This window comes from Panthera tigris, chromosome A1, assembly GCF_018350195.1.
Source record: "Panthera tigris isolate Pti1 chromosome A1, P.tigris_Pti1_mat1.1, whole genome shotgun sequence".
Classification (NCBI taxonomy): Eukaryota; Metazoa; Chordata; class Mammalia; order Carnivora; family Felidae; genus Panthera; species Panthera tigris.
The window spans coordinates 50,197,469-50,269,557 of NC_056660.1; positions in this window are offsets into that span (position 1 = coordinate 50,197,469).

The following is a 72,089-nucleotide window of genomic DNA, read 5'->3' on the forward strand; positions in this document are numbered from 1 at the left end:
GGGAGGGCCTCTTTCCATCTTTTCGGCCCCACCTGTTACTCCAGTCAAAGCTGCTACAATAACCACTGGTGTCCTCTCCCAGATGTTTGCAGATCTAAAAAAGAGAGAAGAGAGAGAAGTCAGAGAAGCCGCAAGAAGGGAATATTGAAGGAGGAAGCAGCAGTTTTGTCAAATCTTTTAAGCCTGAGAAAAATGAAGACCAGAAGTTTGGCACCATGGAGGTCAAAGATGCCCATAGCTGGGACCAGGCCTTTCTTTTAACAGAATGCATGGAACTGCAATCAAAGACATTCTCAGACTGAAACTCTAGGCATTAAGAAGCTGCACAAACAGATAACCAAGGGGGTTTTAACCCCCGAGGATTCACACCATGTTGGGGACTTTCTATTTGTGACATCAGTTGTCCAGGACAACTTTTGGTAGCACCGTGCTCGGCCCCTGCTGTGAGGCACTTAGGAGCCTGGGCTGTGAGCCTGCTGGTGATTTCCACATTTCTCAGGATATATTCACCAACATCTGGACCAAGTTATCAATTTTTAACTCAGTTATCATCTCTGATCTTGTAAACGTATGATATGAATAAGATCTCACCCTGAAATTGAATCTGCAGTGCTGTTTTAACTGTTAAAAGCATTTTGTGGGAATTTACCAGGTATTTAAACCATTCCCCCATTTTATGGGATTGTCGATACCAAACTCTTTCTATGAGTGAGAAAAAAATTGTCTAGAATTCCTCCATCCATGTGCTTCATAGCTAGGGTCACTTAAAATTCTAGCCTGGCCCCACCACAAAAATGCCAACCTTTCTTTCCTAACAAAGTCCTTCTGAATCCTATGTCGAACTGTTAATAGTAATTTTTTGCTGACTCCCACACACAGCTGGCAAAGTACTTGGATGAAAGGCTCAAAGAAATGCAGAAACATTTTGAAAAACAAGATTTCTCCATGTCCAAGCTGAGAAGGAGAGTTCAGACCTCTTTCAAAAACTATGGTTATAACTTTCGATAAAATATAATACTAACAAAGAAAAACAAGGTTTGAAGAAAGAGAAATTGCTTTTATATTTCACATGAAAATGTCCATAATGTTACTCGGTTCTTGAATTCAAGTGCTTTGGTCCCGCGCTGAAGTATGTATCAGGATGATGGCACATACTTAATGAGAAATGGCTACCATTCACTGTGTGCCAGGCATGGTTTTGATGCTTTATGTGCATTGTGTCTCAATCTTTTGAAAACTACATGAAGTAGGTGTCATTATCTCTACTTCATCAGTAGGGAAAGTGAGATACAGAAGTTTAAGTAACTTGTCCAGGTTGCGCCAACAAGTGGTGGTGGCAAGATCCAAATGCTAACCTTGCCTCAAGTCCATGTCCCTAAACGCTTAGAGTAAGAATGTTCTAGAAACATAAGTAAGCACCCAGGCCATATAATTCCTCCTTTACTTATGTGAGCTTTTCTGTGTAAGCTTTTCATAGTCTTACAGGACCAATTCAGTCAAACGTAAGAGAAGTTCAGAAACCAGTCTGAAGAAGCCCATCACTGAAAGTATGGGACAGGTCACCGCATGTGACTACTGACTGATGTTTAATGGCAGCTAATATCAAATCAGTAACTTGAGAAATCAGACTCTGTAACCCACACTGCGCTCTTTCTTTGTGTCATTCTTCAATGGATTCCAAAGCTTCTGGTGAGAGGCAAAATCTAGACAGAAGAGGAGAAATCGCCAGGCGCGAAGAGTCCTGTTTGTTTGTGACGGTTCAGCAAGGCTGCTGCCAGCAGTCCTGGAGGAGACCGTCTGCCAGAGCCACCCTCTGCCCCTCCCGCCCCCTCCCCACCCCACTGGCAGCCAGAGCCTCTTGCTTGCATTTGACTTGACTTCTTGCAATAATGTGAATTCTAGAAGACTATTAGACTACCTGCCTAAATTTAAGGGTAGTTTCCAACAGTTCGAGTTTGTCGATGCTGAAGTTAAAAAAATGAGGGGAAAAAACATTTTGCACTCAAAAACAAACATATATTACAAAGAAGGGTTAACTCAGCACAAAATCAGCTGCGTCTCAGTTCTGGGAAAAATCATCATATTGAGTATCTCCACTGACTTTCCTGCCCTTTACAAGGCCAGAGATTTCTAAAATAGAATGTCATATTCTTCCTCACCTTCAAAATCAGTTCCTTAGAGCTGCTTTTCTGGGATGCCACCATGATCCTCCAAGGGGTTTAAAGGTAGGTATGCTGATCTTGAGGTATAGACATGAATTCAAATCCCCACTAGACATGTGTGCTGACATCGCATTTCAGACAACAATTTGAGCTTCAGTTTCCTTACACGCAAAATAAAAATGACAGGGGTGCCTGGGTGACTCAGTCAACTCTTGATTTCTGCTCGGATTTTGATCTCACCATGATGACATCCAGCCCCACGTTGGGCTGTGGGCTGAGAGTACAGCCTGCTTCAGATTCTCTTTCTCCCTCTCCCTCTGCCCCTCCCCTGCTCACACGCGCTCTTTCTCTCTCTCTCCCCCTCCAAAAATTAAATAGGTAAATAAATGTAAAAATAGAAATAACAGCACTGACTTTATGAAGTAATTATGAAAATGCTTCTATAATGACTGGCACATAGAGGGACTTAAAAATAGTGATTACATCTCAGACTCAGTCCTTCCCACACCAATTCACCCATTTCAATAAATTATTGTGTCATTAAAAACTGCTCATTCAGTGACCCTCATGGGGCAGCAAAGCACTGTGGAGACTCTCAGGAATAACTGAAATCGATGGGTCCTGAGTTTTCTAAGTGCCCCACTTGCACCAGGCAGCAGTGAAGAGAATTATCTGTTTAAGATGCTTTCATTGGCATGAAATGCCAGCTTAATGGTCACAGAGGGATGTAAGAATTCCATTGGCAGGTGGGCAAGGATATCTTTCATCTTCTGAATGTTCCAGAGTTTTGGAAAGATGATTCCTCCTCTAAACATCCTGTGTGCCTTATTGTGTGCCTGTTGGTGTCTTTATAGAGCAGATCTGATTCCAGGAAGGGGCCTTGATAAATGAATACAGTCTCCTCAGGCCATTGGGGACAGCCTGAATGGGGTGTCCCCAGGGCACCTGACCCAAAGGCTCAGGACTGGGCTGAAACCTACTGTCTCTAAGCATGCAGGAGGCAATCCTTGCAGAATGGGTGGGGCTTCAAAATGTTAAGATGATTCTGTTTTTATTTCTATTTATATAGAAAATAGTCGTGGGGGTCCCGACCATTCTGAAGCCATCGTATTAATTCCATTGTGTTGAGCCTTTGGTACAGAGATAATAAGAGATCCATTTAGTTTATAAAAAAAAAAATGTACAAAATGAACAGTTCTCCATTTTCGACTTGTTTTTGGAGTGGTCCACTCTAAAAATTGCATTTTATATCTCAGCCAAAACAAAAAAATACAAGGCAAATAAAAAACTTGTGTGTGACTATCTCCTATCATGCACTTCCTGTGTGGCTCAGTAATCTCAGCTGGCATGAGAGGAAGGTCAAGTTTATTAAAGTATCATCCTAGAAAGGAGATGATTTCATCAGATACAGACACTATTTCCTGGGACTTAGATTTTTCTCATAAATATCTATTCAACATTCAGTGGGTATGTGTGCATCAGAACCTAAGTATCTACAGCTTGCATGTGTCACCTTGATGACCTTGGAATAAAGTTAAGAACAGAGCAAGATTAAAGCAAGGAAGAGATGTGCTACAATTTCTGCACTGAGATATGTGGGATAGCTGGTTCTGTCCCCTCAACATCTCAGGGGATGTATTATATATATATACAGGCTTGCTTGAGTGCATTTAATTAGTTATCTAGTTGATGCCATGAATAAACCATAGCCAGTTTTGATTAGCCACTGTGCTAAGGACTTTACACATTACCTGATTTAACTACTTTGCAGCCTTTTGAAGTGACGCTATCACTGTGCCCATTTTAGAGAAAGGAAAACCAAGGCACAGAGAAGAGGGATGGCTAGCGTGTCACGTGGAGGGAGACAGACGCTAAGTTCTGAGGCCTTAAGAACATCAATGAGCCTCCTTGCGATGAGTTTACCACATCTTGCAAGTGGCGGTAGCACCGGGCTGCAAACACAGGCCATGTGACCATGAAACACAAGTTTTTAACCACTGAGGTGCATCTATGTGCTAAATCCATATAGCATCACCCCAAGGTTTTGAAATAAAAATTCAAGTCGGTAAATCTCCAGTTGATTATTGTTTTGGCATCGTTTCCATTTGCCACCATGGTTTCCTTTCTAAGTGAAAGCAAGCATCGGATTCAAAAACTCTTAGCTGGGGTTTGAATTTATGATTCGTGAATTTATGATCCCTGGTTCCAAGAGGCAATAAATGCCACATTTGTTTATTTCTCTACCTTAATTCATCTCTGAGCACCCACTTGCCATGAGCTGTGACGAGTCCAGCATCATTCACTGGCTGTGGTGCCCTGCCTTGCTTTGGGCAGCACCAGGACTCCTGTGACACAGAGGCCCAGGAAAGCCTCCAGTCTTTAGCTCCCAGGGAAGCTGGCATCACTGCTATGCAGGCAGATTCCCAATGTCAGAGTCAAGCACTGGTGTCCTGCCGTCTGTCACATGACCAAGCCAGGCAGGCCTCAAGGACACCCCTCTTAGCTGCCTCCCACTGTCTGGGAGAGTCCTGTGCACTGCTCCCAAGACCAGCATGCTGAGTGACCAGCCTCCCCAGGCCCCCACATCGCCATTGACCCGCTTAGTGTGCCAACTCCAATCTCTTCCTTCTCTTAACAAATGTGTACGGAACACTCAATATGTCCTAGGCACCATTCTAAAGGTTAGGGATAGGGGCACGTGGGTGGCTCACTTCAGTGAAACGTCCGACTCTTAGTTTCAGCTCAGGTCATGATCTCACGGTTCATGTAAATACATTTAAACAATTTTTTTTTAAATGTTAGGGATAAAAACTATCCACTAGGCAAAAAAAAGGCCCAACTCTTAATAGTGTAGTGGGTAGACAGACAGGAGATAAGTATAATGAAACTATAAGGGCACGATATAATGTATTAAGTGCTAAGAAGAAAACTAAAGCCAGGTAAGGAGACAGAGTAAGGCATGAGAAAAAGACTCTGAGGTTGGAATATTTGTGCAGAGATAAGAATGAAGCGAGAAAGTGAGGCTTGAGGACTTCTAGGGCCAAAGGTCTCTGGGAAGAGAGAAAAACAACTTGTTTGAAGAACACCAAGGAGGACCATTCATTGTATTTGAGTAAGGGGGTGAGTGGGAGGTGATGGGGTTGAAGACTTAGGATCTTACAGGGCATTACAGGCCACGGAGTGAATTTTTAATTTTATTTATTTATTTATTTATTTATTTTAAGAGAGAAAGCAAAAGTGGGGGAGGAACAGAGAGAGGGAGACAGAGAATCCCAAGCAGGCTCCACGCTGTCAGCACTGAGCCCGATGCGGGGCTCGATCCCATGAACTGTGAGATCATGACCTGAACCAAAGGCAGACACTTAACCAAATGAGCCACCACCCAGTCGCCCCTAATTTTATTGAGTCTGATAATATCTTTGTTTTCTATTTCTCCAAAATATCTTTGTTTTTCTATTTCACCCAGTCACCCCTAATTTTATTCTGAGTCTGATAATATCTTTGTTTTCTATTTCTCCATAACACATTATCTCAAACTGAGTATTTTGAAAAGACACCAGTTTACCACGTCACAGTTTCCAGACTCACGAGTCCAACACGTGTTAGCTGGGGCGTCCTCTTAAGATTTCTCTAGGCTAAAATCAGAGTGTCAGCTGGCTGCTTCCTCATCCGGAGGGTTGACTGGGGAAAGATGCGTCATCCTACGCTCCTTCAAGTTGTTTGCAGTATGCATTTCCTGCAGATGTATGACTGACGTCCCCATTTTCTCGCCAGCTTACAAGATCACTCTCGGCTCCTTGAGTCCCCTCTCAGGTCCTTGCCATGTGGCCTGCTCAGTGACATGGCAGTTGGCTTCTTCCAGGCCAGCAGGAGCATCTCTCCCTGTACATCTCTCTGCCATCTTCCAAGGGCTCACAGAGAGGCATCAAAAAAGGCATGGTCTACATGAACTCTGCCTCTCGCAGATGCCTCCGTCCCTCTCCTCCACTTGTCTTTTCCACACAGTGCTTATTACCCAGCTGTGCCACACCACTCTCCTCCAGGAATTGCACACTTTTTCACAGGAGGACGTGGAGGTTCATATACCCCAACTCTCTCCAAAGGAGGGTGGGGAATAGCACTAGGGTCATGAGAGACCACTGTTGGGGCTTCTGGAGGCAGCCAGTCTCTTAATCAGAGAAAGCTGATGCTGATTGCAGTCTTGGACTCTTGAAAATGAGGTCTCTCTGTGAGGGGATAATTTGTGGTTTCCCCAGGGTGTCCCATTTAACAGATCTCACCTCCTAGTATTTTTTCATCCTACCTTGTGTGGGACAGGGTATAACTAGGCATCCTCATGGTTGAGAAGCGTTCTTGAAGATTTCTTCTTTAAACTTGATTTGTATGGTAAAGTTACAAAAGCCTCTCCCTTACCCATCCAGGATGGCTGGGGTCAGTTTCAATTACATACTTTTCAATTCCATTACCACCAAGGTAAAAAGAGGAAAGCAGATAAGGCCAGGGGTTGGTGTCACTTCATTTTACAACATAATCTATAGTCTTCATAGTGCAGCTTAAGTTTCATTTCCTCTTTCTGTAATACAATAGTCACCATCTGCAGATACTTTTTTAAATGTGAAAATTGCCATAAAATTGGTCCTTTGCTTCCCCCATCTCAATCACACCCATTTCTTTAATTCATCTTCATATCTCCTGTTTTGGAAGTATGTAATTTTCCTACTAGTTCTTAGGAACTTATAGCATGCTGGATTCCTGAAAATACCACTAAAACAAACTGTGGACAGGATGAGGCTGATTTTATAGGTTTCTAACGTGAAGGAAAGCATTTATCTTGATAGAATCTCAGTAGCTTCTTAGAGAGTGGAGGGCAGACTTGTAATATTTATGATGTTTGGACGCATGATTTAAGATGGGAACCTGAGTACCATTGGATAAGGGCCACACTATAATACTTTAGGTTTGATGAACACCACAAGGTGGAGATTTTTTTAGGCAAGGGATTCTAGGAGTAACATCAAGAATTGAGTAGTTAGAAAGACCGAAAAAAAGTAGCTATTGAAAAGGTAAATGTCTGATGTTGATTTCGATGATTTTTTTTTTTTTTTTGAGAATGAGGGGGATTTTCCTGAAACAAAAAATACAGCTATGTGCAACTTTTGCTTTCCTGAGCAAAAGGTTCCTGGAATAGTCATATTAGTGAAGTCTGCTCAATGGTACAATTTTCCAAAGATAGATAGTAAAGCTATATGGGTATAGATGGCTTGGGTTCTCACATACATCAAAGTTTAAGAATCTTGATTCAATTAGGACTAAGGATTCCAATATTGGCTTAGTGACTGAGACTTAAAGAATTACATGACCTGTGTAAGTCCAGTTATTTTCAGAGCAGGTATTTTCACCCAGTTACTTCTACTTCATGTTGCTCCCTCTGTAGAAATTCTTCTTCTGGTCTAGCTCTGTGGGTTAGACTGACATGTCCAACTCACGGATAAATTCATCATGATATTTTTTATATACTCTGGCACGACTAGCTTCGTAAAATATCATGCTTGGATAGTACAGTAACCTGGCTAGTGGAATCCTGACATACTTATTTATGAAAAATAACCGACCCAACTCCAAAAAGCAGCTCAAAATTTCTAACTTACTGCATAATAGCTTGTGGAGAGAGCCTTGTGACGATTTATTTTGAATCACCAGAGTCTCGTATGGCAATTTGTACATACTAGGATGGATTGATAGGAATATGTTAAAATACTTTTAAGACTTAAAGAATTAAAGATAATAGATAGATATTAGAAGAAATAGAAATAGAAATAATTTCTATAATTTACTTGTTTAGTAAATGAGTGATGAATTCAGAAGACTATTCTAGATGGTACAGTATCAAAGAGAATTCATCACAACATCAGTCATAAGTACTGCACATTTATAAATCTCCATTATAATTTCTTGCTACACATAACTTACTTTTAACTTAATTGACAATACTGGTGATTTAGCACTGAGAAACAGTTTGCTATCACATTTGCATATGGCTAGGATTGCTCTAACTTGTATTTGCGAAGTTCATTTTTTCCTCCACTGCTATGCACATCTTTATTATTACTGAGTGATGTAAACATCACCTTAGATTTCCTGAGGAAATTATGATAAATATGATAAATTATGATAATTATGATTAATGATGGTACTTTATTTCAGAATTCTGTTCTCCAGAATGCATCTATTCTCTGTTAAATTAATGAAGAAAATAGATCATGAAATTCTGGATGAATCCATTTTATAAATACTCTTTCAATACTTGCAGGAAATTACTGTGGTTGAGTTTCCAGACAGAATAAAGTTGGGAAGAAGGGGGAAAACTCCATTTTGGAGACTATGATTTCTCATATCTGTGGCTTACTTTTTATTACCACTTTCATGTTAATTTCCCTCTCATTTTCTATAGCTCCTCTTTGAAAACTCATATTGCCTTCCCAGGGAAGACATTTCCTTCTTCTCAGGTTCTGAGAACAGCAGTTTCTAAATCCACTTATATAAATATCCCAAACCTTAATTTCTAACTATCCTTTTCTTATTACTTTACCAATATAATCTCTTCCTGATAAATATGTTTTTCCCTCTATCTATATTCTCTCACTTTTAGAGTTAATTTATTTCTTTGGGAAAAAAATACTTTATTATTGATCCTATTTCTTTTTGAATCTATTAAAGAAAATCCTTGGTAAGTAAAACTTACAGACTCTTTTCTTCAAGAATCAGTAGCTCCAGAAATGGTCCTGGATGTAGGAAGAGTAAGCAGAATTCCCTCAGGATTTGTTCCTTTCCATAAGTCCATCAACACTACTATCCTACAAGCCAGAGTCATTTTTGCATTTTAAAAATGAATTCCACTTCTGCCCAAGGAATGAATGGTGGTGAGATTACAGTTTTCTTTTTTGATTCATATACCCCGGACTGGGCTCTAGAGAAGCCAGAAGAGTGGAAACACTCACAGGCAGAGACAAAAACAAAATAAAAGTAAGACACTGAGAGTAGAGTGTTGTTTCTAGCCAAAGATCCAAGAAATGACAGGCTAGCAAGTCAGAACACTTTTAGACAATAATTGCTCTTCTTCAGCCAAATGTCAGGGGAAAAAAAAAAAAAACAACAACTGTGTCCCAGTGTGGAAATTAGATTTCCACACTGAGCAGGCTATAATAATGTGCCCCAACACCCTGCAGAGTTGTGTCACAAAAAGCCAAGCTAGGAGCCTTGACTTACATCCTCCCCAGGTAGTAACAGGGTGGCCCTACGTTGAGATGGTGTCAGAGGATGCCTGATGGAGCATCAGGGCTTTCATTGCCACTCAGTGGTAATGTGATAATTGGAGATTATTATCAGTGATAATGAGGCAATAGTCTCCACTGGTTTTATCGACACCCCATGGGGAACAGTACAGAATGGTATCAACCCAGGACTGGTGGGGTGAGGGGGAGCCTGAACTCCCAGCCCCGCCCCGCAGTAATGAGAAGCCTCTTTCCTGCCACTACACCTGAGTCACAGGTGACTCAGGTGCTGAGTGGGAAACCTGAACTTTCACCCCTTCTTGGCAATAATGAGGCAGAACGCTACAACCCCTGCTGGAGCGATTTCAGACAAGACCTGCTAAAACACAAAATTTAAATAAGACACAGAGTCTCATAATGCCTTAAATGTCCAAGTTTCAACACCAAGATGATACAGATGTTAGAATTCATCTGGCAAGAATTTTGTTTAATATTTATTTATTTATTATGTTTTAGATATAGAGAGAACGAGTAAGGGAGAGGGGCAGAGGGAGAGAGAGAGAGAGAGAGGATCTTAAGAAGGCTCCATGCAGAGTGTAGAGCCTGATGTGGGGCTCAATCCCACGACCCTGGGATCATGATGTGAGCTGAAAGCAAGAGTCTGATGCTCAACTGACTGAGCCACCCAGACACCCCTATCTGACAAAAATTTTAAAGCATACATCATAAAAATGTTCCACTGGGGAATTATGAACACACTTGGAACAGATAGAAAAATAGAAAATCACAGGAAAGGACTATGACAAAACATAAAGGAGAACCAAGTAGAAATTTTGGAACTGAAAATTTAATAACCTAAATAAAAAAGCTGAATAGATGAGCTCAATAGTAGAATAGAGAGGATTGGGGTGGGGAAGATCAGTGAACTTGAAGATAGAATATAATGACCTAATCTGCAAAACAGAGAGAAAAAAGTCTGGGGGAGAAAAAAACTTGAACAGACATGGAGAACTGTGAGACTATAACAAAAGATCTGACATTTGTGTCATCAGAGTCCCAGAAAAAGTGGAGAATTAGAAGGCAGAGGTAAAAGGGTGCTTCACCTTTTCAAATTTGGCAAAAGACATAAACCAACAGATTTGAGAAGGTGAGTAAACCCCAAAAGTAAAAATACAAAGGAATCCACACCAAAGCAAACCAGTTAAACTTCTGAAAACTAGAATCAGAACAACACAAATCTTGAAAATAGCAAGAGAGAAATGATCCCTCACCATGGAAGAAAAACAATTGGAATGAAAGTGCATTTCTTTTCAAAAGCCACAGAGGCCATCTCGATGTTTTCAAGAGCTGAAAAAAAATATCTGTTCACACAGATTCCTATAGCTGGCAACAATGTTCTTCAGAAATAAAGCATTCTCAGATGACGATACGAAAGGATTTGTCACCCAGTAGACGACCATAAAAAAATGACTAAAGTAAGATCTCTAAGCAGAAAGAAAATGGTAAAAGAAGGAATCATGGAGGAAGAGAAGGAAGAATAATGGAGAGAGAAAAAATATGGGTAAATACAGTAGACATTCTTCTTTCTCTTGAGTTTTCTCAATAATATTTCACAATTAAAGCAAAAATTGTAACCGTCTGATACAGTTCTCAATTAATATAGAGAAAACCTTTAGAATGATTCTATTACTCAAATTACAGAAATGTGATAAGGTTGTGTAGAAATAAATACACACAGACACAAGTGCATATAAAAGTTGGAAAATCTGAATAATATTAAAATTATATCAATATTAATTACCTGTCTGTGATGTACCATCAGTTATACAAGATGTTATTGTTGAGGGAAACTGGGTGAAGGATACGAGACATCTCTCTGTAGTATTATTATTATCCCAATGGCATATGAATCTACAGTTATCCCCAAATAAAATTTTTTTCACAAAAAATGCCTTCCTGAGGGGTGCCTGGGTGACTCAGTCAGTTGAGCATGCGACTCTTGATCTCAGCTCAGGTCTTAATCTCCAGGTCATAAGTTCAGGCCCCGTGTTGGGCTCTGCAATGGGTATGAAGCCTACTTAAGGGGAAAAAAATGTAATCCTTAGACGGAAACTGCTAAGAGTGTGCCCCCATGACTCCAGAAACAGAGGCAGATATCTACAAAAGATAGGAATGTTAGACTGCAAACACTGCTTATTTTATTTAGTAACCAGTGTGCTAGGTTGGACCAGAAATAAAAGCATCACTTAGAAAAGACAGCTAGAAACTTGGGAAGGATCTTGTAAGGTAGTCACAATCTTACTTACTTCCCAGACTCAGTGATAGAGTCTGATGTTGGCCAGTTCAGAATCTGGACTTTAATTAAAGCATCCAGAATTTATCCATCTCTGCAGACTAAGATCAAGCTAACTCACAAGAGACAAATGTTTGCATGAACAAGAACAAGTAGATATTCTTTCTTGCTGACCCTCTCTCTTCTATCCGCCTCTTTTTCTGGGTGTTCCTCTTCCAAGGCCCTCAAAAAAGTATCCTGTCTTTATTTGGGAAACATATCTCACCGGTTCCTGCTTGAATTCTGTGAGATGAATGCTTCCAACTGAACATTAATGGAGCTTAATGTACTTCACTCGTCCCTGAAGGAGAAAATTGAACTGCAATCCTATGGAGAGAACAAAACGGGTAAAAAATCTGGTTTTAATTTGGTTTAAACTGGACTATAATTTCCATTATAACTGAACTGTAAACTTAAAGTTTAGTACTTATTTCTTCATTAGGAAATAAGTACACCCCGCCCACGTGCACATTCATTTTCTTCAAAGACCGTACACTCGAGTTTTATATGAGGAAAGGAAAATTTCTCCCACTAATTTGATTTTGACTTTGCCCGTTAAAAAAACAGCAACCTTTGCACTACTCTTGTTAAGAACATCTGTTTCCTTCCTAGAACTGACTTGTGTTGTGAAGTCCGCAACATTTTATAAATAGCTCCCTCTTTGGCATATGGTGCAAGCCCAATAGGTACTTTATTCTTAATTTCATAGAAAATGGAAGAGATGTGGAAGAAGGATGTATCAAGGGGTACTGGGGTGGCTCAGTCAGTTAAGCATCTGACTCTTAGTTTCAGCTCAGGTCATTATCTCATGGTTTTGTGAGTTTGAGCTCTGTGCTGGGCTCTCCGCTGGCAGCACAGAGCCTACTTGGGATTCTCTCTCTCCCTCTATCTCTGCCCTTCCCCCACTAGTGCTATCTCTGTCTCTCTCAAAATAAATAATCTTAAAAAAAATAATGTATCCAATTATGTGACCCTCAGACATCCGTTGTTCCTTCATTTGTGAAGCTTACCACAGCTTTAATTCTTACCCTATACAAGTATTCCTTTTATGTTCTTTTCATTATTGCAATTAATTAGTTAGGTATGGAATAATTATTCTAATTATACTATGCTGGATTACATGCTGGGCCCTAAGATCCTTGAGGGCAGGGACCATGTCTTGCATATCCATCTGTTCCCAAAGCATATCACAGGCAAATAGTAGGAACTCAATAAATATTTGTCAGATGGATGGATGGATGGATAGTTGGATGGATGGTTAGATAGAGAAAAAGATGACAAATGACTTATACTTTCTGTGCCTCAGTGATCCTGTATGTAAAACAGAGTAGTTCTGAAGATTAAACGTGATACCATAATGCACATAGAAGAATATAGACTTCCTTCCTTCCTTCCTTCCTTCCTTCCTTCCGCCTTTCCTTTCCTTTCCTTTCCTTTCCTTTCCTTTCCTTTCCTTTCCTCTTTCCTTTCCTTTCCCTTCTTTTCCTTTCCTTTCCTCCTTCCTTCCTCCTATCCATTCATTTATCTATTCATCTATCCATCATACAGCTATATATTTAAACTGCATCGTAAAATGCAGGGGGATAATTAAGGTCTAGTGAATGTTAAAAGTAACTAGATTCTGTGATTATAAAAAAGTCTTATCATAGCTTGTATAAAACAGTGATAATATGCTTATCATAGTGAACTCATAAAAAGAATGAAGAAGAACCAAATAATTGCCTATGCTACCAAAGCAATTGCTAATAGATTTCTTTTAAGCCTTTATCTATGAATAAGTTGATTAAAGTATCAAATGGAAAGACCATTAAAAAAGCAAGGTCTAAAATAAGCCCTCAAGTAGTTTATTAAAATAAACTCTAAGTAGATGATTAAATTTATCTTAATTAAAGTATCTACTAGTGGTAATATATTTTAAATAGTATTTTCCAATTATAAAAGTGATCTCTGTTATCATAGGGCATTTGGAAAATAAAGAAAAGTTAAAAAAAAGAAAAGATATTTCATAATTTCACTGCAACTTTTTTCTGTGCTTCCATTTTAACACTGTTTCAGATGTACATTGTAAATACTACATTTTCCAAAGTATATAAAATGTTTAATATTTATTGTAATCTAAGTATAAGATAAATATAATGCATATCATTGCAAATAGTACCCCAGCTACTAAACATTTCTGAAATCATTTTATTTGAAGATCTACTCTTTGAACATGGTGTAATTCAGATATCTATTTTATATTGTTAAATTTGTAGCTTTTATATAACTTTTTACTTTCAAAGTTTAAGGGTAAACTTTGATTTAGGCTTTTTTTGTCTCTGATTTTTTCCTTAAATGAAACACTTATACTTTGAATTATAGATCACAGTGTATGAACTATCTTTTTACCCTGGCTTATAAAAATAAATGGTTTTTATAAGTTTAGATATTACAGATGTGTATAAAGTAGAAGATCTTCCTGTAATTTTACCCCACAGCTTTCAAAGCTAACCACTGTTAATAATTTGGTATTATTGTCCTTTTAGATTTTATGTGGGAGTTTGCTTTTCATTTTATTTGTAACTGATTCCTCCTGCACACCAAAATAGAAGGGTAAGTCACCAAGGTATTGCAAAAGTCTTGGGGTGCAGGATATATATATATAAAATATATATATATTTTATATATATATATATAATATATATATATTTACGTATAAAAAGTGTATTCATATATACATACTCTTTTTATATTAATAGTAAAAGTATTTACTCCCTTAGCTATGAAGACTAATGATTTGATTTTATTCTTTATACACACTTTCAGAGACTTTTTTTAGCCTTAACACTATTGTTGAATTGGTTTTTCTTCATGGGAGATTGTGTCCTGGCTACATGACGTAGGAAAAAGACTAAGATAGTAAGATTATTTTCTTCCTTATTCAAAATATGAGTATATACTATTATAAGATATTCTTCCTTGTCAAAATAATTCAGTGTAAGTTTTAAATTAAAAAAATAATTTTAATGTTTTTATTTATTTATTTATTTTTTTTTTTTGAGACAGAGAGAGACAGAGCATTAGCAGGGAAAGGGCAGAGAGAGAGGGAGACAGAGAATCAGAAGCAGGCTCCAGGCTCTGAGCTGTCAGCACAGAGCCTGACGTGGGGCTCAAACTCACAGACTGTGAGATCATGACCTGAGCTGAAGTCGGATGCCTAACCGACTGAGCTACCCAGGCACCCCTAATTCAGTGTAAGTTTTTATTGAGCAAGAGATTACCTTCACAAAAGCATCTCTTCTGTCAGTGTCTACAGTTCTAATTTCTGTCATTAGCTGCATATTAAAGAAATAATATTTAAAATATCACCTCTTCTCTAATTATACATCATATAGTTTATTTCTCATTAATGATGTTATGTGTTTATATTTTTCTCCTTAATTTTTTCCTCTTAGTCATAATGATTAAAAGATTTATCTATTTCTTTGTTCATCCCAGAGAATCTGGACTGTGTGGATTTGTCATGGTGGCAACAATGAGTTTTTTTACCTAATTCATTAGTTTTTGCTTTTATCTTCACCTTTTTATCTTTACTATTTCCTTCTTTTATCTCTTTTGTCATCTTTTTAAATTTATAGATCTAACTTTTAGTTCAATTGTTTTAAATATTTCCTATTCATTAATACAAATTTTAAAACCATAAAGTTTCCTCCGGGTTATAGGTTTGCAATGCCCTGAAGGTTTTTGGACATACAGCATTTTCACTGGGGTTCATTCCAAAAGGTCTTTTATTTCATTTCTATTTCCCCTTTAATTGAAGAATTAGCTTAGAGAGCGGTTGGTTTGTCATTATTGTTTCCAACAATTATATTTATAGGACTCTCTTGTCACTGCAACATGTAGGGTTTTTTACTATGAATTTACTGGGTTTTCTGCTTCTACAGTATATGATCAGTTTTTTGTGTACTTTCCATGAATATTTTAAAAATACATATTTCTTGGGGAGCCTGGGTGGCTCAGTCAGTTAAGCATCTGACACTTGACCTTAGCTCAGGTCTTGAACTCAATGGCTTCATGGGTTCAAGCCCCACATCAGGCTCTGTGCTGACAGCATGGAACCTGGAGCCTGCTTGGGATTCTCTCTCCCTCTCTCTCTGCCCCTCCCCCATGTGCGCTGTCTCTGTCTCTCTCAGAATAAATAAATAGGGGCGCCTGGGTGGCTCAGTCGGTTGAGCGTCCGACTTCAGCTCAGGTCACGATCTCACAGTTGGTGAGTTCGAGCCCCGTGTCAGGCTCTGGGCTGATGGCTCAGAGCCTGGAGCCTGCTTCCGATTCTGTGTCTCCCTCTCTCTCTGCCCCTCCCCCATTCATGCTCTGCCTCTCTCTGTCTCAAAAATAAATAAACATTAAAAAAAAAAAGAATAAATAAATAAATAAATAAGTAAATAAATAAATAAATAAAAATACTATTTCTTGGGTTTGGATTACAATGTGACTATATTAAAACTACTCTTCCCCTCCCATATTTGTCAACTTTAGTCATTACATTCTGAAAGAGATGTATTAAATCTCTCACTTCCTAAGAAAATGTGTATTAGATAGATAGATGATAGATAATACCAGTGGATATATACCTCAGTTATTATGACCTGTGTTTATAAGAACAAACATCTTTATGTGACTTAAACCATCACCTTCCACTTTTCTGAACCATCACTCTGTTTTTCATATTTGGCAGAGGACCTAGGTTCAAGTTCTGGCTTCTCTGTTGTCATTAGGACTTCAGGCTATTCGATTAAATTCTTTGAGCTTGCGTTTCCTAACTTGTAGAATCAAGATAATAATAGTCCTTCCTACCTTGGTAGATTAATATAAGTGGCAAATGAAAGTCAATAATGTAAAAGTTGTTTAAATTAGAGTTTTTAAAATATAAAACATTATTTTTATTATTATTACTTTGTAAATTTCAGACCTGTGGTTGATATTTCTCTAAGACTGCAATTGGCTGGCTTACACTGGTAAAATATTAAGTTTGGGAAAATTCTACCAAATTTATTCTGAGGAATGAAGTATTTGCTGTGAACCTGGACCAAATTTGTTAAAGCCATTTTTATATAACTTTTCACTAAAAACTCACCTATAATGGATGCTAACTTTTTAGCTTTCTTAAAGAAGTTATTTTATTTATTAAACTGTTTTATTCACCAGAGTATTATGGAAGAAGAGATTAAATGTCACTCTTGAGTTTAAGAACAAATTCTGCTAGTTTTTACAACTAGGGTATTGAATGTGAATCCTCTCCAAAGTTCATTTTATCCCCTAAATTAACTTTAGTGTGTTTGTTTTAGAACATTATGCTCTTATATGTGAGTCAAGGGGCATATGGTCTCTTTATTAGAAAATAAAGAACAGATGTGTGGTTTAGATAAGTACACATAAACATGTGAAGGTCAATGGCAGGTGACTCATCATTTTTACCATATTGTGGAAGGGATATGAATAATTTCCTTAGAGGAAATTTAATCCTTGATACAGTGACATCAAAAAAGCCATTATTTTATTTATTTTACTAGATAAGCATAAAAAGATCTAACAAAACTACCATTTCTTCTTTGCGTTGTTAATAGTTCTCTGGACGTCCAGATGATGGATTTAAGAAAATGCTCTGAAAGCCAATCCAAGTACCAAATGTGCATGTCAAAGGAGGCCCATATTAACTAAGACCAGAAGCCTCTTAAAGATACCTTCCTTTTAATTTCTTTGAATATTCAATTCACTGTACATGAGAAGACAGTGGATAACTTGGCTTAGTAGGATGTTTTAGTTATTTTGTCTTTAAATATCAAAACCTTTTATTGAACTCCCTTTAAATCCAAGGGAAAAAAGAACTAGCTTTTAATAGAAAAAAAAAAAATGAAGCCACAAGTTCTTGAAAACTCTTGAAATCCCTCTTAATTTTTTTTTTTTTGCCTTTCTTTGCTAGAAATTTCCATTCTGATCATTTCAAGAGTCTTCTGGATGACAGAACCAGTCTTAAAAAACTGAAAGTTTGCACTCATTTCACCTTTGGAGAGGATCACATTTATGCTTTCCCAATCAAGGCCAGGTCTTTTCTGGGTCCACAATTATTTCCACAGCTGTTAGGAAACCAGTTAAGACTCTAAATCTTTCAGCCTGGACTCAAGGAACATCCTCCTTATTAGTTTCCTTAGAACCAATTTTTAAGTACATCTAGATAGATAGGTAGATAGATAGACAGATATAGATACAGATATAGATAGATAGATGTAGCAAGAACCACTTCCTTAGACTATTCATCTATTCATTTACCTCTCATTAATGTATGCATTTATTAATTTAATAATCCACCACTTACTTATATGTTAAGGGCCCTGATTGGTACCTAGAGAAATGGGGTTATTATTTAAAAGATGTGCTTGGGAGCCCTAGAGGATCTCCAGTTTACAGTGCTGGAGAGAGATGTAAACAATTACAAAAGGACATGATAAGGAGTGAAATGGATATATTCCTAGGGATTAGGAGAGTCCCGTACAAGAAATGCAGACTTGTACCTGCTTTGGTCACCATTATATTCCAGCACCTGGAACACTGTCTGAGAATGGGGGCATTTGGCAAATATATGGTGAATGCATGGATGGGTGGATGAATGGTAGGGTCAAAGATGGCTCTTTACAAGAAAAATAAATTCATTTGTAGATTGAAGACTATCAAAGTATATATGAAACAGATGCTCCCATGTGGATAGCTCAGTATAGACAAATGAAATAGCATATTCAGGGCACAGGCAAGTAAGTCAGTATGACAGAAAGAGCTTTTGGTGAAATAGCAAGAAATGAGATGGGGAGGTTAAAAAAAACCTAGAACATACATCGCTAAGAAATATGGTCTTGGCGAGTAATAAAAAGCACAAAGGTTTTAAGCAGGAATTGACATGATCTGATTTGCTAAGTGAGAGGATGAAGCCACAGGGAAGCAAAGACTTTGGGAGTGGCAACAGAGTTGTTGAAATTACAGACTCTTGGATCCAGATTGGTAAAGTATACACTTTCTCCTTTTAGAATTCCATAGGGATTGGAATAACCTTGAAAGGAATTACAGCACAGTGGCTAAGATCAATCATACTGAAGCCCGACTGCATAGGCTTAACTCCTCCCTCTGCCACTTCCTGGCTGTGTGACCTTGAACATGTCGCAGAACCTCTCTGGGCCTCAATTTTCTCATCTGAAAATGGAGATGACAGTCATGGTGCTTGCATCAAAAAGTTGTTTATTATGAGGATTAAATGAGTTAGTTTGTAAAGTGCTTAGAAAAGTGGCAATAGTGTTCGTTAAATTAAATTAAAACCTTATATATTGATTCACAACTATTTTGTCTAAAATTGTGCATATGTGTTTTAATTTTCTGTCTTCATTTCTGTAAAACTATACATATATGCTCTTTATTTTCTGTGAATTGAAAGTTTTTTTCTAATTTTCCCTCTAAGATGATAAATATTTGATTCTAAAGTGATAAACCAGTAACGATAAATCAGCCAATAGAACTTGCAAAACTTTGGAGTCTGAAAATCGTATTAAATACTTCCTCCTCACCACGCATGTCAAAGATCTAGAGAGAATTTGTGAGAAAGATCTCGTGGAAAGTGTTAGTGCTGTGCAGCGAATTACCCACCACCATCCAGGAGGAGGAATGGGGTGAGCTACCTCCTTTTCCTCAACTTCCACGGGACCACCTGGAGAGCTTCGACTGTGTTCCCTACAGTTGACAGATTTCACTAACTTCTTGAGTTTGGATCCTTCCCGAGAATTGGAAAGAGACAGAAGACAGGCCGGCCGGCTCTGCCAGCAGCAGAAGTGAGCAAAGGGGCTGCGATCTTGAGTTCGAAGAATGGGTCAGGGCAAAGGCAAGATGACTAGTTCCCAGGCTCAGGACAGAGGCCACAGATAGGAAAGGGCCACAGTGGAGCCTCTGCAGAGGGAAGCTCAAGTTTCCTAGCAACTGTGGAAGGAGAGAAAATGAGGAGACAGAGCAGTGTTCCTCCTGTGCATCTGGGAAACTGCCAGTAAAAGATCTCTAGCAAAGGGGAGGGGGCCCATTTCTAACCCACAAAGTGAGTTTGAACCTAGGCCTGTCTCAGACCTGGCATGAAGATGGTTTATGGGAACAAGAACTTGCCCATCCCCCATACAGTCCCTTGCTCCACACATTCTAACTCGGCTGGATATGGACATGGGGTTACTGAGCTGGGGAAGAGAATCAAGCAGGAGGTAGCCCATGTCCCCCCTTCCCACCCAGCAGAAGTTGGAAGCATTAACTACTAGATATAAGACTGGACATTTTAAGCACCAAAATGAGACAATTTTGTTACGTAAAGTGATCTTAATCATTGGCCGGTGTTCTGCAAAGTCCTGTAACTGTCCTGTTTCATGCATAGGCAGGGGAAAGATCTAGCTCATGCAGCACAATGAGACCAGGGAGAGATGGGAGTATATTTGCTCTGTGAACTGAATCCTACAAACTGAACTTCTTCAGGGTACTGGGTACAATTTTTTTGATTCTGTCTTCTGTTTTAGCCATTCGCACATTGCACTCCAGACCAACCAACTCACTCTATCTGCCAGTCAGTGATTTTATTTCTAGACATTTTCTCATGCATTCTCTCCCAATGGACATGAAAGCACTTATCACATTCAGGACTTCTAACAAATACCCCATTATTCTAGTGTTGCCAACAAACCCTGAGATCAGTGGTTCTCCACCTACCACCTTGGATAGATTTCAGAGAGTCTGAAATTGTCCCCCAATAGTTGGATGAATGTGCAGCTGTACATATTTTCTGGTGGCAGAATTGATAGCTTTTGCCAAATTCTCAAACGAAGACTAGAAGGAAAACAGAAGGTAGAGAAAATCTGTCTTCATTCATACTTCTCTTATAGCTAAGTTAGAGATATTCGTGTCCGGGTCTGCACAAAATTATGAAGGAAGTACAGTTTACTTCTCTGAACTTATTATCACTAAGGTTCACTGTTCTTTCTTGCTTTTTGTCTCTCTGGTAAGTATTAGTACGGGGCATATATTCCTTAAGTTGCTGATGTACCTCTTCCCCAGAAATCTCACGTAAGCATTTGGTTCTCACAGATCACGTTTATGATGTAGTACACAAGAGGGGCACCTGGGCAGCTCAGTCAGTTGGTCATCCAACTTTGGCTCAGGTCTTGATCTCATGGTTCTAGGGTTCAAGTCCCATGTCAGGCTCTGCACTGGCAGCTCAGAGCCTGGAGCCTGCTTCAGATTCTGTGTCTCCCTCTCTCTCTGCCCCTCCCTGCTCGTGCTCTCTCTCCCTCTCTCTTCCAAAAATAAATAAATAAACATTAAAAAAAATATGTAGTATGCAGGAGGGGAAACTTTCTTGGGTGCTGGTGGAGATTTCTTAACCCCTGACGTCACATTATGCAGACTGTGTGTAATGGCAATGTACAGAATATATTTATATTTCAGGTGTTATTACAAACATACATGCACATCAAGTTTTTAAATTTATATGTGTTCTTGTCCATTTCTTCAAGAATCATACATGTTGTTCAGTACAGAGTTGCTGAGTAAATGCTTGATTATGGGGATGGTTTCCAGAAATTGAGCCTAATGAATGGCAGTGATTGTCTGATCCCCACTGGTGATGGATCCCTCCATTTCTCCCTCTCTCCTGGTTCCTTTACTTATTTTTTAATGTTTATTTTTGAAAGAGACAGAGACAGAGCATGAGTGGGGAGGGGCAGAGAGAAAGGGAGACACAGAATCTGAGGAAGGTCCAGGCTTGGAGTTATCAGCACAGAGTCTGACGCAGGGCTCAAACCCACAAACCGGGAGACTGTGACCCGAGCCAAACTCAGATGCTCGACCAACTGAGCCACCCAAGTATCCCTCTCCTGGTTCCTTTAAGTTGTTATTCTGAAACTTCCTTCCTCTCTTCTTCATTTTGCCCTTCTCTACGATTCTAATTGTTTTTCAGAGTTGGCAGCAGTCATCCGTGGTGGCCTTTGGCTGTGAATCAAAATTATAACAGTTCTCAAGGTGCTTCATGCTCAATTTCTGACCCTTTTCCCCCACATAAAAACAAAAGAGGTGACTTCCTCTCATTTAATAAGCACCATCTGAATCTCTTAGCTTCAATTCATAATTTTACATTAATGCCAATAAATATCTGTTAATGTGGGTGAGGGTTTCTGGAGGGAACAGAGTAGTAATCTCAAGTGATTATTTATAGATTTCCAGATGTTTTTCTGACTCCTTGGCCTCCTTGTGGGGTGTAAGGTTACAGCACTGACGTGGCCCACTTCCCAGTAGTACAGGTCCCCTCCTCTCATGGAGAAAAATATCCCTTCTGCTCCACTGAAGATTCCTTTCAAATCCACAAATAGATGTTTCACGTGGACAAGGTGTGGAGAAAATGGAGAAAGAAAAGAAACCAGGAAGAAACTAGAGAAAAGTTGGATTTGAATTGTGAATCAAATATTGAGTCCTCAACTTAATTTGTAGAAAGTGTCCCTTGATCTGTTAAAATCAATGTTTTAAAAATGCTAACTAGAGGAAGTGCAGGAATTAGTATCTTATCACTAGCTAGGTAACAGATTGATAGGATTGGTTTGGGGACCACAAGACTGAGTGAACAGAAGTGGTAAAACCAAGACTTTCAACCTGACTCTATGTCCTATAGGACTTGGCGTATTGGAGAAGTGCGGCCACTGAGGTATATGGCTGTGCACAGCCCCACAGCTGGGGTCAGGCTCTTTTTCCCTGGCCCCCTGCTTTCTTGGTTGGAATAAACCTTTTCCTTGCCTCTGGGGGAGAGCCCTTAGTGCAAACCTGCCTGGTTTCCTCCCTGCCTGGCCTCTAGACTGATCATCTTTTTATACTTTCTGGATACTTGAACTCTGGACTAGTTTTCTTTCTGCCTAAATGGTATTTTTATACACGGTGTTGGCTAAGGTTCAAGGTTCATTTTTTCCTATAAAGATACCTAGTTGTTCAACCACAGTGGTTGAAGAGAGAAGCTCTTGTTTTCCCAAAAGGAATATACATGTTTTGCTTTTAATTTCAATAATACATGAACTTTGCACAAAATTCAGTGCTATAGAGAAAGTTAATGATCCCCTAACATCTCTCTTGCAAGAGATAGCCACTGTCAATGTTTTTCATATATGCTACAGACTGCATTATTTATGTATTTATTTATATAATACATGTACACAAACACACACATAGGCACACACATGTGCACACACACAGACACACACATGCAAGACAATATTGCCTAGTGGTTATAGAATCCAGAGACAAGTTGTTCAGATTCAAATCTCATCTGTAAACTTGCAAGTAACTTAATCTCCCTGAGATCTCCTCTCCCTTAATCTCCTCTCTTTTCCTATCTGTAATCGAGAAAATAATATCTACTTCCTAAGGTTGTTTTTAGGAAAAGCCCTTTGGAAATGCCTAATACATGGTAAAGAATGTGTTAGTATTAGCTATTATGCTATAAGATGTTCTTTAACTGCTTTGTCACTTATTAATAATTCATAGAACTCTTCCCATAATATTTTAGGGATATTTGTCTTATTTTTTAAAATACCTATTCTGTCCTATATCTTACCCTATTCTATTTATTCTAAAAAGCCTATTCCATATTTTATTCAGTGTCCATCTCTAGCATTTGGGTGCGGCATCGAGACCAGCACCATAATGTCTTAATTACTATGCCTTTTTACCATGTTTTAATACCACATTTTTTTTTTTAACATTTAAGTATTCTAATATAGTATTTCTTTCCTTTGCAATTATGTTGATCATTTTTCTTTTTAGTGATTACATCCTAGGCAAGGATTTGGTAAATATTAATTAATATTTTCTTCATTATGAGAATACATTTTAAGTTTCTTAGGAAAAACGTATACCAGCATTAAGTTTCTAAATATTCCAACTATATACTATTTGAAAGAAGTACCTAAAACAAAATGCTTCAGAAATTTAAAAATAAAAGGAAAGAAGAATGTATGTTTTTGTTTTGTTTTGTTTTGTTTTTTAATTAGCAGAGGGGCACCTGGGTGGCTCAGTCAGTTGAGCATCCAACTCTTGATTTCAGCTCAGGTCATGATTCCAGGATTGTGGGATCAAGCCCTGCATCAGACCCTGCGCTGAGCATGGAGCCTGCTTAGGATTCTCTCTCTCTCCCCATCTCTCTCTTTCCCTCTGCCCCTCTCCCCTGCTCGTGCTCTCTCTTTCTCTTTCTAAAAAAAATAATAAATAAACAAATAGATAGATAGATAGATACTAGCAGTGAATAAAGTAAAATTGATGCTGAATTCATTGAATAGGATAAAGAGAATAATTTTATGTCAATAAATGCCTCTAACATACAATAAGAGTAAAATTAATTGGATCACATGGAGCACTTATATAGAGATGGAAAAAGAAAACAATTCTGCAAAGGGAAGGAAGGGGGGTAGTAAATATATGGCCACTGAAAGAATCAGTATGAGTTCTCTAGCCAGTTGAATTGGTGCCTAATCATGATAGCTACTTCGCATGTTACCAGAACTCAAGGCAGGAATGTGCTGTTGCAAAGAGTAACATGATGTATAAAATCCCCAATCACTATTCCTCCCTGTATGATATTCTTGGAAATTTAAAAAAATATACTCAGGAAAAGATTTCAGAAGAGAGAAGAAGACTGCTTTGCCTGGGAAAAAAAAATGGAGCTGCTTTTCTCTAATTCCTTGTGATTTGAGAGCAAATCACCAGCTGTTCAAAGTCTGAAAATGAAGAACCTCCAGGAATGTCCTCGGCCTGTCGGGAGGATGATGGCTCAGCAATGCTGCTCGCAGACCAGGAGACCTCTGTCTGCTTTGCATCCTTCCCCAAAGTCTAGAAATGGTATCAACATAAAACCAGTGACAGCACATGGTCAGACCTTTACTGAGGAAATGTGGCTGTGTGTACTAGCTGGTATTCTTGGTAACTAAATGTCTTTGGAAATCATTCCCCAAGAGTTCTAAGAAGAGATTGGGTCATTCTCTTATCTTTTCCATGTGGCAACATTCCCAAGGGTGCTATGAGAGAAGAAATATTATAGTAAAAGTAATTTTCTAAACAATACTCTGAAGGACATCAGGGCAAGGGCATACTTAACAAAAGTGTTTCTTGCCTTCTAATGTAAAGTTGAAATTTAGGCCTATATTTTCAGGATGGCTTAACAGGGAAAGACCTATAGTCTTACAGAGTACAGAATACACTCAAATGTCCTCCCCCCACCCCCCCACCCCCTGCTTTCCAATAAGAAAGCAGAACTCCAGCCTGATGGAACAGTTAAATTTGAAAACAGACTATTTTTAAATGGAGCTTTCCTTCTTCATTACCCTGCTAATGAAAAACAGTAAGCATAGGTAACCACAATTTGTATGTAGAAGATAATTAAAATGTTCATGGACTCATACTACATCCAGTAAATATGCCTTTAAATATTTTACTTATTTCTTTCTCTCTCTCTCTCTCTCTCTCTCTCTCTCTCTCTGTCTCTCTCTCCCTCTCTTTTGCCTTTCTCCTTTGGAAAAAATCAGTTTCCAATTACTGAACCCATATTTAGGCAAATTCAATTAATCTATATATAGTTTGGATGCAGTAGGAGAACCCCCACCCTGGAGAGATTTGAATGCTAAAGCCATTTAGGAGAAAAGTCTCCATTTAGTTTCTCTTTAAATATAAGTCTTTATGTTTACCATGACTGATGAGCTTTTTATCGAAAAGGCGGGTGCTTCCAGGTAAGGAAATTCCACATAAAGTCACAGAAATCTGAGAAGGGAGGTTGAAAGCAGGGAACTGAATGAGGAAGGTAATATCAGAGTGAGGAAGGTAATATCAGAGTCCCCTACTGATGAAAACGTGCCCAGGAATCACCTGTTTAGATGCTCAGAATCCCGCAACCCTGGAGTGTCCCGGGAGCAACAGTTACAAATCCAGTCCAAAACAGAGTAAATTAGTAACCCTTAGTGCAAATAGCGCCAGCAGAAGAATTAACATAACTTGAACCAAACTGTTGTGCTTTCAGCAAACTGGCAAAAATCAAGACTGCCCCTCACATGCAAACCAGACAACTTCCTCTTGCCTCTTGATAAATGTGCAACAACTTAAAGCTCACAAAACCACATATCAGTATTGAGATAAGCAAACTTTCTAGCCTGAAGTGTCTACAGTTGCACCTTTAAAGACAGACTTCAAGATTTGCTAGGGTTTTTCCCCCTTTTTTTAGTTATCACTATGAAACAGAAACGTTTGCTGAGTTAAAGGTACTGTATGTGACTTCATCTCATTAGTCATCTCAGCACCTGCCTCATCCGATGTCAGCACAGGATTCTGCTCTTCCTCGCCCTTTCATCTGCGACAGAATTTCAGCCAACAATCAAGAACACAACGTGGTTCTTGGCAACCCCAAGGCCCAGATGCTGAATAATTTTTTACAGTTAACTCATTACTAATGGTATTCTCATACCCACACTTTTGAGGCAGCCTGTGACCGTGAAACCCGCTCATGGATAGTTAATTATTGTCTTTCCAAATTCGTAAAGTTGCAGCGGAAGTAGCTGCGTGCAGGAAGAGTTCAGATCACGCTGACTACGCAGCTTACATGGTGAGACTCCCAACTCGGTGCTTTTATGGCAAACAGGTGATTATTTCTCAAGTACATATGCCATGAGCACTCGTATAAGCAATGCTCTGCTTCTTGAGAGAAATAAAATATTTTCTCTAGAACTGAAACTTCTTTAGAACAGCAAGTAAAAAGCAATCATGTTTTTGAGCTATCGTTCCTCGTTTGTTTATTCTTCTAACTGGGTTTACGATGCTACCTTAAGCGAGTGAATTAAAATGCTTTATGCTTCCATAATACCTTCGTTTCAATGACTTTAAAGTGGGAACATACTGTGCGCTGACAACCTACAGAGGCAGAGTAATATAAGTAAATGATTACTCGGTCTGAAAGGCAAACTGAGGCAAAGGGAGAATTTAATCAGTGCTACACATTAACTTGGAGGACTGTTCATAATTATTGCAATTAAGACATTTTACCCTCCCAACAAGATGACAAATACTGTAGTAACTGCTGATAACTCAGTGCAGCCTCTCTCCCTTTGGTGTCTGGAATGCAGCACCAGAACTCTCCACGACACAGCCCCCGGGGCACCGACGCAGCCCCAGCAAGCCACGGGACCTGGCAATTGCACCGGGACCTATTTGCTCTCTCCCTGTCGTGTTCGTGCCCACAAAGAAGGAGGGTGCCATGTTTTTCAGTTGTTCAGACACTTGTTTATGATCGGCCACTAGACGGTACCTATGAATTGACACTCGTCCATCATGTTGACTTTTTAATTGATTTGAGGGATCTGAAAACAGTTGAATTGTTGAACTGTCAGATATAACATAAGTGATTTATTCCCAATGTCTCTGTGACCAAGATCAAAACAGAGCCAAGGAGCCTTTTCTTCTGTTGTGACTTAAAGCATTTAATGGTTCAAACGGTGAGTCTTAAGAGACTCTCTTGTTACTGCTTTCTTTCTCTTTTATGACTGTCAGTGTCCCAGAAATAATCGAGCAGATCGTTGGATGAATTTGATGAGCTCCCTTAGTTGTGTAGTGTATCAGAATAGCTTCTACCTCCCTCTTCCTTGCTTATCCCAATTTAGCATCATCAATATTTTTTTTTCTTTTTTTTTTTTTTTTAATTTTTTTTTTTTCTTTTTTTTCTTTCCTTTTTTTTTTTTCTTTTTTCTTTTTTTTCAACATTTTTTATTTATTTTTGGGACAGAGAGAGACAGAGCATGAACGGGGGAGGGTCAGAGAGAGAGGGAGACACAGAATCGGAAACAGGCTCCAGGCTCCGAGCCATCAGCCCAGAGCCTGATGCGGGGCTCGAACTCACGGACCGCGAGATCGTGACCTGGCTGAAGTCGGACGCTTAACCGACTGCGCCACCCAGGCGCCCCAGCATCATCAATATTTTTAATAGTGAGTCTATGAGTGAGTAACTCTATAGACCTATTACTTCAAAGTCTTGGGCTATGATAGTAGTATGGTCTAGGGCAGCCTCCAGGACCCGACTACTTGGGTCTGAATTCTGCTGTCGCTTAACAGCTGTGTAAACAAGTTACCTAATGGAGATAATAATAGTACACATCTTGTTGGGTTGTTCTGAGAATTAATTGTATTAATATGTGTAAAGAGTTTCGAAGAGCCTGGCACATAGTAAGCACCACGGAAGTGCTTGCTATTATTAGTTTGCACCTCTAATTCCACTCACTTCTAGCCTCTCACCAGAGAACCACCAATCATAAGGAATAGTTGCTCACGCTCAAGGAGAATGTGGAAATGGATCAATGATGAAAATAAATCCACCCCCACTTGCAGAACAATAGAATAACCTCTTTAGTGATGGTGACCTGAAGCATTGCCATTACTTGCACATGTACATTTGCACACTTACATTAATCGTGCATGTGTATGTTCACATTTGATGAAGATAGAACTTGACAAGTAGGAGCTAAAATGCCAATTAAATTTTTTAAACATCTGTCTTCATAGAAAAATTTTTTAAATAATTCTATCTTTTTTAGAAGTTTATTTATTTTGAGAGAGAGAGAAAGAGAATGAACAGGGGAGGGGCAGAGAGAATCCCAAGAAGGCTCCATGCTATCAGCACAGAGCCTGATACAGGGCTCAAATTCACAAACTGTGAGATCAAGACCTGAGCTGAAGTCCAGAGTCCGTTGCTTAACCAACTGAGCCACCCAGACGTCCCAACAATTCTAACTTTTAAATCTGGGTAGAAAAGTTGATATTTTCTTTTTAAAATGGTTTGCATTTTTGCATATGTGCAAGTGATATATTTTGCATGTATACATTTATATGTATGCAAAATATTTGCATCATCTTTGTACATGTCACAGTAATCATGATTCTTTCAATGTAATTTCATCAACATTTTTGGAGTTAAACTTTTCAGTTTAAAATTGTCACTGAACTGAATTGTTTGTGAAATTATAGTCTGAATTTATGATTTATATAGCCTAGCCTCTTAAGAGCAACATCAAATTAGGAAGTGAAATAATACAATCTTTTTGAAATATACATAATCCATAAATGAAAGAAGAATTAAGGTTACAATGCCCGAATTAAAACAATATATACCATCCAGTTAACGTTTAGGAAAACTGGCTCACTTCACAACTAGTTATAATTCTACGAGGGAATTGGTGACCCTATTTGATTTTCAAAATAGCCCTTGACCTAATTCCATTTATTTTAAACTACATTTTGAAAAGGGGACATTGTGAACAAAAAGAATTAGCATTACACTATTTTCTAAAAGAAAAACAAACTACTGAAACAGTGATTTTTTTTTTCCACACATGTACCAGTTTTTCAAAATTTAAGGTGTTTTTTAATACCACATTTCCTAGTTAAATTGAATTCCATTAGTTTTGGGAAATGTAATGCCAAACTTAAAAATTATACAAGCATTATTCATCCAAGCCATCAAAGATAGGTTAAAAAGAGGGGGCGCCTGTGTGACTCGGTTGAATGTCCAACTTCAGTTCAGGTCATGATCTCACGGTTCATGAGTTTGAGCCCCACGTCGGGCTCTGTGCTGACAGCTCAGAGCCTAGAGCCTGCTTTAGATTCTCTGTCTCCCTCTTTCTCTGCTCCTAACCCACTTGCATTCTGTCTCTGTCTGTCTCAAAAATAAATAAACATTAAAGAAATTAAAAAATAAAAAAAAGAAATAACGAGCCTAAAATGGAAGTCACTTGTGCTAAGCCCAACAAGATTTAATACCTATCCTAACTTCAGAATCAACCCTCCTCAGAAATGCAGTTCTCACCCATCAGTCTGCAATTTTCTGATTGGGGCCAATGCTGTAATCTGCCACACAAGTCCATTGATCCCCCAAAGGAAGATGTAGTAATCCCACTAACAGTCTTTGGTCCCACCAAGGAAGATGACCTCACCTAAAACAATTCTTTTTTTGTGACTTCCTTGTCCTACCTTTAAAAACCTTTCCCTTTCTGTAACCATCTAGAGTGGTTTTGTATTTCTAGGTGAGATGCTGCCTGATTCACAAATCCTTCAATAAAGTAATTAGATCTTTAAATTTAATTTCATTGAATTTTTGTTATTTAACATATTTATACATAAAATTGTACAATCTGGAGATTAAGTTTACTTTCCGTTATTTTAATTCTTCTAGTTACAGTTTTCATACACATTTAGAGGTACTTTCTTTGGGGGCGCCTGGATGGCTCAGTTGGTTAAGTGTCTGACTCTTGATTTTGCTCAGGTCATGATCTCATGGTTCCTGAGATCAAGCCCCATGTCGGGCTCTGTGCTGACAGACAGGGGCTCTGCCCCTCCCCTGTTCATGCTCTCTCTCTCCCTCTCAAAATAAATAAACATTAAAAAAAGAAATATTTACTTTGCTCTAATTCTCATATTATCAGGAAGGAAGAATTTCCTCAGCTTTTCCAGATCCTTTTGGCAAGACTAAGAATCAAATTGACATGAGAAAGATTAACAAGAGAAAATCAAATTTAATTTTGTATGCACATGGAATTCACACAGACATGAAAATTCCTAAGACAGTAAGGCAAAATGAGGTATCAATAAGATTATCCTATAATTTTCATCAATTAAAAACCTTTCAAACTATATGATCTTTATCAGAAATAGACATATTTCTATTAGTCATGCAGTCATACATGTATTTCAATTAAACAGAAATATATTTTATAAAAGCATAATACAATTTCACTTCTAGTTGGGGTGTTTTAATTTTGGAGGTTGTATTTAATGGGTTAATCTAATTTGTGATTTTTCCACTATCACACCAAATAATTTGCATTCATTCATTTGATAGCTACAAACTAGGGTCATTGTTTTTCAACCTTGAGGTGGCAAAACAGCAGGACAACCAATTATTTTTCAAATGAAGAGTGCCTCATTAAATTAATATATCATAAAAGAATTCAAGTGCAAAGTGGATTTTTACAAACATGTCATATATATTTAAAACCAAAACACCAAGTCATTTAGAGCATTCTGACAAACTAGAAAAATAAAATCTTTAAAAAACTGCTCATAGGATTTTCATACTTAAAATTAGTTTTCAAAGGCTTTTCATTTATCACTGTTTAGGTTGAAATACAGTGATTCCTTTTACTATAGTCTTAAAGTGAACTAATTGGCAATTCCTTGGTTGGAGGCGAATGCCATGTTCTTAACCTCCCTATTCCTCAAGAGCCAGAGTTTGTTGGGAGTCCTTCTCCCTACAAACTTATCCTAAACCAGAAAACATTTACACAGCACCCAACTTCTTCCGATTTGACTTCATCTTCTTCATAACCTGTCAAATCACACTGTTGCCCAAAATCCAACTTTCTGTAATATCATTGTTCACATACTGGTCATCCTACCCACATTGCCTCGTCTTTAAATTGTATTATCATACCATTAAAAATTGGTATGAAATGGCGAGAGATCTGTCCATGCCAGCTCAACACTCTTGAAAAGTCCCTCCCTACACCTGGCTTAGATTTCTTATGTTCTTGATATAAAAAGCACCTGCTGCTACATTCAGGTGCTCAGGAAGATTTTTGAAGGTCCGCATCTCTTTCTATTCAGAAGCCCATAGGGCCGGTCTGATTACCCTTCGTTTCTATACTATTGCCTCATGATTGATTCTCTCTCTCCACACACGTATTCTGCAGCCTCGACTCTCCCTCATCCCTGCTTCCATAATGCAATATTATGATTTATAAATCACATGACAAAATATATTTCTCTTCTATATTTGGACTTTGTCCATGGTTCCTGGCTCACAGCTCCCAAAACCCTTGAACTTTCCTGAACAATATGAGCAATGGAAGCACCTAGCATCTTTCGTTATATATGGTCTCTGGTCCTCAGTTCTTGAAAACTTCAGAACCATATAGGTGAAATGAATGTCTTCTTATTCATAACAACCCTTTCTACCACAACTGGGTCTATGTTAATGAAAGTGACTTTTCAAAGCATCTAAGGATGGGGGCTGTTTGCCAGGGGAACTGACCACAAGTACAGAGTACAAATTTTCAGTCCCATCCTTGATTCCTGGGGAGGGGAGAGGACCCAGAGGTTGAATCCCTCACTAATGGACAACGAGCTAATCAATCATGCTGATGTAATGAAGCCTCCATAAAAACCCAAAAGGAAAGTCCAGAGAGCTTCCAGTTTGAGAAACCAGAATGCTTCCACATGTCACTGTGCTGGTCCCCAAACTCCACAAAGACAACAGCTCCTTTGTTTGGAATATTGCCCTATGTATCTCTTCACCTGGCTGTTGATTTAATATCCGTTGTAATAAATTGTTAATCTAGTGAGTATGTGGGTTTCCTGGGTTCTGTGAGTCATTCTAGCAAATTAACTGTCCCCACAGAGAGGGTTGTGGCATACCTCTGGTATAGACAGCTGGTAGGAAACACAGGTAATAACCCAGACTTGGAATTGGCATCTTTAGTTGGAGGAAACTGTTGGAACCTCCAATGTGCTGATAGTTGTTCAGAATCACAGGTAACCTAGGTCTGTGATTAGCGTCTGAATTGGAAAGAAGTATTGTGGGACTGAACCCTTTACCGGTGTGATCCGACTCTATCTCCAGGTAGATAGTGTCAGAATTGGGCTGAAGTCTTGGGCACCAGCTGGTATCCAAGCATTACTTGTTGGTATAGAGAAGCCTGCACACAAACATGTTGGGATTGGGTTCAGGAACCTAATTTACACAAGTACATTGGATTATCTATCATTTCCTGAGTTTTGTGGGGATCAAGCAAGGTAAATCAGGTCATTTCCTGACCTTTTTTGTATAAACTTGGGAATTAGATTTCTTGCTTCTGCTGAATTAGTGCTTTTGCGAGACTTTCCAGTTTCTCATTTTTTTTGTTTTTGTTTTTTTTTTCTCCTGTCCCATTGCTTCATGGTGCAAGCAACCCAGGGCTGTTATAACAAGATACCATAAACGTGGTAGCTTAAAACACCAGAAACTCATTCCCTCACAGTTTTGAAAGCTAGAAATTCGAGATTAAGTTGTTAATGGTGGCATTCTCTCCCTGAAACCTCCAGGGGAGGGTTTTTCCTTGACTCTTCCAGTTTCTGTTGGTCCTGGGAAGTCCTCAGTTTGTAGCTGTATTACAGCAATCTCAGCCTAGACCTTTTGGTGGCATCTCCCTGTGTGTGTCTTCACATGGCCATCTTCTCTCCATGTCTCCGTCTTCTTAAAAGGATACCAGTCATACTGGGCTAAGGGCCCACCTTACCCCAGTATCACTTCATGTTAAATAATCACATTGGCAATGACCTTATTTCCAAGTAAGATTATTTTGGAAGCTACTGGAGGTGAGGACTTCAATATATCTTCTTTAGAGGACACAATTCAACCTGTAACGTTCTTCCTAGTCTGCTTACGCTTTCAAAAAAAATGTTCTTTACGTTTAGTGCAGTTTCAGGAGAAAACAAACGTCTTATATGACCACTTGATGGTGTGATTGAATAACAGCAGTGCTCTCTTGAACTCTGAGCCCATAAACTAAAAATGTATAGCTTTTTATTGAATTCCAGTCTCCTAAACATCTTCTCCTCCCTACTTCTACCTATAACATCAGCTCTCAAAATATTGCTAGTTATACATAATTGTTACGGGCACTTGGATTTCATTCCATTAATGTTGATTTGTACTCATACAGAAGTGGAACAACAACTAACATAACATAGAGTCATACGGAATTTTTCAAATTGATTTTACCACTACTCTTTCCAAAGAAAATGTTTGAGATGGCCATAATGTAGCACAGACTCCAAGTTTTCAGAGGGAAGACAAATTTTGTGTTAATGTAATAGAATTTTGATCTAGCAAATCACTGACTTAAATGCTGCTCTTGTTCCATGCCCCTCTCTTAGTCTAGGTAGTGAGAAGGACTGGTCTCTAAGTAATGATATATAACAGAGGCATGGGAGAAGTAATAGCACAAAAGTGCTCACATTATAAAGAAGTTTTAACATCAAATATAGGTGATGGAAAAGATATTTAAGCACACCATGAGTATAAATGCTGCTAATGATGGGTCACTTCTTCAATGGCTCTATTCCAAAGTGTATCACCGTATTAATCAAATACTTGGTATTATCTGCACACTGATTATTACTAAGAGACTAGTATGTCAAAATAAGATCTTACTGTAGTCATTAATGAATCTCCTGGCTAAAGTGGCACTTCAGTAAATTACCTCTGAGAAGTAAGGCTATAGTCAAAGAAGACTCATGGCTGATTCAGCGCCAGCTCCTTGGTGACATTTGGGAAGATAGCTCACAACTGTTATAAAGATTAGATATTTACACAAAATAACAAATATAAAACTGGCTAGTGTGTTGCCTACATGAAATAAGTGCTCATTAAGAGCTATCACTTTAGGGGCACCTGGGTGACTCCATTTGTTGAGTGTCCAACTCCTGATTTCAGCTCAGGTCATTATCCCAGGGTTGTGGGATGGAGTCCCACATCAGGCTCGGCGCGGAGAGTGGACCCTGATTGGTATTCTCTCTGTCTTTCCCTCTGTCCCTCTCGCCTACTTGTGCTTTCTTTCTCTCTCTAAAATAAAAACTAAAATAAACTAAAAGAGCTATCACTTTTTATAACATTCAGCTGAGTGCCAGGCACAGTTCTGTGCACTTTTCTGAATACTTTTGTATATTTAATTTTTTAATCCTTTGTATACCACATATGTTCACATTCAAAAGTGATCAAATTGAAACTACCACTACATGCATCATTTTGAGAAATTTATAATTATATATTTTAGATACATGTAAATGAAATAATTGTAAATAGCATTAGTCCAACTACATCTTGAAAAGATTTTTGCCAAAGCATTCTCTCTCTCCCTCTCTCTCTCTCTCTCTATGTATATATATATATAGAGAGAGAGAGAGGGAGAGAGAGTTGTCTTTCTTACTTTTAAGGGATTTCAGAAAAAGTGATGTTTCTTTAGCAATGTTCTATTGATTCGTGATTCTTAATCTTTAGCATGCATCAGAATCACCTGGAGGGCTTGTTAAAATAGTTTCTATTTCATTAGTTCTACAGTAGGGCTCAAAAAACTGTATTTTTAGTAACTTCTCATAACACGTTCCCAAATGAAGCTGTTGGTCTAATGACAGCAATTTAAGAATCATTGCTTATAGGTCAATGATTATCAGGAGGCAAGGAATTCTTCCTTAATTCTAAATGTCTCTCTGACTCATGTTCTAAACTTATATCTAAGAAAAAAATAATACGTTTGAATGACTCCCACCTGTAAGCTCTCTGATTTATTTTGAAATATTGAAACTAAAATCTGTATGGCTATTGAGGAAAGCCTGAAACTCGATGACAATTCCCATTCCCAAAGTATGGAAGATCTCAATATAGGCCCAATTATAAATAGTCCCATGACATGAATTTTGAACATCAAGGGAAGCAAGAAGTTCTTTGCAGCCAAGAGGAATCAATCCTGCTTTGTTCTGGATAGACAGTACATCCATTCAGGAACGTTATCCCTGAACATATTAGTATTTGATTTACAACTGATACCGGCAGGTACATTTGGATCATCCCAGGCGAATCATCTAAATTAAAGCTGTACAAATCCCATTGTGTACTTTTAAAATTTGTTCTCAGTAACATATGGATTACTTTCTTGTAAAGAATATGTTTTACTAGGGGCACCTGGGTGGCACAGTCGGTTAGGTGTCCGGCTTCGGCTCAGGCCATGATCTCACAGTTGGTGAGTTCAAGCCCCGCGTTGGGCTCTGTGCTGACAGCTCAGAGCCTGGAGCCTGCTTCCGATTCTGTGTCTCCGTCTCTCTCTGACCCTTCCCCACTCACACTCTGTCTCTGTCTGTCTCTCTCTCAAGAATAAAGATTAGGGGCGCCTGGGTGGCTCAGTCGGTTGAGCATCCGACTTCGGCTCAGGTCACGATCTCACGGTCCATGGGTTCGAGCCCCGCGTCAGGCTCTGGGCTGAGGGCTCAGAGCTTGGAGCCTTCTGATTCTGTGTCTCCCTCTCTCTCTCTGCCCCTCCCCTGTTCATGCTCTCTCTCTGTCTCAAAAATAAATAAATGTTAAAAAAAAAAATTAAAAGAATAAAGATTTAAAAAAAGTTTAGAAAAGAATATGTTTTACTATTCAAAAAACTTAGGCTGTAATTGATTCATCATTGTACACAAAATATATTTTTCACTGAAGTAGAGTCAAATTTCAAAGCTGTTTCATTTTCTAACCCCAAATTTGATAAGATAGAGGTAAAAAAGAGAAGGCACAGTATTTGTCTTTGCCAAGAAGTCAAGCATTCAGCTTAGGACCATCACTGAAAGAGCCGGCAGCCACACATCACATGCATGAAGCAAATTTTCTGTTCTAAAAAATTGACATTTTTATCTGTAAGGGTAGAATAGGATGAAAATTCACATATGGTAAGAGTGCAAAGAACAAAAAGTTCCTTTCCCTATTGTTCAAAACATATTTCATTTTGTTCCTGAGTGCCTTTCCCTCTGATGACAGGCTTAGAAGAATGATTTAAACTTCATAACTAAAACGAACTTGCTCTCTTTTGGCTAAATATGGGGCCAGGTCAAAGTTTAATCTCCCTCCCAGGCTCTTTCTCCTCAAGGGGTCTCCCAGCCCTGCCTGGCAGAGGAAAGCTAGTGTTCTCATGGCCTGGGATTATCAGAGGTTCAGATGCTCTCCTGAATGAACTTGTTTTGCCAGGCTTGTCTCTGGGCCCCTGCTCACAACCCCTAATAACAGCGTGTCCGTGGCTGATATAAATTGTGAATGACTTCCGTGGCCAGGAAACGGCAGGATAACTGCCTCCAAAGGCATCAACCCCCTCTCGTTGTTGGCCAGCCTCCCCTCACTGGCACTGCAGAATTCCTCACATGTAGCCACAACTGTTTTGTAGCAGCTTTCAGCCTCATTTTATCCTCCTTGATCTTGTATAAAGGCCTCAGGCTATGAAGGCGTCTGTGGAAGCGACACATTTCACTGAGAGCCGAGATTCACTCTGTGCATCATCTCGAATCCTTCTCTCTCCTAAACATGCCACACCACCGCTTCCTTCGCCTGCAGAAGCTCTGAGTGGGATGCCAGAGAGGAGGCTCCCTGAGAAGCTAACCTCCTCCCTGAGATTCCTAACTGACCCCCGGACTTTCTCCTTAGGGCTGTGAGGGCTGCTGCTTTCCTGAGGGGCAAGAAATAGGTGCATCTTGTCCTCATTTTCTCTGAGTCTTGGCCTTCTCCACACTTCACCGTTACAAAAACTCCTCGTGAACATTGGCTAAGAGTAGAACTTAAGTGTTCTCACCAAACGAAAACATGCAATTTTTAAAAAATGATTTTTTTCTCCTTTTTTTAAAGTGTATTTATCTATTTCAAGGGGAGGAGGGGGAGAGAGAGAGGGAGAGAGAGAATCCCAAGCAGGCTCCGTGCTGTCAGGGGCTCAATCCCATGAACTGTGAGATCATGTCCTGAGCTGAAACCAAGAGTGCGGCGCTTAACCGACTGAGCCACCAGGTGCCCCTACTTTCTTTTCTTTTTTAAAAAGACACTTCATGTTTAACCTGGGCATATCTTGAGTTCTGACTAGCTATGGCTTAAAATCTCAGTTCAGGTCACCATCTTTTCTCTTGACATGCAAAGGAAAACTTTTAAAATTTAGGCAAGTTTTTTCTTCTAACACAGCAAGGCTCAGAACTATTGCCTGTTGTTGGGCTGTAAGATCCTCTTTCGTCAGTTTGAAGTTGAAATTAACTATTTTTGCCTTCACTAATTATTATGATCCTTATCTTCCTGAGATAATAGATACCTCTGGCTGAAAGGGGGGAAAAAGATCAAATTCAAATGGGTATGAAAAGAAAAAGTGCATTAATTTTTTAAATTCCCTATTGAACTGACAATGTTGTAGGAATATTTTATTAAAAAACAATGAGGCCAGGGACACACAGAGGTAGGATCACCATCATCTGAAGACTGCTTTTAGCCCTTCAGGGTAAGAAATTTTTAATTGCATTAGTTTACTCAAAGACATCCAGAATTAATAAATTAATTCTCACAATTTAAACCCATAAAAAGCTCACTTTGAAACCATAAAGCTAATGTTATTATTCATAATGTGATACATATCTTCTTTGTCACCCACCACCTGCAATCTTAAGAGGAAGGGTCCACAGAGACTAGTTATCTACACAAGTAGATAACTATTTATAATAGATTTACAGCAAAATCTGATATTTTTAACTTTAGATTTGTCATTATCTGAACACTTTTAATATATACACAATAGGTGACTAAGCAATAAGATTTAAGTAATGTTGAGTAATAGATATAACTATGGATATGCCCTGAAATGTTATTGTCTATGAATCAGGAAGCTAAATCAGCTCTCAGGCATTTTTCTATTCCATTCCTATAAATATAAATTACTATCAAGAAATCTGATATTCTTGGGGCACCTGGGTGGCTCAGTTGAGCATCCAACTCTTGATTTTGGCTCATGATCCCAGGGTCATGGGATTGAGCCTCACATCTGCTTAAGATTCTCTCTCTCCCTCTTCTCCCTTCCCCCCACCCCGCTCTCTCTTAAAAAAAAGTTTAAAAGAAATCTGATGTCCTATTTCATACTATTAAATATGTTACCTAATTTTGTATTAAACATTTTTCATGTTTGGGGATATTCACTGCAGTAAAGTAAAGGAGAAATAGTATCTCAGCCTATACACAATTACTTAATGGTAGATCTGTGATTACATGCTACTCTGATATTGCTTATTATCTTCATTTTTTTAATTGAATACATTTAAGAAAAGGAAATAAGGCGAGTATCTCTGCTCTTACCACTTCTATTCAATGTTGTAGTAGAGATCCTAATCATTGCATTAAGGCAAAGGGGGAAAAGGCATAAAAATGGGAAGGGAAGGGGCGCCTGGGTGACTCAGTTAAGCATCTGACTTCCACTCAGGTCATGATCGCTCAGTTTGTGAGTTCGAGCTTCGCATCGGGCTATGTGCTGACAGCTTAGAGCCTAGAGTCCACTTCAGATTCTGTCTCCCTCTCTCTCTGCCCCTTCCCCATTCGTGCCCTGTCTCTCTCTCAAAAATGAATAAACATTCTTAAAAAATGGGAAGGGAAGAAATTAACAGCTTTTAGTCACAGATGACACGATCATTTAAATAGAAAGTCCCAAGTGATCTACAAAAAAAGGTAATAACTTGGGGCACCTGGGTGGCTTAGTTGGTTGGGCGTCGGACTTCGGCTCCGGTCATGACCTCAGGGTCAGTGGGTTCGAGCCCCGCATTGGGCTCTGTGCTGTCAGTTCAGAACCTGGAGCCTCCTTGGATTCTGTGTCTCCCTCTCTCTCTCTGCCCCTCCCCCACTCACTCTCTGTCTCTCAAAAAACGAATAAACGTTTTAAAAAAAAGGTAATAACTAGAACTGATAAGTGAATTTAACAATGTTGAATAATAAAGGTCAAAATGCAAAAATCAAATGTTTTGCATATACTGCCAAGGCATACTTAGAAACTAAAAATTTTTTAAATAGTGCCACTTACAGTAAGATCATAAAATATGGAACTCTAAGGTATAACCTAACAGAATAATTTCAAAGTCCGCAAACTGAAAATTATAAAAATTAATGGGAAAATTTTAGAAAAGAAAATCTTTTTACATTGGGTTACAGAAAAAGTCCTTAGAAACAAAAAAGCATGTGCCATTAAAGAGAGCAAACCTTAATAAATTGGACTTCAACAATATTAACATTTCCTTCTTTTTAAGAACACTGTTAAGAAAATGAAAGGACACCACAGCCTGGGAGAAAATATTTGCAAAATACACATGACAGCAGCCAAAGAGCGGTAGGATTGTGAGGTCATAGATCTGGCTAGTGAAGAGGGAAGACAAAAAGGAAGTGAAGAGTGATCAAAAGATTAAAAAGGAAGAATAAGTGGGTAGGGTTAGCTAGCAAGGTGGCACTTTATATATGCTAAATGCAGAGCTGCACGGTCATGCTTCTCTTTCCAACTTACACTTGTGTCTTTTTCTGTCATAGATTCAGGGATGACTGGCAGCTCATTATCTTCAGGTGAAGGGAGTTGTGTCATGGCTATTGAGAAAAGTTAATGGGAAAGCATTATATAAAGTCTGTAGAGGTAAAAGTCACATTTTATGGTTACCTTATAGTCAATAGGCATGTTTTTACTTACAAAACAGGTAGTGAGTAGAAGTGAAATCTACAAGTTCATAGCATGGTATAACAAAATAGAATGGCATATGGATCTGAACATTTGATTCAGCACAAATGAAATGCGGAAAACATGACTGACCAGATTCGACGTGGTTCTCGTGACCTAGTTCACTTAGAAAAGCACACTCGTATTCAGGAAGGATCTTTAATCCTTTCTTCCCTTAACTTATTTAAAAAGTAACTGTATAAAACAATATGTACAGGGGCACCTGGGGGGCTCAATTGGTTAAGCATCTGACTCTTGATTTCAGCTCAGGTTATGATCTCGTGGTTCATGAGTTCAAGCCTGGCATTGAGCTCCAAGCTGACCGTGCAGATTCTGCCCTGCTTGGATTCTCTCTCCCTCTCTCTGCCTCTCTCTCTTTCTCTCTCTCTCTCTGTGTGTCCCAAAATAAATAAGTAAACTTTAAAACGATATGTATATAATTGTACCCTTGAGGCTTTAACATATGGAACTATAATATATTTGAAAATAACTCAAAAGAAAGAGGGCAAGGGCAAAGCTATATTGAAGTAAGAAAATAACACTACATGACTCCACATTAACAAATGAAAAGAACCAGAAAAAGTAAACAGGTAGGTTAATATTATTCAATAAAATGAACATGTTGGCTCAGCCATTTCAGCTCAAAAGAAAGGTAGTAATTACAGTGAAGTTTGGGCACTGCGTTGGGCACTGCAGATAGAATGTTGATTAAGACCAAATCCCATCTCACTGGTATACGAATAAACAGTCGCTTAATAATGTGGTGTTTCTGTAACAGAGCATGTGCAGCGTGATCTACTTCAAGTGGAAAAGTTTTTATACTCGTTCCTTTTCTAGGATAAGCATGAGATAATAATTAGTTTTCTTTCTCAGAGAGGAATAGAAAATGAATTTTCTAGGTCATGAATTTGTTTAATGACAAAGCATGTTCTCTCTAATATTGTATGTTTATTCCAAAAGAACTCTTATCAAAAGTCTTTCTTCTTTATAAAAATAGATGCTCCATGTTGAATGAGTCCATATCATTGTTCGGAGCATTTATCTAACGAGGTCAATTAATTTCACTCTTTTTACCAGTCTCATACTATACACTTCTTCTCTAACCCCCATCTTAAAGCAAAATTTTGTATAAGCCCGGAACCACTGCTAAAAAGTCAAGTCAGACGTCTCAATAGAGACTTAGTACGGTCAACTTGAATCAGAAGAATCAGGAACATATAAGAGAGTGAAGGAGACTTACTTGCTGATTTTCATTTGTTACCAGTGCTATGATTAGATCAGAAGTTAGTTTCACATATTCAACACGCTTAGTTGAATCTTACTGACTCAGCTGGCTCAGGTTGTGTGAATGACCTCCAATGTTTTGATGTTGCATCTCATTGTTAACCTTCTATTACGTTTATGAATTCAAAATTTATTAAATATGTGCTCCGTGAAGTAATGTATCCAGCAATGAGAAAACCATACATATTTATTTAATGCCTATTATGCCTATTCATTTATTTCACACAAAATTTTGACTGTCTACTTTGTAATAGACACCATTTGAGTCACTAGATACTTATTGATGATGACAACAGTTCTTTCTTTCATAAAACTTATCAACTGGGAAATTGGGAAGGATAATTAAAAGCTGTAACAGAAAACAAATCAGCATGGATGGATAGTATTCTGTAATAACAATAAGTGAGACTGGTTCTGTGTCTGCTTCCCCTTTTCCTATTTCATCATCTTTAAGAAGCAGCAGGCTCTGGGAGCGTTTGGGTGGCTCAGTTGGTTAAGCATCCCACTTCAGCTCAGGTCATGATCTCATGGTCCGTTGAGTTCTAACCCTGCATTGGGCTCTGTGTTGATAGCTCAGAGCCTGAAGCTTGCTAAGAATTCTGTGTCTCCCTCTCTCTCTCTGCCCCTCCCCAACTCATACTCTGTCTCAAAAATAAATGAACATTAAAAAAAATTAAAAAAAAAAGAAGCAGCAGGCTCTGTGTTCCTTAATTGATGGGAGGTTTGAGGCAAAGTAGAAGTATATTGCAAAATCTTTTGTACTTTATTCCAAAAGCCTATGCCCACTAATGGTATTTAAAATTAAGTAAAGGAGATTCTGCGCTCAAAGTCAATAGGTAGTTTTCCCAGGCTGGGAAGGAAGAAAATGATTTAAGGATTTTAGAATGGAGAGTACAAATCACTATTCTATAGCCGCACTCCAAGGATTTGGTCAGACTTGGAGGAGGTGGTAACCTCCTAGTGAAATTAGGGTTTTTAGACTCACCATGTGCCCTGTGCATGACATAAAACGTAGGAGCCACCACATTTCAAGGGACCACGATAGGCTTGGATGGACTGATGTTTACAGGCTTGCTCCCTGTCTTTCCCAAGTGCACATAAGGCTCATAGGTTCTACCATGAAAGAGAAAGGGAAAAAAACTTAGTTATGACCGAGATGGAATTTCTTGCCAAGCAGGTGGGATGTGATAGAGGCTCAATGTCAAAATGATGTAAAGGAAATACGAAAAGTGAGTTTGATGAGTGAGTTATATGCTCACTACATAAGAGGCTAAGATATAAATACATAATACAAATTTTGATTACAAAATACAAAGGGGAATGACCAGGATGTGTTGGGATCATCCAACAAGGATTCCTACTAATGGAAAGAAACTTCTGGTACAGGGAAGAGCCTAAGTGAAGAGTCAAACATGGGAAAGCACAAAGCAAGATATTGGAAGAAACCTAGCACAAGGTGTATGAGTCACATAAGATATGGTAGGGCAATGACAGGGGAGGCAGATCCTTCAGGGCTTCATAAGTCATAGTAAGATGTTCATAAATATAATGGAAAATCAAAGAGGGATTTAACAGTAGAGCCACTTAACCAACTTAGATTTTTTAAAAGTCACTCTGCTCAATCCAACACAACACCCAAAACACAAATAATCAAATTTAAAAGTGAGCAGAAGAAATGAACAGACACTTCTGCAAAGAAGACATATAAAGAAACAACAAGTGTTGGGGAGGATATGGAGAAAAAGGAAGCCTCTTGCATTATTGGTGGGAATACAAACTGGTGCAACTGTTGTGGAAAACAGTATGGGATTTCCTCAAAAAATGAAAAATGGAACTATCCTATAATCCAGTAATTGCACTACTGGGCATTTAACCCCCAAACGCAAAAACACTAATTCAAAGGGATACGTGCACCTTTATGTTTATTACAGCATTATTTACAATAGACAAACTATGGAAACAGCCCACCCAAGTGTCCATCAATTGATGAAGGGATAAAAAAGATGTGGTATGTGTACACACACACACACACACACACACACACTGGAATATTATTCAGCCATAAAAAAGAATGAAATCTTGCCATTTGCAACAACATGGATGGAGCTAGAGAGTATAATGCTAAGCAAAATAAGTCAGAGAAAGGAAAATACCATATGATCTCACTCATATGTGGCATTTAAGAAACAAAACAAATGAGCAAAGGAAAAGAGAGAGAGAGAGAGAGAGAGACCAAGAAACAAACTCTTAACTATAGAGAACAAACTGATGGTTACAGAGGGAAGGTGAGTGGAGGGGTGGGGGGAATGGGGGATGGGGATTAAAGAGTACACTTCATGGTGAAAAAAAATTTTTTTTTATTTAGAAAAAGTTACTCTGGGGCACGTGGGTGGCTCAGTCAGTTAAGTGCTGGACTTCAGCTCAGGTCATGATCTCATGGTTTGGGGGTTCAAGCCCTGCGTCAGGCTCTGTGCTGACAGCCCAGGGCCTGGAGCCTGCTTCAGATTCTGTGTCTCCCTTTCTCTCTGCCCCTCCCCCGCTAATGCTCTGTCTCTCTCTCTCTCTCAAAAATAATAAGTAGACATTTAAAAATATTTTTAATAAAAAAAGTTACTCTGTTCAGTGATAAATAATCTGGATGGGGCAAAATTGAAAGAGGAGAGCAGTCGGATTTTCAAAAGTCCAGGTGAGAGATGATGGTTACTCTGATTAAGGAATGGTGGCAGCAGAACTGGAGGAAAGTGGGCCAGTATTACATATATATGCAAGCACATGCACACTTATAATTGGGAGTATATAAAACTGTACTAGCTTCAATATGAAGATGACTTAGAATCAATTGAAGACAATATTTTACACAAAATTTTAAAAAAATGTAACAGCATATGAGAGATTCAATCTTAGACATATGAACAATATAGTGTTATTAATTACAGGGAAGGCGGGGGAGGGGCGGTTAAAATGCTGTAGGATGTAAAGAACTTTACAATGTAAACAACCAATTTCAAATGTACTGCTACTCAAAATGGAACATCCCATCCCCAAAGAAGAAATTGACAAATTAGATACTATTCCACGAAATTAAGACAACTTCTTCTTTTTTTAAAAATTTTTGAATATTTATTTAGTTGAGAGAAAGAGCGAGTGAGCAGAGGAGGGCAGAGAGAGGTTGACAGAGGATTTGAAGCAGGCTCCAGGCTCCATACTGATAGCAGAGAGCCCACTGCTGGGCTTGAACTCCTGAAACACAAGATAATGACCTGAGCTGAAGTCAGTTTCTTAACTGACTGAGCCACACAGGTGCCCCAAGACAGCTTGTTAAGTTAATCTTGTGTGTGTGTGTGTGTGTGTGTGTGTGTGCGCGCGCACACCAATATATATTGCTTTATAACCTTCTTGCAAAAACTGGATCTCAGCTCCTTCAAACAAAACTCCTTTTTAAAAAATGGAATGTGTGTGTTTATACCAATTTGACCTTATAACTCTCTTGAGATCTCAACACCATTAAACAAAACCCACCTTTGAAAGAGAGACATTGTGAAACTTCACTCTGAGATTAAAGTTAACAGGACACTGAATGTTTATGCTGAAACCCTCAATCAGGCGCATTCTGTGTCAAACAAAGGTTCAAAGAGAATAACTCATATAATCATTTCTTTATTAGATTTTTGGTAAACACCCACCATGTAACAGAAAATGTTCTAAAATTATTTTCAGAAGCAGAGAAGAGCTAGGGCAGCATTTCAGTGGACATACATAAGAAAAGCTGACTTATGAGGTAGGTTCTAGACCTTCCTCTGTGAGTCCACATCACTTCATCGTTAGACCTGGATGCTCCTGCTGCTGGAGAGGGATGCCCAGGCCGGGGGAGTTCCTCGAGACCACTTCCGGTTCTAAGACCCATGATGACAATCATTGCTATTACTGGGCATCATCTTACTGGGCAGTACTTCCAAGTACTGACATGTGTGAACTCATTAAATCCTTGCAACCTCAGAGAGAGTCCTACAAATTTTCCTAGTGAGGAGGCTGAAGCACAGAGCAATATGCCCAAGGATATCCCACTTCGACGTTAATCCAGCCCACTCGTCCTCCATCTCATCTTCAACTAGAAATCTGATTCCCCCTGAAATCGTGAAAGATATTTTAATGTGTTTTTAAGTTTATTTATTTATTTTGAGAGAGAGGGAGGAAGGGCGGGCCAGAGGAAGGGCGGAAGGAGAGAGAGAATCCCAAGGAGGCTCTGCACTGTCAGCCCATTTGGGGCTGGATCTCACAAACTGTGAGATTATGAACTGAGACAAAATCAAGAATTGGCCGCTTAATCCACTGAGCCACCCAGGTGCCCCTAATGTTGTTTCTAACTTGTAAAACATCAAGAAAGAAAGTCTATATCTCGTTAGCTCTACACATGTAGTCATGAATGTTGGTTTCTTCACCTACAAATGCAAAGAACAACTCATTGCACAGGTAGTATGTTCCATTTGCCCACATAATTGCATGAGTGCAAACGTCTTTATTCGTCCTTCAGTGAGTGTGCTATATAATTAATGCAAAATCTTCTTACAGGAAAAAATAGTCCTGCGGTGTTTTTCTGGTGACATCTCCATTATAGAATATCAGCATGGAGTTAAATATTTTAATTAATGATTTTATCATACTAATTCCCAGGACTTTTATTTTTGTACTTTTTTGTACAGTGAATTTTGAAAGTTTTCACAAATAAATTTGTCGCTCCCAAAGTAACCACATATAAATATGCCAAAAATTATCCCGAGGGAGTCATTTATTTGAGATTATAATCAAATGGCATCTCAGTTCATACACATGAGGCCATAAAACTTTTTTATCTTTAATGATATTGTTCAGATGTCAGTGCGCCCATCCTTTCACAGCATTTCCTCCATCATGAATGGAGTGTTAACAACGTAGTCTAAAACATCCAATCAAATTGCACACCATTTTGAAGCTTTAACAAGTCCTCTTTTCTTGAGAATTGATATTGTAATACAAATGAGGAGTTGAAAACATGTCTTTCCCATTTGATATTTTAAAAACAACCACATATACAATTTTATATATAATATTTTATATATATATATATATATATATATATATATATATAACATTAAGTTTGGACGTGGTTGAACTTCTGTCCCTGGTAATTTAAAACCTAAACTCATAATCCCCTGGATCAGGCAGACATGTAGATAATTAGAAACGGTCATATATAGGGTGGGCATTTTATTTAAGTAATGTGAAAAGGTAAAACTTCAGTTATCTAATTTCTGATAGGATGATAGAAAGGTTCCCCCTTTTTTCCGACTTGTGGCCACTTCACCAGAATCTGCAAATCTCAGGGATGGAGAGGAACCTGAAACTAGGTGTTTTTAACAGGCTTCTCTGGTGACTCTTAAGGCTCAGCAAGCTTGGAAATCATCCATTAGACTATTTGACAATCACAGTTCAGGATTTTGTTAGTGATCTCTTCCACTCTATCACAGATATTTCAAATTCCTACTGTTACTCTGCAAAATATTGCTGAATGGAGGCACACAGTGATGGGCTATGATTTCTTAAAAATCATACAGGGTCTGGTTGGAAGGTAATTTAAAGGTCATTTTATCTAATCTTAAGTGATTTCCTGATATTTTTAATTTTTTCAAATCTAGCCTGACCCTCAGGTTATCACGTACTGCTCATCAATCCCTCCTACAGGTTGGTGCATGAGTCAAACATATGACACTCACCTAATTCAATTAAAGAAGGTAATATATTTTAAAGAAAGCAGTACATTTCAATAGATTCTACAATCGCCAGCCAGTCATTTTTGGCCTACCTTGCTCACGAATATTTTTGGATTGACAGGTGACTATGGTGATTCATGTCTAATTTATATGCTTATTCATTCCCTGAGGCATAAAATAAGCCAGGCTAAGGCTGCAGAATTACAGTGCTTTAGTTATTATCATCAGGGGTTATCCAACATACCATGTCTACAAAAAAAAACCAAAAAACAAAACACCTGGAGATAACTATGAAAACTTAATTGGTTAAAGCGATGGCTATTTAAGTAGACAGTTCACATCAGTCTTCAAAATTGCATTTGCTACTAAACATTATTGCTATTATTGATGGATTTTAGGGCAAAACCAACTCTGAATGATTTAGTCTGTGGTTGAATTGCACAGTATAACTTCATTGTGTTTCAACAAAAATTTTCCTGTAATTCAGAGTCTGAGAGACATTAAGAAGTTATGTATTGATTCTTCTTTTCCCCTCAAGTAATCAATTCAGGACTCGTGGCCTTTATTTCCCCAACGACTGCAATATCCATAAAAAGATTATTTCTGTGAGTATGAAATTCTGTATACTACAAAATGTCACCAGACATTTTTGAGGGCCATCTGTACTGTTGTCGCTCCAGCAACAGAGGTGGTAAAGAGAATTGACTAGCAGAAACACCAGAAACAAACAAAAAGCCTTGCTGAAAATAAGATGTCTCAGTAAGTCTTCGAAACAGGTGGAATCAATTGGATTCCACATTTCTTCTCTAAATAGGGTAAAACAGGTTTTTTTTAATGTTTATTTATTTTTTGAGAGAGTGAGAGAGAGTGTGAGCGGGGAAGGGGCAGAGAGAGAGGGAGACACTGAATCCGAAGCAGGCTCCAGGCTCCGAGCTGTCAGCACAGAGCCGGACATGGGGCTGAAACTCACGAACCGTGAGATCGTGACCTGAGCTGAAGTCAGACGCTTAACCAACTGAGCCACCCAAGTGCCCCGGAAACAGTTTGTTTTAATCTTTTTTATTGGCTGGTCCTTTGTTCTTTACCACAGGGGACTGTAAAATGCTATTGCTGAAGGACTCACAGATTATCTAGTCTTAAATCAATGAAGAAATTATAGGCTACCTGATATTGATAGTTCATTCAACAATAAATATTTATTAAGGGGTTACTATGTGCCAGTCAGTGTGCAGGACACTGGAAACAGAGAAATGAACAAAATAAACAAGTCCCTTTTATCCTCATGGGCTTACACTCTAGTGGGAGCAGATAGATAATGAACAAACATGTGATAAGTACCATGAAGCAAAATAAAGTCAGATAGGAGGATATTTGAGCAAGTTCTGGATGAAATGAAGGGGAAGGCCATGTAGATGTGTACATGTGTCTGCCCCTCAACTAGGATTGATGCGTCTTAAGGGCAGAGGCAAAGTATTAGATGTCTTTGCTCTCCTTCCCCTCCTCTTAAGACCTTGCATGATAGGGCTCCAAAAATATTTTAACTGCTTTGAAAGTGATTTCCATGGACACCCTGACGGTCACTAGCATTTCTTTCCAGCCCATAAAGTGGAGACACAACTACTAACTTCATGAGGCAGCAGTACAAATCCTATCAGGCAAGAATGGCTTCCCAGCAATTCTAGTTAGCTCCACCCATAGGAGAAATTTTATAAAATGAAACAGCAAACCCACATTGACAAACTGGAAAGAAATTCATTTTTCATTGTCTTCAATATCAGATATCAGTTCACCGACTTATCAGCTCCAGGGAGGGACAAATCCCTAGTGTTTTAGTAGTCACAATCTTATTGAAACCTGCATAAAAATAATGTAGGGGTGCCTGGGTGGCTCAATCGTTTGAGCATCCGACTCTGGATTTTGGCTCAGGTAATGATCTCAGCATGGGGCTCACACTGATCATGGAGCCTGCTTAAAATCCTCTCTCTCTCTCTCTCTCTCTCTCCCTCCCTCTGCCCATCTCCCCCGTTTGTACTCTCTATCTAAAAATAAAATAATAATAATAATATTGCATATAAGAGTGGTAACACCTACTTGTAAATGGCTTCAATCTGGCAAAACCATGCTATATTTTAAATTCATCCATCACTTGCTGCACACTTCTGATGTGACAGACACTGGAGATGTAATGCAGAAGAGGGTCCCTGCCCTCAACGAGTTTATTTGCAGGTACGTTTCAGATATAACTTAGTCTCTTCCTCTGGAGGGGCTGATTCTTAGGGGCCTGGTACCACTGCCACCTAGCATTGTTTGAAGGAATAAAAAGTGCTCGGGTAAGAGCCTAGTAAAAGGAGGCCCCAAGCTCCAGTATTTCACTGTCCCAAAGGACAGCAGTTTCCTTTCTTTGGCAGTTCCTGCTCACGCGTCTCTTTGGAGTCAGAGACAAAGGCATTCAGAACTGAGTCCCTTACTGAGCTAAAGGTCCTAGGCAAAGGCCAAACACAGACAGGTGCAGATACACACATCTGGAGATGCAGGGCAGTGGCCACACCGTACCCACCATTATCACTCACGTGCCAGAGTTGGCTTCACCTCCTCTAATACTGGGCTTTCTCTGCCGGAAGTCTTTCCATGATGTACAGGCAACCTTTGGACCACTGACCTCTGGATGGGCCGTTAAGAGACCTCTGCTCCTCCAGGAGCCTGAGTGGCTCAGGCAGTTAAGTGTCTAACTCTTTACTTCAGCTCAGGTCATGATCTTGTGGTACATGAGATCAAGCCCCACGTCTGGCTCTGTGCTGATACTGTGGACCCTGCTTGGGATTCTCTCTCTCCCTCTCTCTCTGTCCCTCCCCTGCTTGTGCGCTCTCTCTCTCTCTCTCTCTCTCTCTCAAAATAAGTAAACCTAAAAATTTTTTTTAAAAATACTAAAAAAAAATTAAAAATGAGACCCCTGCTCTGGAAAAATCAAGAAGCATTTAGGTGCAGAGGAAAAATAGCCATGCTAATTGTTCTGACATATTCAAATTAGCAAGTTTCAGCTACAGCTCTAGATAAGAGTTTGAGTAATCCCTTATTTCATAAAGAAAAGGAGAAAAGCTAGCATTATCTGCATTTTCTGTCTTATACTGGCTCTTACATTTCTTAGACCACCCCTGAGTCAGGATAGTTAGGGCTGGGGCTGGTCTCCTGTTATTTTAGAACCTCCCTGGTCTGTGGTAAAAGTCTTTAATTGGACACATTTTCCATCTCGTTTGTCCTTTTTGCCCTTTGCTTTGACTGTTTCATTCAGGGAACCAACATTATTTTTAGTACCTCCCAACTTGACACTTCACAAGTACAGATGTGTCAGCCGCTATCTGATCTTTCCATAGTCACGTGGCTCTCCTGTCCAGATCTGATGGGAAATCTGACACAGTCTGTGATCATGCTGTAATTTTGACAAGGGAAATCTAGCATAAAACACCATTGTCTCCATGCAAATAACCGAGAATGTCCCCCTCTCTTCCATCCATAAAAAACGGTTATGCCCACTTGAGGTGTAGAGCCTTAAAGAGGATGATGCATTATGCTGGCAGCTAGAACAATGGGAAACTTGTACTTTATCTGGTCAGGACAGCGACCTTCGGGCACACAAACTTCTATCTCTTATCATAGTATATACATTTGCATTTTCTTCAAATACATACTTTTTATTGTTTTCTAACAATAGAAAGTACATAATATTGTTATACAACCGGCAAACTGAAAGTCTGGGACTGGAAGAAAAGAACTGGTGCTGAGTTTTAGGATTTAAGGCTTCAGAAAATAAAGAGTGAGGGAAGGGGCACCTGGGTGGCTCAGTCGGTTGAGCGTCTGACTTCGGCTCAGGTCATGATCTCATGGCTTGTGGGTTCCAGCCCCGCGTCGGGCTCTGTGCTGACAGCTCGGAGCCTGGAGCCTGCTTTGGATTCTGTGTCTCCCTCTCTCTCTGCCCCTCTTCAGCTCACATTCTCTCTCTCTCTCAAAAATAAATAATAAAACATGAAAAAAAATTTAAGAGTGAAAGGAAAACCATCAATAGAATTATAGACGGGCTGATATGGTATTTCCTATGCTCCACAGTTGTAAAGATTCCATAACTTCACAATCTGGTCAATGATCTTTTTTTTCCTGAAATGGCCACTCTAACATGGGCATATGGGGAGTTTGGAATTAATCACTGTAGCTTTAAAAAAAAATACACAGTATTTATCTTAACTTTTGCTTCTCTGTAACATTTACCAAACAAAAAAAAGTACTTTTTTTTTAAACATTCTTTTTTTAAAAAAAAAGAAGTATCTGCCTTTTATTCTTGATACAGCACAGCCTTTTGTGTATACTCAAGATCACCTTGGAAAACTTGTTAGATTATACTTAATGAAACTTTGTGAAGAATGACAGAGTTAAAATGTCTCAATTCTTTCATTTTTATCAATAGAAAAGCCCAGTTTATTCCAGCCCATTCACTTCACAGTTCCAGAGCCTTCTGTTTATACATCATTCACTTTATTAAGGGCTTTGCAATCCCTTGTTCACAAAGTGAATATGCCTATTCTAGCATCCTCAGACTGAAAGTCAGCAACTGAAAATTTTGTACTGGTGTTTCTTATTATAGAATACACGTTTGTGTTGTCCTACAAGAATATCACACTCACTGATTTCTTTTCAGTTAAGCGACAAAAAGTATATAATATTCTTATAAAAGAACTTTTATTAAACAAAAAAAATTACTAAATAATAAGAGTTGTGGTTAAAACAAATCTTTCAATGAGAAAGAAAAGTTTAGTTAACTGGTCTATAAGAAGAGACTTATTAAGACTTTAGGTGTAACCTGGGAACTGCTCCCTAGTGGTTTGGGAAGAATGGCAAAGTGACAGGAGCGTAAGATTTTTAAGAAGAAAACCTTAATTATAGGTTGTGATTATTATTATTATAGCATGACCATGTTAGCTATTTATATTACCTCACCTTGATTTCTCATATTTAAAAATATTTATCTACCTACAAGGATAGAATAAAGTGAGAACATATATATTAAGTCCTACATAAAGCATCATAAACAGGCAAGTTTCCTGAATTCCTTTTGTGGTATTACAAAACAAAATATCTTACAAACAGAAACACAATATCGGGTTCCATTTCTGAACTCACTTATCTCTCAAGAAATGTGTATATAATGTATATATGCATGTATATAATGTGTATATAATGTATATATGTGTGTATATAATGTATGTATAATGTGTATGTATATCACTTCCGGGTAGGAAGGGAATCTTCGAATATGACACAGTAGAAGGGAGGCTGTTTATTTTGTCTAAGGCACCAGAACCTTGCCAGTTGGGATTCAACTGGTTCAGATACAGATCCACAATGACACACGAACTTCTTTAGTAAATGACTGTACCAAGACACCAAGAACTGAACCGATAACAACAGACCCCACATTCTGAAATGTACAACAGTAGACATCTTAGTATACAATCAACAACAGCGTCGGCGATTACAACTATCAGTGATCCGAAGTGGTGCTCCATCATTAACTTCCTCCCCGACCTCTACTCACTGAAAAATTAATGGGGCAGGGGGAATATTTTTTATGTTCTATGTTTCCATCTTTCTGACTTAATGATCTTCTTGTGTCCTCCTTGCTCTTGTCCCAGTCTGCTTTGCACTGAAGCAATTGCACCCATATGTCTTTTCCCTTAAACCAAATAGAAAAAATTCCAAGTCTCTCTGGAATTGTTCAAAGTTCAGACTTCAAAGAGCAAAGTCCTCATTAACTCTATTGCTAAGGAGATTGCTTCCTCCAACAGATTCAGAAAAATGCCACTGCCGTTTACTTCGATTTAGAGTGACTTCTCCCCCCATTTGCCCTGCAATGAAACTTTCTCTATTTCTGTTCTTCGTTCGGCTCATGTAGGCTATTACACTGTGACACGCGAATCATTGTTTTGTTTTTTGTTTTTGTTTTTTGTTTTTTTTTAATTCTTGCCTTTGGAAGCAGGGGGAAAAAAATCCTTATTAGTCTCATCTGCAAAGGCTCTCCCTTTGGGCAGAAAAAGGATGCCAAGACACACCTAACTGCAGCAGCCTAAGGCTGTATTATTTACCTCTTCATGCCTTCTGTCATAGACGGTACATAAGTCTAATTTTTAAGAGACAAGAATTCTAATGCTTGACAAAAAAAATTGTCATCAAACCATTGAAAATAAAATTTATAATAATAATCATACTTAACCCAACTGGACTGTTAGAAGTTCGAGTGCCATAAAGAAAAAGAAAATACTTAGTTACTCTCATACTATTAAAAAATAAATATTAAACAAAATCAAAAGAAAAAATTAAGAAAAACTTTGCTGGAGAATGTCTTTTTTTTAAGGCCAACTTTATAGCCATCTCTCCAATAAAGCACCTTATGATTAGCATTGGCCAAATGCAAGGCTAATATCTATTTTATAAAAATCAATTATTAACAGCTGTTTCATTTCGCTTTGGTTCAGGCCAAGAACACAGCATTCTACTTTGCAGCTTCTGTTTCAACTTGAGGTTTTGTTATGTCCTGTTCCCATCTTAATGTCTTATTAAATTGCATCTATTTACCTCATATGTTTCTTCTGTACCCAGTATATTGACAACTAAGCTATTTGCCATTCTTGCCCAAGACTACAAAAAGTTACATACTATTTAAAGGCTTTAAGAACGCTTCAAGATTAAAGCCTAGCAGAAAACTCCTCTCTCCAGATTTGCATTTTATAATCCATTATTTATTATCGTTGCTTGCCCTCTCAGAACATTGTTCTTTATGTACCGCTGTGAGCAATATACATAGTCCAAACTCATTATCTTTCTCCTTTTGTCTATTCAAACCTAAACCCAAGAGAAGACTCTCATTTTCCATACTTGAGATGATGCCTGTGTGACCAGCTGAACAGCAGACCTGCTTCTAAGTACCCAACTTTTAGAAGTTGTTATATCTAACGTATATAGATGTATGTCATTCATTGCAATTCACACATAAGCCATTTCTGCTTCTGATCCCTCCAGCAGCCCAGTTTTTGAATGAGTTGACCCAGAGAGAAAATAATAAATGAAACATCAGACAAACTGCTTTCCCACTTTCTTGGTTCATACCAATCTTTACTGCTCCAGATACTCTCAATATATATTTACTGAATCAGATTCAGGACACAGAGCTCTCCACAACGTTAACCACAAAGAAGACTTTTCTCCCTTTTGCTATTTCTAAAAGTAACATGTTTTCCAAGTTTCTTTTATTTATTGTTGGGGGAATCACAGACAACTAACTGTCTTTTCCAAACCATGAAATGCGTATTGCCCAACAGCCTGAAAAATAAGAAAACGAAAATAAAGGTCACAAGATAGAAAGGGAACACACGAAAAATCGATTCAAGTAACATAGAGTACATCATTTTAATCTGCTTTACTCAGCTACTGGCCAGAATTACTAGATGTCTATCTTACTTACCAAGTTATACAATCTTCCAAATACCATTTTGAATAGGGAATTGCTACTATACTTTCTTTTTAAGCTGAAAAAGCTGTGGTTCAGTTTTAAAAAACCAGTCATAGTAGAGCTGATACAGCTGCCAAAAGTAGAATGTTACATTTAAAATTAACTTTTAGGATTTAAGGTTTAAGATACTTTAAAGACAAATGTATCTGCCCAGAGAGTGAGTTTAGGAAATGAATATTATGAATAAAATTATTACCCATAAAAATAAAATATTTTGGCCCCGCAATAAAAGTTATACCATTATCTGAATAGCATGCTGTGCCTGGAACAGAATTCAGTAAAATAAAGCTTTTTGTACATTATCTTGAATATGAATGTCTGTCATCACTCTGCTATTTTTTAATAAAAAATAAAATTATATAAAATAATATATGAAAGATAAAGTTATGTAAAATCCAGTTGAAAATTAAAATAATTATAGTTTCTATAAAATACACTCAACAGAAACCTTTAATTAACTGGACAATTAAATACCAGAGACAAAGCCAGATTAAATAAACCAAAATTGAAATGAAATTGACAGCAATCTTTGATGCTCCTGTATTAGTGGTTCAGTTATTTTTTAATACATTATATTGAATAATACATCATAATAACCCAAGTCTGTTTTTGCTTTGAGACTCAGAAACTTAAATAGAAACATTTGATTGTACATTCATTCATATATTCATTCAACATCTCTCTTTCTCCTTTTTCTCTTCTCTTGCTATCTAGCAAAATCCTAGTCGCTCGTAATGATGTTTAATACATATATTTGCCCTCTAAACTAGTTTCCAAGTAGTGGGCATTTTCTATAAGAAAGTATAGTTAATACAACTCTGTTTTTTAAACTAAAACTACAACTGTCATGATCATTTTTTTTTTTTTTTCAGTGCTGACCACTTACTGAGCATTTCTTATGGACCAGGCACCATGCTAATCACTCTACTAATATTTGCTCCATTTAATGTTCACAGTTACTTCATGCCATAGATAGTACTATTAAGAACATTGAAACCTATGGGGTGCCTGGGTGGCTCAGTGGGTTAAGCGTCTGACTTCAGCTCAGGTCATGATCTCACACTCCGTGAGTTCGAGCCCCCCGTCAGGCTCTGTGCTGACAGCTTGGATCCTGGAGCCTGTTTTGGATTCTGTGTGTGTCTCTCTCTCTCTGACCCTCCCCTGTTCATGCTCTGTCTCAAAAATAAATAAACGTTAAAAAATTTTTTTTTAAAAATGAATATTGAAACCTAGAGAGGTTTAATGACTTAGAGGTAATAAGCCCCAGAACTAGAAATGAAACACGTTTTTTTTTTTTCTGACTCAAAATGAAGTTTTAGCAACCAAGGTTAAGGAAACTAAAGCAGTACCTGGAAAAGGAAAGAAGACTCCAGAGCAGTGCGGAGAAGGAGGGGGGAATTGGATGATGATTTTCTTTGGTATCCTTGTGCCTTCCTTATGCAACTCCTTCCTCCACCAAAAGAAGGTCATCCACTTAGCCCCAATAACTCTGTGTAATAAAACTACCCCCAAAACTCATTGATTTAAACTAATACGTACTTATTCAGCTCATGCATGAATTTACAAGATTAACAGTTTGGATGAGGTTGGACAGAGCAGTTCTTGTGTTCACCGGGTTCTTGCACGTGTTAAGTGCTCTGCTGACTACTGGCTGGGGCAGCATGGTGATGGAGCCGCGTGTCTTCAGGAGGCAAAGTGGTGAACTCAGAGAAATAAGCACTCTTCGAGGTTCTGCTTTGTCCTATCTGCTAATATCCCATCGGATGAAGCAGGTCACGTGGCTCATACAGAGTCAAAGTGAAAGGGCACAACAAAACTACATGGCAAAGGGTTTGGATGCACAAGGTTGAAGAATTAGGTCCGTTAGTGCAATCAATGTCCAATAAGCTGTAACTTCAAACCTTACTTCTGAGATTCTCTTTCACCTTTGGCATTCTAAAGCTATGATTCCACAAACAAAAAGAGATCTACCGTAAAAAATAGATGATGTACCTATTTAAAAATGGCCCTCAGTACTACCACGGCTCCATCAGCAAAGAAGCATTTATTATTTGCTACTCAAAAGTGGTTACTGGACCAGCAGTATCAACACCTTGCAGCACCTTGTTAGAAATTCAGAATCTTGGGTCACACCCAGGCCTGCTGAACCATAACGTACGTTTTAACAGGATATCCAGGTGACTTGTATTAACATTAAAGTTGGAAAAAACATTATTGGATTTGTGAATCTGCTCTTAAACTTGTTCTCAATTGTGTTTGCTAGGGAAACAAACTAATATAATCATAAGGATTTCTTTTTAAGTTTATTTATTTTGAAAGAGAGAGAGAGAGAAGGAGAGAGAAGGAGGGGTAGAAAGAGAAGGAGAGAGAGAATTCCAAGCAGGCTCCACAGTGCACAGAACCCAACACAGGGCTCGATCTCACTAACCCTGAGATCATGACCTGAGCCAAAATCAAGAGTCAGATGCTTAACTGACTGAGCCACTCAGGTGCCCCAGAAGGATTTTTAACTGTAAGAATGGGAACCAAAAAAGGGCTTTGACTGTCTAGTAATAACCTAATTTTTAACATAGGCAAAACTTGGCACTTTAGCAAAGAATGTATGCAAATAACCTATAAGCACATGCAAAGATGGCCATTACCTTTAGTTATTAGGGAAAGGCAAGTGAAAACCATACTGAGATCCACCAGCATGGCTGAAATTCAAGAGGCTGGAAAAATGTGCCAGGATGGCACCTGGTGTTCTCGTAAAACTACCTTGGGAAGTGGCTTAACAGTTTCTTATAAAGGTAAACTTGTACCTACCCTCTGACCTGGAAATTCTGCTTTGAGTATATACCCAGAGGAAATGAAAGTGTATATCCACAAAATAACACGTACAAGAATGTTTATAGTCATTTTATTCATAATAGCTGAAACTGGAAATAGCCCAAATATCATTAACAGGAGCATGGATAAACAAAATATGGTATATTCATGCAATGAAATACTCCTCACCAATAAAATGGAATGATAAGCAAAACAGAGATGCATCTTGCTGACATTACATTAGCGAAAGAAGCCAACTACAAGAGAACACAGAGTGTATGATCCCATTTATCTGACATTCAAGGACAGGGGAAAATGAATGTATGGTTATAGAAAGCAGAATGGTGGTCTCCTGCATGGCTGTGGAGGCTGTGCTGTGGATTAATCATAAAAGAATAGGATCTTTCTACAGTAATGATCAGCTTTTGTGTCTTGCTTTGGCTATTGGTTATGCAGGCATATATATTTGTCAAAATGTATTGAACTTTGCACATTTCATTATTGATAAATCAAACATCAATAAAGAAGTGTGTATCCCTTCACAGTTTCAAATCATATACAGTATTTGCATATATCATCTCATTTGCAACAACCCATGGGACCAATATGGCGGGTGTTATTAGGGACTTTACAGATGAGAACATTAAAGCTCAGAGAGCTCACTTGCTAAAGTCTCTTGAGTGCCTGTAGGTCTCTGGCCACTGTCATTTTTTTCTTTTTTATGCTACATTTCCACTTCCCCTGTAGCAAATGGGAGCAGGGCCACTGAAATAGAAGGAGCTCATGGATTCCAAAGTGCAGAGAAGAAGTTTTCTGCTGGGATAGCACTTTCTGAATATTAAGCATAGCCTTTGCATATCACGTACACGTTTGTCTCTTGCCTGCTGTTATAGAACATGGGCAAGCTTTGCAAAGAGGGAACTGGAGAAGACCCCGGAGAAAAGAGACTATTGTTCTAGGGGAGTGGGCCTCCTTGTTTGGCTGGTAGCTGTTCTTTCCTATGGTTCGTCAGAACCATGAGGGGAAGATAAACATTTTGGACCAGTACTGAGAGACTAGAGGAAAACCACAAAGTCCTGCATCACAGCCAACCTGAAAAGAGATAACTGAAGAAAAGCTATTGTTGGAGCCTTGGGTCAGGCTAGCCAGGGTGTTTGGTGATTTCTATAGCCACGGTGTCAGCAAGAAAACAAAAGCAATAGACAAAAATGTGGCCTGATTGTCAGAGGTCAAGACAAGGCAGGTCAGCTTTGGACAGGACAGATTCTTTAGGCTCACAGGTGGCCTCAGACACCCGTATCCATTTCTATTCCACTAGCTGAGCATCTAGACCCACGGCCTTGAAGCTAAGGGAATGGTTTATTTGCTGGTGCTGCTAATATATATATATATATATATATATATATATATATACACACACATACACACACACACACACACACATATATATACGTGTATATACATGTATATACGTATATATATATGTATACATGTATATACGTATATATATATGTATATATATATACACGTATATATATACATGTATATATATATGTGTGTGTATGTATGTATATACATATATATGTGTGTGTATGTGTGTACATATGTATATACACACTTATATAATTGACTATTTATATATTAAACTGTCCCTTGCAGGAGAGATGCTGATTAAACAAGAAGGCATCCTTGAATACTTACCACAATTAGGTTTTTGTAGTAAATCTGTGTATTGTTCACTCACAGTGTTGCTCTGATTCTTCTCAGTAATATCCACATTGGTGCCAGCTAGAGAAAACACATGTATATACAGGGAGAGGAAAGGTGTGAAGAGATGTGTTTCCTGTGATAACTGAAGGATGGAAATAAATGAGCTCAGTGGTTCTCTATCCGGGATTCATACTGGTGTCATATCTGGAGCTTTAAATGGAACCCCACCATGCCTGGGTCCCGTGTCCCAGAGATTATAATTTAATTGGTCTGAGGAGATGGAAAAGGGAGAGAAGCGTGACTTACAAAAAGCTCCACGGATGGGTATGATGTGCTGTCCGGAGTTGAGGACTTCTGAGTTAGGCAGAGGAGAGTGGACGGGTCTTCAAAATGAAGGCCGAGTGCATAGACCAGCTCTCCAGGATGGCTAGGTGCCAACAACTCCTACAGAAAGAAGAAAAGCAATCAAACAGGTTGTCCCACTTTCAAGTCTGAGGGAGATCAAAGGGAGAGACACCAGAGAACCCAAGGCCAAGAAAGTATCCCAAAGGAAAATAAAAGATGAGCCCAGCAAGGGCTGCCGTTACTTCGCTACTCTGCTCCTAGCACATCTCAGTCTGCTGCCACTTCTTGTGGGAAATATACACCAACACTCAAGCTGGTGGTACGAAATCCCTGAGTTCATTATTGCCACACATCCCACTTCATCTTAGAAAATGTAAACGACAACTCTCCCACTCGGAGTCACCTTGATCCAAGTTATCCACATAAGCCTTGAGTACCATACTAAAAACATTCACTTCACTGATGCTTCTGTACTGGAAAGTTGCATACTCCTATCCTGCTAGAAATCAAAGAAATATAAATTGTAATAAGATATTCTTAGAATAAGATTAGAGAAGATTAACCAACGTAATACCCAGCATTGGCAACAATAAGAGAAAGAGGCTTTTTCATACTCCGCTGTTAGAAATCTAAATTTGTAAACTCTCCTGGAGGACAGTTTTATTTTTTAATATTGAGAAAAAACTTAAAAGTTCAGGAAACGCTTAATCCAATGTCCCCCTCTGGAAATTTATTCTAAGGAACTAATTATGAATACATACAAATACTTACCTATCAAGATGATCGTAACATTAGAACAACCTAAATATTAGTAAAGGATTAAGTAATTAAATCACTAAGTCTATTCCATAAGAAAATGTGAAATGATATATAAAAGAGTATTTATAGAATTAATCTATGATTAGACAAATAGTAGGTCATAAAGCAGACTGTACAATAGAATCTTATTTTTCATAAATATATACGCACAGAAAAATGAGTGGAGGTTGACAGCAAACTCTTGGCAGTGGCTCTCTGGGTGAAGAAGTACTTTCTCCTTCTCTGCTATACGTTTCTGTTATATTTTATAACTCGAATTTTATTTTGTGTTCCTTATATAATTAAGACAAATGCATAAGCACAGATAAAGAAAAAGACTGAAAGCCTGTGTGACAAAATATTAATAGTTGAGATGCAATCTTTGCTACTCTGTATTTTCAAGATTGATGACAATGAACATGCATTACTTTTATAATAAAAAATGTCCCCAAGTAATTTTAATTGAACATTTACTAATCTAAGGCATTTCAGATTCTTCAAATAATTCAACTGTTATGGCTATTTCATCTTTGTTGAGCCCCAAATTATCTTTTTTAACTAACTGCAAACAAAAATACTATGCATTAGCACAAGCCTATTTCAGCTTAAGGGAGGAATAATCCCATCTTCCACTACTGACAGACTGTTTGGGTTTGGAAAACTGTCCTTGCCATTATGTATGGCTTTACAACCTCAGAGCAGAAGCCACTTGGACTTTTGTTCCACTTGGGTATTTCCTTTTTTTTTTTTTTTCTTCAGATTTCATTCTTAATTTAGACGCAAAGGGAACTTTGCTAACAACTTTGTTCACTACGCCTTTTTCACTCGTGTTTTTATTTTTTCCCACTTCGAACTGCCCTAGGTCTTGATGACCCAACCCCTATTAGGATCAAGCAATATTCTGTGTTCTGTCTGTACATCTTCAGGTACCATTTAGTGCAAGAAATCACATCAAGACATTCCCCTTCAAATTTCACATTCAGAGAAAGAAAAAAATATTTCAAGATTTCCAAACCTATCACCTTGAGGTGCCAAAGGCATGTCTACTGAGAAAATTTTCATCAACTATAGTCTGAGAATATTGCTTACGTAGAAAGTTAACACTCCCTCCTCACTTCCTTCTGTGGAAGAACAAGATATAATTTCCTGCACCAGTTACCTGAGATATCTGCCTCTAAACTGGAAACATGTCTGCAGCCCTCAGACTCACATGCTGGTATAAGACGTGGCATTGCAATATTGGAACTTTCTTATTTCTAAGAAAGAATCTGCTACCAGTCATTTATCTGTTATGGTGGCCTTATTTTTGTTTTCACTCCACCTCAAATACTGTGCAAATTCTTTGTATGAAGGTTTATTCTCTGTAAAGAATTCCATGAAAATCCATCCACCCATCCATCCATCCATCCATCCACCCATCCATCAATTTACATTTTTATTCACTTGCCCTGAAGGTATGATCGAACACTTCTGTATGTCTGGTACTGAGAACACAACGGGGAATAAGTTTTAGTGTCTGCTCTCAGGGAGCCTGCAGAGAGTGATGTCATTGCCTCTCTGGCCGGCTGTCTTGGGTGGACCCAGGAGTTCTTCCTGAGATACCCTTTTATTCACCTGGATGATGCCTAGGTCCCACTGTAAAATATTTCTAATTGGGAGCGTGGTTTAAATGCAGACTAACATAGGTCCTAGTTTAGACGAAGGGCATCTAAAACTCTGCTAGACACGCCACAATCTTTCTGGCCTGAAGAATTTGAGGACAGAGTTTGAGATAATCGTAGCCACCAGAAAGTATGTGTGTACGTGTGGTGTTTGGTGGTCATGGTGCAGAAAGGAAGGGTGAATCCTGGAAAGGTGAGGGCTAAAAGAGGAGAACCCCAAATTTGGTTATAATTCCACCCAGATTTCTAGCTGGTCTCAGAAGCATGCGTGTACAAGACAGTCACACCAAAGATAAAGTAACTAAACTGATACAGATTTACTGCCTAGTATACAAAGTTTGCAGTTTTAGACCCTGCATTTAACTGCCTGCTGAAACAATAAAATCAGTACTGTTCATAGAATACAACAGAATCCAGATACTCTAACACAGTGATCAGTAAGTCTAGGATACAATCCTAAATTGCTAGACATATGGAAAAATAGCAAATTTTCAAGAATTTTCCATTCTCAAGAGAACGTGTAATCAACAGATATTGACTCAAGATGACTCAGATGTTAGAATTAGCAAAAAAAGAATGGCCATTATAGCTATGTTCAATAATGTAAAGGATGATGTAACTTAACACAAACTTGGCTTTCATGGGTATGTTAGGAGAAATAATCACTCTTTTCTCTTAGTCTATTATCAGATACTATATAATATAGCCCACTCTTTCTGGAAAATATATCTATTTATGTGATTTATCATTTCTTTCCCTCACTAAAAGGGATTTCTGATCCCAATACTCCAGTCCTCTGGTAACAGGTAGGTCCATGGATGGTCATGTGATCCAGGCTAGGCCAACCTAAGTCTCTGCCTATGATGTTTCATACCGAGCTTTAGAATAGAGATTCTGAGATGAGAGACTTAAAAGCTGTTAACAGCCATCTTCCACACAATGGAGAAAAAGTTGCTCTACAGTAGAAGCAGGCCAGATGAAGCTTCCTCCAGACAAAAGCACAGCCCACAGCACATGAGAATCTAGACAGCACTTGAATCCTGGTTCCAGTTGTCTCTGAGTCCAGATGTACCCACTAATTATATGAGCCAACAACTTTTCTCATTTTTGTTTAATTAAATCACATTTGGATTCTAATAATCAAAAACTAAATGTTTTTTTAAAATACAGACCTAGAAAGCAGAAGATGGGCAAAGAAAAAATCACAATGTCAGGGTAACTGGGACAAAGGGTAACTTAAGAGAGATGCCAGAAAGCGCAATGAAAGGACTTGGTTAGCACTTGCAGATGACCTGTTCTTTCCACTTCCACTGTACTTGAGATAAAACACTGAAGTGGGCAGGGAGCAGCAGTAGGAAGTGAGAAGTGTTCAGGAAGTTGCCAAGGAGACACTCATTCATTACTAAAGACTTACCATTATGGAAGGAGTATATAGGTTGCTAAGGATGAGCAAAATAGACAGGGCTTCTCCTCACGGAGCTTCAGCCTAATGGTGTGTTACTTTTGAGAAGGAACACTATTACTGTGGCACATCTTGAGCCAAGAAAGGTGTCAACTTAACGCCAAAAATCACAAGATCCCTATGGCATGTGAAACCAGGCCATATGCTAGGTAAGAAGTTACTGGTACAGCGTCCCAAAAAAAGAGATTTCCAGAAAGATCAGCAAACAGCGATATTAACACATTGAATCTCATGACACGTGTTGATAAGGGGGAAGAGATATGCCTCAATGAACAGGAACATAAGGGAGGGAAATTGGGAGGATGTTGATGGTGCTAAAAGGCATGTTTCTCCAGGGATATCAAAGAAGCAGTCTCCACTCTTCTCTCTACCATGATTGGAGAAGAGGGGTGGTCTACGGCTGGGCGCACAACATCTTTAGGGTCCATCGAAGACATTGATACACTGGTCAGCTCACAGTTATGGAGAGCATGTAATTAGAATTTAGAGGCCTTGAAGGCAGAATTCTGTAATGGTTTGAAGGATCCTTCCTTTTCCACAAGATAGTTAAAAGCACTGCCTCTCATAGCCAAACTGAATAGTTCTGTGGCTGCGTTTTACAAGTAAATGAAATCTCACGGCCATCCCGTGGTGTCAGCTGTCACCCGAGCCATCACATTCTGCCTGGCAGCCTGGGAAATGAGGTGGGGAACAACACATTCAGGTTTCACCGATGAACACTAGCTCTCGGGCTCATCAGTCAGCCTTGGTCTACTGCAAAGTGTTCCCAGAGGGACTTGCAGCACCGATGTGTTTTCTGAAGGCACAATTCTATACGAATGGTGGAGAAAAGTATCTTGATTTTATTTATGAGTCAGATGCCTTAAGATCATACAAATTGCCAGTATTGCTAATAAGCCCTGTCTTCTGTCAAGATCATCTACCCAGGCATATCCTCAGCAGTCCTCAGAGTCTACGAACTCTAAGGTAAATTAACCTCAACCAAAAAACACCCCAAAATTATCTATCTATCATCTAATCTATGTATCTATCATCTGTGTATCTATCATCAATCTATCGAGGGAGAGAGGGAGAGAAAAGGAAAAGCAGCATTGTATTGAAATGAAAGTAGGGTATAGAGAAAATCAGTAAACTTTGGGGTCATTGCTATGAGCTTCAATACCAACTTCAAAGAAGGCACTATAGAAATATGCTCCAGATACATGTAAGCAAGTGTATGGGTGGCTGAAAAACAGATTGGAGCTACACAGGTCTTACTGCTACACAAACAGGAAGTTATGGTTTATTGATAGGATGAATGTTGTCCAAACATGAAATATCATGTTTTGAAAAACTTAATAGTGAAATATGCTTCTTATATAAAGTTAGGTTAAAAAAATATTCATTTAAAGTAAGTTCATTTAAAATAGCATGCTAGGGGCGCCTGGGTGGCTCAGTTGATTAAGCGTTGGCTCAGATCATGATCTTGAGGCTCGTGGGTTCGAGTCCTGTGTGGGGCTCTGTGCTGACAGCTCAGAGCCTGAAGCCTGCTTCATATTCTGTCTCCCTCGCTCTTCCCCTCCCCCGCTCACACTCCATCTCTCTCTCTCTCTCTCTCTCTCTCAAAGATAAATGAACATTAAAAAATTTTTAAATAGCATGCTAATTTTGAAAGTATACACTCATACACACATATACATGTGTATATGCATTTTTTCTGTACTCGACACATATGTGTATTATTTATATATCTATGTATGTGTACAGGTTTTAAAGGATTTATGCACCAAAATATTAATTCTGGTTTTTTTTTCCTGGCAGATGTAGCACTAATTGATTCTTCATTTCTTAACAATCTTCTACATATCTAAAATTCCATGTAATGAACATGTGTTATTTCATAATCAGAAAAATATTACCTTCTTCCACCATCCCTTGGCTTCAGCTTGACAAGGAGTTTGAATTCATAATTAATTGGAGAAAGGGAAATGAAACTTTCTGGTTCATGAAACTTGCAAAATGAATGGAAAATGAATACTTCCCATAACATTTATGAAATGCTGATCTCTCTACTTTAGATCCCCAGTTTATTAAGTTGGAAGTCCATGAAAATAACTCATCACCTATTTCAACTACCTCTTTCCAATGCTCATTCAGAAATTTTTTGAAATAACTTAAGCTGGCAATATGAAACTCCAAAAGACAGCACACATATGAGAGTAAGTTAACAGGTTGTTTTCCTTGCAATGGGGAAATTGACATTCATGAACACACAAATAAATTTAAACTGTGACTTTGAGAAATGTCCCTAAAGAGGAGAGGCAGCATGAATGAGGAGGTTAAAAAGTATGGACTCGGGAGCCTGTGGCCCAGGATTGGTCCCATTTTCCATGTACAACTATGTGACTTTGGGCAAGTTACTTAATCTCTCTGTCCTCAGTTTCCTGATATGTAAAATGGACATTTTAAAAGTATCCATTTCATAAGATTGTTATAAATATCAATTGAGTTAATATTTAAAGAGCCTAAAACAGTGTCTGACACATAGTAATCTCTAGTTGAATGTTTAATGAATAAATAAGGCAGGGTACATGTATTGAGAACCCTTCACAGGGAGACATGACCAAGGTTATCAGAGAAGGCTTCCCTGTATAACTGGTGTCTGAATGGCCAGGGCTACCTATGTGAAGGTCATGGAGTGTGGGAGCTGTATAAGAGAGTGGGAAACAGAAAAGTGAGGACAGATAACAAAGGGCTTCTTTGGCCACATTAAATATTTGGGGTTTTATTTTATTAAAGTGTTTTATGGACAGTATGACTTGATGAGGTTCTTGTTCAGAGTGGAAAAAGTTACTATAGAGTCTAGAAAACTGGAAGAGTACAACTGAAAATAAGGAAGAGTCTGTTGGGAAGCTGTTACATAATCTAGGTGAGAGATTGATTGGCTTAAGTAAGGGCAGAGGCAGTAAAGAAGAAAAAGGGCAGGTTTGAAAAGCACTGTGGGGGGGGGGGAATCCCTTCCTGGGGGCAGATCAGATATTGAGGATGAGAGAGGGATAGGTCAAGATTAATGTCTGGGATTTTGAACCACTGAGACAGGGACCTCTGGAGAAAAAGACTACATGTGGCAGACTGAACAAGACTTTGAATCTAAATAGGTTGAGTTTGAGATGACTTTCAATCATTCAAGTAAAAATGTTAAGTAGGTAGTTATATCTGGTCCTCAAGGGGACTGCAAGATTGGAATAAGATATCAAATGCTGTTGAGAAACCAATGAAGACTGCCTACAACATGTCCAGATTTAGCAACACGGAGGTCATTCTTGACCTTAGAAACAGATTTTTTTTCATTACCTGATGGGAGATTCATTTAAACTAAACTGGAAAAATGTTCATTATGGGGTGGGACAGTGTAAAGGGATAAAAACAAGTGTAGATGGAAATTGTGGGTAAAAGAAGGATTACTGGCTTTGTTTTAATGGAGAAAATGGTTAAGAAACATCTATTTTAGAGGAAGGTGTTAAATATACAAAACACAGTATAATCAATATCGCAAGACTTCTGAGTAGGCAAATAAGTGAGTTAATCTTAAAGGAGGGGAAGACTTCTATTGAAATGAAGAGAGAAGTAGGATAGCATGGATCCAGATATCGGCCCCCAGGGTATTAATCACCTCGAGCTCATCCTGCCCAATCAGCGTATTAACATAATGGATCAATGTGATGTTCTATGGGCTACCCGAACCATCCAGATTTCTCTATATCCTATTAGGAGAGGAGGAGGAGTTAACACAGCCCAGGTAGGGCAAGCCTATTAAGAAATGTTTTTGTCCATTCCATGAAAATATTAACTATTTCTGATCCTCTTTTCTTTATTTTTTTTATTTTTTCTTTTAAACGTTTATTTATTTTTGAGACAGAGAGAGAGACAGAGCATGAACGGGGGAGGGGCAGAGAGAGAGGGAGACACAGAATTGGAAGCAGGCTCCAGGCTCTGAGCCATCAGCCCAGAGCCCGACGCGGGGCTCGAACTCACAGACCGCGAGATCGTGACCTGAGTGAAGTAGGACGCTTAACCAACTGAGCCACCCAGGCTCCCCACTGATCCTCTTTTCTTATCGGACTACAAAAAATGCATTCTCCAAATTAATGTCCCAAGGTCATGTACCTGAGGCTTCAAGTATCTCCTCTAACGGCAATGAAACTTGAGGCATCTGCAAACAGGGCAACTGGAATTTGAGCCAGCAGTGATTGACAGTTCCTCCAAGGATGTATCAGTGCCAGAGGAGGCCAGGCTAACAAACTAAGAGGAAATAAGGAAATGATAGGAGCCACTGACCCACTAATCTCTGCCACACTCTTTCTTACCACACACTTTTCCCGCAGTGCATTAACCAGCATGGGAATTTCCAGCATGGGGGCAACTTCAGAGGTTTCTATTTGGCCTCCCCCACGTATTACTCTTTACCTAAGAGGCAAGGGCCCAGTGAAAGAATTATTCTGACTATCAAATATGCCCATCACAGTTATACATTCGGGAAATGACCACTGATGCAATGGACCCATTGGAGACTGGATTTTAGTTAGAACTCCATTTATTATCTAACCTTCATAATCCATCACCCTAAGAGGGAGCCACAATGATGCTTTGGAATGCCAGCTCTGAACCAGACAGAGCATGGAACCAGACAGATAAAGTCTCTGTCTTCAAAGTGTTTATGTTCTTGTTTGGAGAGATATATAGATTTATTTATTTAAAATGTAACAAAATTCATTGCAATTAAAAGATTGTGCCTTCAAAAGAGTATTTCTCTCAACAGAATGCTAGACATCGAATTATGTGTTTATGGAATCAGTAAGTTATTTAAAAATGGAGCCAGTGGACATAGACTGCCACTGTAAAGGAATCACATAGAAAATAACAGGTAAAAGGAAGATACAAGTGTGTTCATTGGACGAAAGAAATGGAAACCATGCTTGAAGATGTGAAATAAAGAGAATAATTAATGGAGTGAGTCCTGCAAAAGGGATGGGATTGTGAGAGTAGAGTAAACCATAAGCCTTGAGAAGGAAAAGGGATCTTCTTTCTCTTTTATAAGAATTGAGAATTTAGAAGAATTAAGAACAAGATGACAGGCGAAAGTACAAAGCAAATGTAAAGTGGGAAATACCTGAGAGAAAGGAGTTGGGCTTTTTTCAGATAGTGTTATTCAGCTTGGTGAAGATAAAAAGAGCTATGGATAGGTTTTTAGGTGTGAAGAGAAGGGCAAAAAAATATTTGGAGTCACAACTCTGGGGACTATGACTCTGAATCATAGCAGGTGGTTCACAGGGTTTGCTGAGGGCTCATCAAACGTTATGTGCCATGAATTTTTAGAGCACCTAAGCAGCGTGACTTTCTCCAGCAATCCAGGAGCAGAGAACATAGAAAATTCAGACTGGAAAGCAAACTGAAATAAAAATAAATAAATAAACACATAAAAATAGATGGAAAATATGATGAAAAGCCAGGGCTTTTTATATACAAAAGTGTTATTGAAATGGATGATGACATGGTCAGCTATAGGCAGAAAATTCAGAGTCTGGAAGAGAAGCCATGGTCGGTTCATCATAAAATGTCAAGCTGATGCAGAACAAGGCAGCTGAAAAGATAGGAAATAGGACGATTGTAGACATGAAGAAATTGCAGAATCTAGGATACAGGGTCACGGAAGTTCCTGGAAATACTATGGTCAGGATGAGGCATTCTGCCTTAAAGTATTGTGTACGGTAAGGGTTTCAAAAATACTTTTCAAATTTCAATGCACCATTTATTACAGATCTGTACGTGAAACCCTAAGGTGCTAATTAAAGCCTTTATAAACATTTGCACATGGTGATTTCACAATTCTTTGAGGAGATATGAAGAAGCACTTCATCTTTGGAACACAGTCTATTTTTGCAAGTAGTTGTTATCAATGTGAAGTTATAAAAAGGAAACTTCAGATGCCTTCTCTGTGCTGCTGGCAACAGTCTCTTTTTGGCCAGAAAAGGAGGATTATGTGATTGGATTATAGACTAGAAAATTCCTAAATGTGCCTCATGCTATATTTATGATGATTGAATTAAATTCCATTACCCCCAGGGTTTGGTGATCAACTTGGAGAACAAACAAAAGCTAAAGAAACAGAAAAGAACATTTTCTCCTAATGTTCTGCTTCTTAGTAGAGAAAATGAATTTTTAAGAGCTGTATTATTTAGACTAGAAGAAATAACTCTGGCAAGGCAGCAGGTGGTTATCGTTTTGAAACAAACAAAAAATAATAAATGCAAATTCCCACACCTTTAAATTCAAACGGAGATTTTGAACTTAGTCCAACTGAGTATCAATGTCTCCTGAGTATTGATGTCTACGGGTGAGCTCTGAAATGCTAATACAATAAGTGACTTCATCCCTCTGGACCATATTCAAAGTCCTAAATACAGGGAAAAAAACGGAGTAACTTAACCCCCCTCTGAGCCTATAAGAGACACATTTCTGAAAGCAACGTCCAAGGGGGAAACCCCACCCTCGGTCCCCCAAATACTGAAGTGATAAAAGAACCAAAACATTTGCTTGTATCAACTCCCTAAGAACAATTTTACATCGCCTGAGTAGCACACACAGTACACTGAGGTCTCCCCAGAATAATCTGCCTGTTTTAGATGAATTACAGAATATCAAACTGACTACTTTGCTTGGTCCAATTTGGTCACATCTCTAACAGATAATTTGTTTAATTTGTTTTCTTCTACCATGGAAGAGTTTTTTTTTTCTCCTCTTTTCTGGAATGCAGGGAGAAAATTCATGCTCTTAATATGGTTTGGAAGTTCTGCAAAATACTCAATGGTCTGCTTTGATAGGTGTAAAATGGAAGCGGTTGGATTAAGTTCTCCAAAATACACAACACGAGGAGACAGCATTCTTGCAGAACACCGTACTGTATCCCATGTGGTGTCATTCACATTGCATTCTGTGTTGTGCAACATGGTGGCCCTATGGAGAGCATACCAGGTAAGTGTGCAAGAGCAAATATTTACAGGCACAACAGGTTGTCTCTTCACCATGCACATAATAGTAGACTAACACTTACATAGTACCAACTTTTATCCGGCACTCTTCTAACCCTGTGGAAAAGCTAACTTTATTATCTCATTTGACACACGAGGAAACTGAGTTAAAGAGAGATTACATGCCTTGTCCTTGGTCATAACACATTTAAACCTGGTGGTCTGCCTCCAGAATCTGGGTTGGTCTATTTTTCAAATAGAGAAAACAACAACAACGTAGTCCTTGAGATCTGTGATGAAAGAAATATTTGGTAGAGCACTTAATTTATTACTTAGGCTGGGTCTTTCAAAAGCAAGCATTGGATATATTTTCTAGTAACTTATAAAAATAGAAAACAAAACGAATTGACAATGGCATCTAAGAAAGCAAATTTAATTATGTAGCAATTATTCCCTTCCTCTTAATATAATATCAAGTCTGCACACACAAAAAGTAAAGAAACCAGGTTTCTTTAGAGGGGATTATCATGCTGGATTCTCCATTGTTCTTTTTTTTTTTAATGGAACATAGTGAAAGAAAAGTAATAGCTTTCTTTTTCCATATTCTTCTTTACCTTTAATATAATAAGGTGAAAGTTAACAAATGATGAAAATGAAATACATGAAAATCTATATTTATAAAGAATTAACAAAATATCCTAATGTTATGGAACCAGGCTGGAACGCTGGCGGGAAAACCAAGCGGCACTCGGAGATCTTGGTGGATCGGAGATTTATTTAACACCGGTGGGCTCAGAGGAGACCGTTTCTCCAAAGATCTGAGCTCCGAATGAAGGGGGGAAGGGTAATTTATAGTCGTCAGCTTCCATATCTGTGGCGGACAAACAGGGCAAGAAGAACCTGGAGGAGGGGTCTCCAAGCTAGAGACCAGAGCTTGTTTTAGTCCCGTCAGCCATCTTATGCTGTAAAACTTTATTCATTTTCCCAACATTCCCCCCTTTGATGCCTTTTTTAAAAAAATCTTTTATTAGGCATCACTTTTTAGCTCTAGGGGTTGGTACCCTCGGAGGGCTAAGTTACATGCTGCACTTTGGCGAGCAACAGTGTTTTCAATAAATTGTACCAGAGTATTTAGTATACAGGAACTAATGGTCACAAGTAAAATTATGGAAAGGAGGGGCCCTGCCAGGGCAGAGAGCCAGGATGCCCAGTCTGTAAGATCCCATCCTCCCCATTGACTGATATTTTCTTGTTGTCTATGTTGAATTCTTTCCTTGAATTCCTTAACCTTAGTCCTGACTATTCCTGATTGGTTTACAAAATGGCAACCTTCCTCCCCCAGAAAGATACAAGTCCCTCCTTTTTCTGAAGTGAGGAGGTCGAGGGCTCGCCTATTTTGGAGGGACACTGCTGCCAGGGAGTTTATCTGGCTTTATAAGGTTAGCAGGGAATGTGCCATGGTTCCATGTCCAGCTTGTTGGTGCAGTCTCTATTAGCCCAATAGCAAGAAGCAAGATCAGGGCTATGACACCAGTAAGGGGCAAGGGCTGGCAGAGTTG